Genomic DNA, 52,190 nt, shown 5'->3' with positions numbered 1-52,190 from the left:
TAGACTTGGTCCGAAATAATAATAATAATAATAATAATAATAAACTGAACCAAATTGAATATTGTGATTCGGTTCATGGTTTTTAGCATTTATTTAAAGAAAATATTAAAATAACATATAAATTGATTTTTTTAATTGTATTGATGTTCCCTGAACTAGAAAAAACTCCCACATTGTCTGAAGAATGATTATCATATTTCTCATTCTGCTTTCGAGGTATAACTATAAATCCTAGGGCAAAACACTTACTGCTTATTGACAGGCGAAATTGGATTTCTCACAATCCATTTTACTATATTCTTGGTTCTTAAAGTCACTAAACTTCCAAGAATTGTTATTTTTTAGTGCAAACCTTTCATCATTATCGTAATTTGGTTCTAAAACTTATTTGGAATCACCTTTCTAGTCTTTCAGATTCTTTTCTGATTAATAAGTGTAGACAATCAGATCAATTGTTTTCATGTTAACTTAAAACTCAAAAGTTTATAAAAAAAATTATGAATTACGTTTAATTATAGAATTTATAGTGATTTAAAATTGAACATGATTTTGTACGTACGATAAACTGATTTACTATTGTTGATATTTTATTGTGCGCTCAAGGATAAATGTATTAAATAGTTTAGAGTAAATACAAATTTATTTAATAAGATTTAGTTTTCGAGCAATTAAAAAAATTAAAAGAAGAAAAACAGAGGAATAATGTATAAATAAAGGTATAAGTCGTTGTTGGTATTTTTGAGTGCTTTCTCTATAAAAGGAAATAGAGAAAAACAAGACGGATATTCTTTCAGAAGCGTTTAAGAGTTTGCATCTGATACAAAATCCTATGAAAAAACTAAGGCTGAGGTAGGATCTGGGCGATCCTAGATAAGACCGAATATTCAAGGAAAAAGATTCAGAATTAAACTGAAGTATTGACTTTTTTTACTAAATTCGGTCGAAAAAAGTCGACAATTTGGTCAGATTTTTTTATAGTTTTCCTCAAATATTCGACTCAATCTAGTAAGATGCTAAAGATAATTAAGAAAAATAACATGAATAATTCATATCACACACTGAAACTTTCCAATGGATGTTTGTACCTCCCTAAAGAAAACACGATTGAGGAATATACATACTTTATATACCAGGAAATGGACATCATTGGTGTCACAGATGGAGTCAATGGTTGGGCTTGCTAAGTCATTGAGATAGACCACCTTTATCTATCCACATTGTCATTTGGAGAAAGACTACCTCAACGACAACCATCATTCATTGTTGTGAAGCATGCACTTGGCAGTGTCAAAAAGGGACCACCTCTACTAATATGGTGTTGTATTAACTTAGAAGACAAAAATCAGAGACTTACATGTCCATTAGGAAGCAAAAAATGGGTAGTTGATAATTGTCAAAATATTTGTATATGAATACATCACGTTCAGCTAAAATACAAGTATAGTCATTTAACATAAGAAAACTAACATTGTAAATCAACTTAATGAGGCATAATCTATCTATATATATACTAAATCTGTAGAAAGTGGTGCTGATGTGTCCTATTTCAAAACCTTCTTTGCTGAGGTGTCAATTTTCTAAAACCTCACATATTCTTTTAACACGGCTCACTTTCCATAAAAACGCAGTTTCCACATCTAATTGTTGCTCTCTACGTGGGACGGTTTTCATCTCCCTCTTCCATAAACCAATTCTCTCTTCCTCTCCAGATGGTTTTCTTATTCTCTTTCCTTTTGATTTCTCACCAGTGATTCTACTTCTTTTGTATCATTGTTACTCTTACTCCACACCACCGCGGTTGCCATCTAATTACTACCAAGGTTATTCTCTTTCTCTTTCTTTTTCTCTTTCGATTGTTTGTTTGATTGATCAATTCGCTTTATCTCCTCAATTTTGTTTTGGTTCTCAAAAGGAATTATATAGTTCACATTCATATTGTTCTTTTTGAGCTTCAATAAGATTTTATGGGCTGAGCTTCTTATAATTAACTGATTTCTGCTGCTTCTTTTTTTAACTCTTGCTTTTGAATCCATATTGAATGAGATCGCTTCAGACTTTTCAAATTTCAAGTGCGCCCTTGCTCATCCCTTTAGTAACTCATCATAATCCCTAATTCTTTGTTTCCCCTAAGTGAGCCTTTTGATTCCTTGATGAATTGTTCTTCGGTTGAGTTATGGCCGCTTCATCACGTTCTGATTCCAAATGAATGTCCTTCTGGTGGCGGGACAGCCACATAAGCCCGAAAAAGTCAAAATGACTTCAGGAGAATCTTACAGGTATAAATATGTTTAATGGAGACTTTGTTTGCATTTTTTTTCATTTTGTTCTCCTTTCTCAGGTTGAATTTTTGCAACTTGGCAAATTGGTTTGTAACCTGTAATGCCATAATGTGGCTCAAATACTTTTTAGTTGTAGTTTTGTGAGAGCTTAAATCTTGACTTGAGGCAATTTAAAATGGTCGAGTATGATGAGTTTGTAGGCTAAGTTTGTATGATATAGTCTGTTAATATTGTGCATTAAGTATTTCTTGCCAATTTAGTGTATCAATCGCAATATCATTCTGTGTTAGCCAACTTGAACTGTATAAAAGAAAAAGACACAATAATTTGTTTATTTATGCTTTGTTATTCCAACTTGAACTATTGAAATTTTGAAGACTGAATTTCCTATGATGCAATCTTTGCTTGTGATGTTTATCCCAAAAAGTTGACATCAGTATTGGGGCTTGTGCAGGGGAATATACAGGTGTGAAAATTGATGCAATTGGGTTATTCTAATTTGATTATATCTGAGTTTTTTTTGGTGGAGGAGGATGAGATTTTGGTAAAATTGTAAGATTTGGAAGTGGAATTGAACTTCTTCTTGAGTAAAGAAGTTGAATTGAGTAGAGAAGTGTTGTTGAGCTTTTTAGATAGAGAAGTGGAATTAAGGTTGGATAAGGAAGTGTTGTTGAGCTTTTTAGATAGAGAAGTGGAATTAAGGTTGGATAAGGAAGGGGGTTTAGGAAGAGAAGTTTTAGTTGAATTGTAGATTTTGAAGGGGGTTTAGGAAGAAGCTTAGTTTGGTTTTTAGTGGAAAGATTGGATTTGATAAGCTTAGTTTGATTTTTTCCAGTGATCCCTAAGATTCTTCTTCTTGATCTGCTCTAGAGCTGAGAAGCATTGGAAGACACACAAAAGAGAAGAGAAATGAAGAGAAAATGAAGAAGTACCTTTCTGAAATTCAAGTACAGTAGTGGAGCCATTGTATGAAATCTAGCTCAACTCTATCCATTGTATGAAATTCAAGTACAAGCCTTTGGTCATTTTTTTCATAAGCTAAATAATAACTTTTTGTTTTTTCAATATTATTGTATATCATAATGCTGATGCTCTTCATTTGGCTTTGGATGATGTTTTCTTGGAACTTTTCTCATCCTAGCAATTATGGAAGATGTGAAATTATTTTATACGTTGGTACTTGATGTGTTATGTAGATTGTTATTAGAAATTGTTTATATTACTAAATGTAGGTCTAGTACAAAAGAGCCATAAAAACTTACTACATTAGAAACTAGAGCCAAAAAGATTGATTATATTTACAATATGTAAGTATTGTAAATCCAATTATTTATAAATTGTAAACATTAATAATATTGATTGATTATTAGTAGATTTGATTTTCTAAAATATAGTTTGGAAAATATATCGACAATTTCAAGAGTTATAACTCATTTAATTTTGGGTTTGGTGAATCATAATCTTGGAACCCCAAATTAAGTTACGGACACTAAATCATTTAATCTTCGCTATTTTTCAAAATGTAGTTTGGAAAATATATTATCAAATGTGACAGTTTAATTGAGTTTGGGGAATCATAATCGTGACACCCCAAATTATCTTATGGACACTAAATCATTTAATCTTTATTATTTTTAGGGTAATGTATCAAAATAGGCATATGATTTTTGGAAAAATATTAATTTAGACTCTTCTACGTATAAAATAACACCAATATAAATTTAAGGTTTTAAAAATGATTACAGGGCAGGATACGACATTCATATTACTTCGTTAAATTATGATATCTCTCTTCACGTACAATTGACAAAACTTAACGGAGTAACATGAATGATATGTTATGTTCCGTTATTGAGATCTAAATTGGTACTTTTTTTAACGTTAAGCATATATTGGTGCTATTTTGTACGTGAAGCCTAATTAAATTGATACTTCCTCAAAAATCATAAGTCCGTTTTAGTACCTTATCCTTTATTTTTATAAATTTCAGTTTTTTATGTATAATCAAATATATAACAATTTTAATAATTATGAATTTTTATTATTATTATTTTATGACTGAGAAAATGGAGTACAATTTTTATTATAATTTTTGAAGACAAAAACCAATAATTATATCATTGTTAGTTTTAAAAAAAATAAAATTAAACAATAAAAGTGTGAATTATACCTTTATTATACTATGTATTAAATACATATTACAAATAGTATTGTACTATTATTTTAAACTATTAATATGTAAATCCCATGCATTGCACGAGTCTATAACTAGTCTATAAATAAAGGTATAAGTCGTTGTTGGTATCTTTGAGTTCTTTCTCTTTAAAAGGAAATGGAGAAAAACAAGATGGATAGTCTTTTAGAAGCATTGAAGAGTTTGCATCTGATACAAAATCCTAAGAAGAAACTGGGACCAATGTAGGATCTTGGTGATACTAGATATGACCGAATATTCAAGGAAAAAGATTTGGAATTAAATAGAACTATTGGTCTTCTTTTACTAAATTCGGTCGAAAAAAGTCAACAATTTGGTCAGATTCTTGATATTTTTCCTTAAATATTCGGCTCAATCTAGTAAGATGCTAAAAATAATTAAGAAAAATAACATGAATAATTCATATCGCACACTGAAACTTTCCGACAAATTTCTACTTCCCTAAAGAAAACACTCCCTAAAGAAAACACGATTGAGGAAGATGCACACTTTATATACCAGGAAATAGACACAATTGGTGTCACAGATAGAGTCGGTGGTTGGGCTTGCTAAGTCATTGAGATAGGCCGCTTCTAACTATCCACAATGTCATTTAGAGACAGACTGCCTTAGCGACATCCATCATTAGTTGTTGTGAAGCATGCACTTGGTAGTAGTGGTGTTGCATTATTGTTCCATTAACTGAAGCTTTGAAAAAAGGATTACTTTATTATAGATTCGACTTCATTAATTCAAGAATTTTAAACTAAAATATTCCTGCAAGTTTTATGAGATTGTAAAATTTGAAATGGATGGAAAACATTATTAGAGGCAAAAATGAAGAGAACGAAGAATAAAAATGGAAGAAAACAAAGAACAAAAATGGAAGAAAACATACCTAATTGAAGATAGATACCGATGAAATCCTATGGAGTCTGCCTCTTCTTCCTTCTTTTCTTCTTGAGATTGTAAAATTTGAAATGGGTGGAAAACATTCATCGGAGGCAAAAATGGAGAAAACAAAGAACAAAAATGGAAGAAAACATACCTGATTGAAGATTGACACCGATGAAATCCTACGGAGTCCGCCTCTTCTTCCTTCTCTTCTTCTCGCAGTCGATCGATTAAGTCAGAACTCTTTCATGTGGATGAAATAAAAAGAGGAAGGGTAATTTTGTCAAAGGAAATCGATCGATTAAGTCAGAACTCTTTCATGTGGATGAAATAAAAAGAGGAAGGGTAATTTTGTCAAAGGAAATTATTTAACTCTGCTTCCCCCGAATCGGGGTGTAAAGAAAATGAGGCAATATTTACCATCACCTACCTTACTCTTCAATTTACCCTCAAAACAAACAAGGTAATTCTTTTTCACTTACCTTACCTTACCTTAATTAACCCCCATAGCCTAAGAAGAAACTGGGACTGATGTAGGATCTTGGTTATACTAGATAGGACCGAATATTCAAGGAAAAATATTCAAAATTAAATAGAACTATTGGCCTTCTTTTACTAAATTCGGTCGAAAAAAGTCAACAATTTGGTCAGATTCTTGATATTTTTCCTTAAATATTCAGCTCAATCTAGTAAGATTCTGAAAATAATTAAGAAAAATAACATGAATAATTCATATCCCATACTGAAACTTTCCGAAAAATTTCTACCTCCTTAAAGAAAACACGATTGAGGAAGATGCATACTTTATATCAGTGTTGTAAAAATCGGTCAAGTCGGCGACTAATCGGCCGATATATCGGTGATTTTTACAACATCGACTGATTTTATATAACTGGTCGGCATAAGTCGGGACGATTTTCTTTCGCTTAGGCGTTTCAAATCGGGTTAAATCAGACAAGTCAGTCAAGTTAGGTTAGGTGGGAAAAATCGGTCTAGACGGGAAAAATGGCTAAAACAAGTTAAAATCGGCCCAATTTATAAATTACAATTAGTAAAAAATAATACAAGTAATTAGTATTAACTAATAACTATTTCATTATTTATTTAAAATAAATATTTATATTTTTCTATTATATAATATTTATTATTATTATTATTATTAGATAGTATAACTTATATTTTAAATGTGTTTATATAATATTTATTTAATATAAATCTAAAAAATAGAAAAACACAAATCTGATTAATCACGATTAATCTTTAATTAATCCCCGATTAATCTTTGGAGGTCTTGTCCCCCCGACTAGCGCCTAGTGACTTTTATAACACTGCTTTATATACCAGGAAATGGAAACCATTGGTGTCACAGATAGAGTCGGTGGTTGGACTTGCTAAGTCATTGAGATAAGCCGCTTCTAACTATCCATAATGTCATTTAGAGACAGACTGCCTTAGTGGCAACCATCATAAGTTATTGTGAAGTTGGCAGTTGTCAGAGAGGGGCTGTCTCCACTGATTTGGTGTTGTATTAACTTAGAAGCCAAAATGAGAGAATTATCACGTCCATTAGGAAGCAAGAAATGGGTAGCTGATAATTGTCAAAATATTTATATATAAGTACATCACGTCCAACTAAAATACAAGCATGGTTATTTAATATGAGAAAAATAACATTGTAAATCAACTTATTGTTACTTTTTATTTTATTTTCTACTCTTTCCCTTTCCTCTTCTTTTATTTATTTGTGTAACACCATCTCTGATGGCACTCTAAACATAAAGTACCATTGGCTTTTGCAGCTTAAATGGGTACCTGACACTATTTGATCATAATGGGATTATCCATACCTTGTATAAAAGACTATATGATCAAAAATATTTACTTGTGGTGGGTATGATAACCCCCTAGGGTACCCCCTACCTATCCTAATTCCTTTAGATACTAAAAAAAAATACTATTTTTTATAGATGTAAAATGTGGGAATTGGACCCACAACCTTTTGTCTACAACCATTAAGTAATGCCATTAAGCTATTTTATTCTTATTGATTAAGGTTAAAACATATATAATTTAATATACAGATTTGTTTATTAATTTCAATCAACATATAAAAGAAACCATAAATCCTACTACGCAGCCAACACCATCGGTTCTCTCAAATTCCTTCTGCATCCACTCCATTGTCCTCGGTCGTTCTCTAACAGCCACTATCCTTGATCTTTCATCCACCATCGTCAATTGTTCATCATGCAGCCACCATCACCGACGTCGATCATTCATCGTGCAACCACCATCGTTGATCGTCCTCGTTGTCCTTTCCCTAGCCACATTCGTCGATCGTTCTCTACTGGTAATTTTCTTTACTGTCTGTTTTTGGAACATCCTTTGACTTCATCTTCTTCCATATACTTATTTTATGCATGCTTTCATTAAAGCTAAGCAAAATATGAGAAGCTCATATGTTTTGGTTTATATTAAGAATCATTCATACTTTGACTTTGGTTTACATTATAGAGTAGAAGAAAGAAACGGGTAAAAGCAAGTTAGAAGAAGAAAAAGAATACGATTTTGTTACCTTTCTCCAAATATATATGCCTTTGAATGCTTTGACTTTATGAGTCTAACAGGAAGTGCATAATACATAGATTGGTATATCTAGATGCATTTATGTTTATGAATATTTGTTCCTTTTTGTGTTTTTCCTTGCTTTGTTTTCTTATAATGTTGTCGTCTTTTATTTGTGAAAGAATTGGTGTTGCTTGTTTAATGAATAGATAGTGTTACTTATTCCTAAACTCATACTTATTGTTTATAAATTTATAGTTTATGTTGCATTATGTCTTCATTTACAAGTGTGAACACAGGTGATTTAGAAAGTTCTAAAAATAACGAAGTTTCTCCTCAATCTCAATCTAATAATCCAACCCAAGATGAAACTAGTCTTAACCCATAACAAAATACACCAAATTCAGAACCTACAAGTACTTCAAATGTGAGTGGTAAAAAAAAGAATGTTGACTTTTTTTATGTGGGTACATTTTAAAAAAGTGAGGCGAAATGATCAAGGTTTTGCTGTTTGTAATTATTGCAAAACAAATCTAAAAGCTCCTAGTGGGAATGACATTAAATTCTTGCATAATCATTATGAAAAGTGTTCAAATAAATAAACTCTCAAAATAGACCAATATTTTGAAAAGCAAAAGAATATTGTCATTGAGAGAAAGGGTGATAGGAAAGTTCAATATGCAAACTAGAGTTTTGATCAAGAATATTCAAGAAAGGGGTTAGCTATTGCCATAATTAGACATGAGTACTTTTGACTTCATCTTCTTCCATATCCTTATATTATGAAAATTTATGATTGTGAAGCTGAAAATCTTTATGAAATCTTTGAAAACTTGAAGAGTAGAATTGCCATAACAACATACATATGGACATCAAATCAAAAGAAATGCTATATGGCAATTACTTGTCATTTTATTGATGATTCTTGGACATTGTGCAGTCATATTTTAAGGTAAATTGATCATGTTAACATAACTAAATTTCTATTGTATTAGTGATTTTAATATTTATTGACGTTGATTAAAGATTTAACTTTTTAATTGTCACTTTGTAGGTTTCTTTATGTTCCATCTCCTCACACTAAAGATAAGCTAGCAAGACATTGGCTAGAGGCGTTCACCAAGTGGAATATTGAGACGAAGATATCAACTATTACATTAGATAATTGCTCTATAAATGATTGTATGGTTTCTATTCCAGCAGAAAAGTTATATGACTATCTTTTGCTTGATGAAAAATTCTTGCACATGAGATGTTATGCATACATTTTGAATCTTGTGGTAAAGGATGGGATGTCAATTCTTGATAATGCTATAGTTAGAATTAGGGGTGCAAATGAGCCAGGGTGGTTCGCAAACTGTCCGAGCTCGACTTGATCAAAACTCGGTCAAAGCTCAACTCGATAGAGCTCGGGATCAGCTCGAGACATTCATGAGCCAAGCCGAGCTTCCTTAGGTTCGGCTCGAAAGCTCATAAGCAGGCTCGATTGATTTTTTAATATATATATATATGATGACTGGTGGTGAATTCTTGATCGGTGTCCTTCCCTGCGGGGGGGCACCGTTGGGATCGGTGGGGGGAAGCTCCGATGCCAAAGTCAGTATAAAGTAGTAAAATAAACTGTAAGCACAAAGTAGGGTTAAGGAGAGCATGAATGTGTACCTCAATAGCTTGGGATGCAAGCTATTTATAGTCATGTAGTTGTAACTCTCGGTAACTAGAAAGTCTCCATTAATGCCTCATTAATGGCGGTTACTGATCTCATTCAAGTACGACAATTAGCTCATTAATGGGTTATTAGTTGCCTTTATCGGGAATCGGCTCAGCCGTTCAGGGGGCGGATCGAGGTGAGATGGTGGGTCTTTCGTATGTTTGACTACGGATAGCGTATGGAGGAATCCATGTGATCCGCCATCCAGGTGACTTGCTTGATACGCCATAGCTTTCCCGATCGTCTTAATATGCGGTCGTTTGGTCAATTACCTTTTTAGTCCCATAAATAATATCTGGATGTTATCAGAAGCCCCCCCTAAGTAACGCTAAAGTCCTTTAGGGCTTTTGATCTTCCTGGTGTGCTGTCAATAGGTGTCTCATTGATGGCTGCTCTGTCCCAGGCCATCCACTGAGTGACAGGTGTCAGGGACACACCGCTCGAGGTAAGTGGCGTCTTTCTTCTAAATTCCTTCTTTCTCTCTCTTCCATTTTACTTTATCATTTGCCTAAGCTTTCGATTCTTACCTGCATTTTTCCAGAGCTCTCCTGTGTCAAGAACTTCGAGTACCTAAAGCTTTCAATTTTTCATGTCAGTTGATCTTTTCGTTCGTTTTTGCTGTCATCTTGATTTTATGAGTTCTTCCTCCAGCTCCACTACCGAGCTTTTCAATTTAACTACCTCCTCTGAGTATTCGCTCAGTTTAACTTCCTCTGAGAGTACGAACTCTTCCGAGAGCACTCCAAGTTGTGATTTATCAGAATTGCGTAGTGTAGTGAGGGAGCGTAGGAATCTTTGTTTTGGGTTTGCAGAAACCCAGAATTCTTCCGCCATTGTAGCCCCTGTTGCTCCGGTGGTAAATTTTAGGACCGTTTCCGGGCTGGAGGCTTCTTCTTCAATCCCAACTAGGAAAAAGGGGCCTCGCGCGGAGATCACTTCATCTCACATTGGTCCCACGGATCTTGCCAATTTGGCGGATCGGTATTCGTGGATGAAAAACTACGAGATCATATTGGCAGATGCCCATTAGCGACCCGCCTGTCCCCCTAGGGGATTTCTTTCTGTGTATAGAAGCCACGTCGAAAGGGGCTTTTGTCTTCCTCTTCCCCGAGTGATAGGTGATATCCTCGATTTCTTTGGGATCACGGTTAGCCAGCTGCATCCGAACGGTTGGTTAGACGTGGCGTTACATTGTTTCTTAGCTTCCAACCTTGGGGTAACCCTTGCTCCCCGGGTCTTCCGATCTCTCCATAAGCCCTCAAAACTTAAAACTGAATCTTTCATAACCTTTGTTAAATTTAGGGGCTATTCGCCGTTTAGTGATAAGATGTCAAATGTCCATCTCTGGGACGAAAAGTTCTTCTTCGTCAAAGTGAAGGAGGGCGAATCTCTGGGATTCCCAATGAACTGGAACTACAAGCCTCAACATATGGCTGGGGATTTGATTCTATTGACCGATATGGAGGAAAAAGTGGCGAATCTCATGAGAAGCATCAAGACAGATTTCTAGACATACGCCGATGCTCTAGAATTTATGATGAGCGATATTCCCTTGGTCCACCGAGTGGGGGCTGAGATTACATACGTGAAGTTTACTCAGCTTGATGAAGGTACTTTTATTCTTCCTTGAACTTTGATTATTTTGTTGTTCCCTTATCAGGGAGTTATCTGAGGCAAGTCGCGCCCTTGTAGAGAGGCGTAAGAAGATGAAGGAGATGGATGCACAGAAGAATGTGCAAGTGGCGAATCTCAGCAAGCTGGGCGGGAAACGCCCCCTAGAAGATGCTGCGATCCCCCCGAGTAAGAAGACAAGGGCGGCTGCTGCAGGTGGAGGGAAGTTGCTGGCGGATGCCTCAAGAGCTGGAAAGCCCAGAATGGATTGGTTTGGCCTTAACCAAGAACATGTATAGTTCCTCTACCTTTCTCTACTTTTTACTATGGATCTTGATCTTTGCTTTTTTAGCGTAGGTGGTCAAACCTGACTTGGGAAAGTATTGGTTCACCAAGTATGGTGATAAGGGGTCTCTTGGGAATGAATCGGTCGTAAATGGCCTAGATGAAGCCATTGGCCAGATAGGAGAAGTGCAAGAGAGCCAAACCAAGTTCTCTGGATCCGCCCATGCTAAGATGGGAAAAAGGGATCTCCTTTCGGTAAGTTTTTCCTTATTTTACATTTTTGGATGAAAGAGTGATCTCCACAAGGGAGACTTTGTTTCTAAATGGTCCTTTTGCTTTGTCAGGCATATGCTCATATGCGCGCAATGGAGGCGGATCTACTCCAGGGCGTAGCCGATAAAGCTACCATAAAAAGGCTGGAGAACGAAGTGGCCGTGGTTAGTGCGAACGCCACTACCGCCATTGCTCTCAATGAAAGCAAGGATGCTGAGATCCATGAGCTGAAGAAGAAGATGGCAGAAGATGCCAAGAACCATAAAGTTGCTCTGTTGGATACAGAGATTATGGCTGGTAGCCACGCTTACTACTATGGCGAGCGGATCATGGCCAATGTCAGACTTGCCTACCCGGAGATTGATTTTGTAGATCCAGAGTACGTGGTCCCTGAGGTTGAAGATGCTATCAGATATGATAGAATGACGAATGCTCGTGACTTTATCCGTGGTCAAGTCCGGAATGAGCTAAAAGGATTGAACGAGGAAAGTAAGCCTATTGTCAACCTCGAAGCGGATGATCTTAGCGAGGCATCCAAAGAGGCGGGTGACAAGGCTAATGTTGCGGAGATTGATAGCGAGGTTCTTCAGGTGGGGATTGTTGATACGGAGAGTGAGGCTCCTCCAAAGGATGCATCTTTAGAGAAAGATGCCAAGGAGGATGTCGTTGTAAACATTTAGCTTATTGTAACTAAGTACAATTATTATTTTTTTGATGAATCCTTTTGACCGTTAATCTCACTTTATGCTTTATATTTTTTAGCAAGTAAATTTCTTAGGTTTTAGGACTTGTTTTGATTGCTCAAGGTAGGTGGCCAGCCATACCTCGAAGTATGAGTCTTTTTGAAGGCTAGAAGCTTTTATTCCCTTTGAGGAAGTTAAGCTGTCCTAGGCGATCGATTGTTTCCTATCTTTGAGGTAAATCGATCCGCCAACGGGTCTTAATACCCTCCTTTGTGAAGAATATTTGAGGGTGTAAAGATCTCACGTCTGAGAAATTTTTAACCCGCCTCTGATGGCAATCAATCATTTCCTATCTTTGAGGTAGATTGATCTGCCACCAGGATTATTGTTCTCCTATCTTTAAGGAGAAGGTAGATATATCATGACGGCATTTGTTCTACCATGGGAATGCTTTTGTTGCATCCCCTTTTGAATCTGGAATATTTATATTTCTGCAAGAAAATACTTAAGAAAGAAACTGCAAATGAAAATTTCACTTTATTGAATGGCGATTCGCCTTATTACAACAACTTGGTCTTTTATGTGAGCCTCATTAAAACCTTTAATAAGAAAAACCACGTGGGATAAAACCTTACTAAAGGAAAAAGAGTACTTAAGACCTTGATTACATTTTACTCTCTGGTGAAGTATTTGCGGAGGTTCTGGATATTCCACGTCGGTGGTAGTGTGTTTCCCTCCATGTCTTGAATTTTGAAAGTGGCGGGTCCAATCTTGGTGACTATCTTGTATGGCCCCGTCCATGTGACTCCCAACTTTCCTTTGCCCTCAATGGATTGAATTTTGTCAGCTTTCCGGAGCACCAAATCTCCTTAATTCAGATTCACGAGCTTGGCTTGTCTATCATGGTAGGCTGCAATCCTTTGCTTGTAGGCGGCGATTCGGACATACGCCTTCTCCCTTTTTGCCTCCAGTTGATCAAGAATTCCCTTAACCTCTTATTGTTCTGGTCCTCGCAATGGAATAGAACTCTGTCACTTGGGATCCGAACTTCTATAGGAATGACAGCTTCTACTTCATAGGTGAGGGCGAATGGCGTTTCACCTGTTGCGGTTCGAGGAGTGGTTCTGTATGCCCATAGGACATTCATCAACTGATCCGCCCACTTCTTGCTATGCTCACCCAATCTCTTTTTTATGCCTTTCACGATTGTTCGGTTGATGACTTCAGTCATTCCATTGGATTGAGGGTAATATACTGAGGCGAATCTATTCTGGATGCCTTGACTCTCACAAAATGACCTGAACTCCCCACAATTGAACTGTGTTCCATTATCGGTGATAATTGTGTGGGGGACTCCAAATCTTCCAACAATATTATCCCTTATGAACTCGACCATTCGCTCTGCACTTATAGAGGAAACAACTTCAGCTTCTACCCACTTTGTAAAGTGATCAACGGCTACCACCATGTATTTCCTTTGTCTCTTTGTGGGGGAAAGGACCGACAATGTCGATACCCCATGTGGCGAAAGGTCGTCCTTCGATGATGGGCTTTTGTAGATGCTTAGTCATGTGAGATTCATTCGCATGAACCTGGCAGTTGTGACAAGACTCCACCAACTTCTGAGCATCAAATTCCGCAGTAGGCCAATAGAATCCAGATAGCCTGGACTTCTTGAGAACGGCAGTGGATGCTTCATGGGCTCCACAAGCACCTTCATGTAACTCCCTAATGATCTCATGTCCCTCTTCTATTGTAACACACTTCAACCAAGGCTGACTAAAAGATTTTTGGTACAGGTGATCGTTTATTATGGAGAAGTACGCTGCTTTCCTTATCGTCCGCCTAGCTTCTTCTTTGTCTTAAGGAAAATTTTCATCCGCAAGATACTGCTGGATCGGCGATCTCCACTCTCCAACGGCGGATGTAAGAAGAGCTATGACTTCTGGGGTGAATTTCGGTCTGGTTTTCACTTCGAACGGGCACTGTAGATCCACCCACTGATCTTTGCTAGAAGCCAGCTTAGCCAGGTGATCCGCTTTTGTGTTTGATCCTCGAAGTACGTGGACCAACTCCCATTTTGTTTCTTTGGTTTCCAAGTGGGTCAATAGCTTCTTGGCCTCTTCTACATATTTGACCAGGGTTTCATCTTTTACATCAAAGTTTTTGATTACCTGGTTGACCATTAGTTTGGAGTCACTGTAGATCACAACCCGTTCCGGTGTAATCTCCTTCAAAAGGCGTAGCCTAAGTATCAAGGCCTCGTATTCTGCAGCATTGTTTGTTACGGGGAACTCTAGCTTTGCTGCCTAATGTAACTTAATGTAATGGGGTCCCTTGATTACCACTCCTATCCCTGCTCCTTCCGCCGACGAGGCTCCATCGGTGTACATCCCATTCCTCCAGCTTTGGCTTAAGGGGATTAATATCCTCCTCGGTAAATTCGTTCACAAAGTCTACCAAGACTTGGCTTTTCAAGGCGGATCTGCCTTCATAGCGGACGTCAAATTCGCCTAGGCGGATTGCCTATTCCATTAACCTTCCTGAAGTTTCTGGCTTCTGTAATACCTTCCTTATGGGTATATTGGTGCGGACGAGGACTGTTTGAGCCTGAAAATAGGGTCGGAGGCGAATCGAGGTGGCGATCACAGCCAATGCCATCTTATCCAATCTTGAATATCGAGTTTCGGCATCTTTTAAGACTTTGCTCACATAATAAATTGGATATTGTTGGCCACCTTCTTCCCTGATCATGATAGTGCAAACTGCTTTATCAGTGACGGAAACATACATGTATAGATTCTCACCTTCAAGGGGCCGGCTCATTAGAGGCGGTTCTGTGAGGAAACGCTTGATCCCTTCGAAGGCTAGCTTGCAATCTTCGTTTCATTCAAATGCTTTCTGCTTCTTAATCACCTCATAGAACGGTTGACATCTTCGAGTAGAGCATGAGATGAATCTGCCAAGTGCTATGATCCGCCCATTGAGGCACTGCACTTCTCTAACATTTTGTGGTGCTTTCATATTCAGTACAGCCTTGATCTTGTCTGGATTGGGGCCTACTCCTTTCTGGCTGATCATATATCCCATAAACTTTCCATAAGTTGCCCCGAAAGTACACTTCTTTGGGTTCAGCTTAATGTTGTGGTGGCGAAGGACTCCCAAGACTTATTTTATGTCCTCTGCATGCTTTTCCATTGTGGTGCTTTTAATGATCATGTCATCCACATACACCGAGAAGTTATTACCCTTTCTTCCTTCGAATATCTTGTTCATCATCCACTGGTAAGTTGCTCCAGCGTTCTTGAGCCCAAAAGGCATAACCTTAAAGCAATAGGTTGCCTGATGGGTTACAAAGGAAGTTTTGATCCTGTCAGATGGCTCCATGGGAATCTGATGATAGCTCGATTTCACATCTGTAAAGGAATATATGGCATGTCCCGCAGTTTCATCAACTAAGATGTCAATGCAAGGCAACAGATAGTTGTCCTTGGGACACGCCTTATTAAGGTCTGTAAAGTCAATGCACATGCGATATGATCTGACTGCCTTCTTAACCAGGACCACATTCGCTAGCCATTGCATATAAATAACTTCCTCAATGGCATCTACTTTTTTCAGCTTAGATATCTCCTCCTCGATCACTTTCTATCTCTCCGGGCCATGATTCCTTCTCTTCTGAGCTATAGGAACCGCATCTTCGGCGATATTGAGTTTGTGAGTGATCACGTCTGGACTGACCCCTGTGAGGATCTCATCCTTCCATGTAAACACGTCTTTTGACTCGAGGAGAACCTTCGTAACATCATCCTTGATTTCAGCTCTCAATCCTTTGGCGATCCGTGCTTGCTTTCCATCCGCAATGAGGAACATTTTTGTATCTCCAAGGGCGGCTGTAACAAGCTCATCTTCTTCCTCATCCTTAGATTGTGGGCGAATTGATAAGGATGCAGAGTATGTCTCTTGAGCCACTTTCTGATTCCCGCTGATCATTAGTCCTCCCTTGGCCGTAGGGATGTACATCGCCAAATGGCGTATCGATATTAGAGCCGCCACTTCTGAGATAAAAGGGCGTCCCAAGATGATGTTGTACGCCAATTGTCCATCCATAATGGAGAACTCAAGATCTCCAATCCATGCCTGATCCTCATCCGCTAACTCACATTCTAGAGTCACTTGCCCCTTCGTTTGGATCGTGTGGCCTGTTACTCCCAAGATGTCTACGATGGTGGTCTCTATTTGGATATGATCAACTTTAAGTTTGGCGAAGGCTCCTCTAGTGATGACATTGCACGAGCTGCCTGTGTCTATCATTACTCGCTTCATCTCCCATCCTTCTACTATCATAGTGATAACGAGAGCATCTTCATGTGGAGGGATCGCAGGACCAATGTCTGCGAATGGGCGATTAAGTGATGCTCTATCAAGGGCGGTAGTTCTTGATTTCTTGACTAAGGGCTGATATCCTGGTCCGCCAGCGATGACATTAATGACACTTTTAGCCTTCTTTTTTGGATCATCTCTTGGCTTATCACCATCTCCTTTGTTGTCATTCTGGACGAACCAATCCAACTTTCCTCTCTTAATAAGCCTTTCAATCTCCCTGGCCAGTTCCCAGCATGCATCTGTTTCATGGCCATTTCTCCTGTGATATTTGCAATAATTTTTGGCGTTTCTCCCCGTATTGGTGTACTCCCCCCCTTTTGGTTCGGGGTATGAAATGCTCCGCTTGTGTTGACTATTTTCTAGCCATATCAGCACTTCACTTTTGGAGGCGTTTAATGGTGTAAACGATGGTGTATATACTGATTTGTTCCTGGAACCCCTCCGCCTACTTCTGGAGGATGAATCGGGGAGCTTTTCTTTTTCATTATCTTGTTTTCGGGATTCACCTTTCCCTCTTTTGGGAGGAGAAGCAGATTCTCTTCGGATATCATCCACTTCCATGAAATCCTTACATCTCTCCATCAATTTTGCAGTGGTTTTTGGCTTGTACCTGATTAGATCCTCTTGCAAACTTTTGCAGGTCGTATTCTTTATCACTGCTTCAACGGTTGTGGAGACATCCACATATACTACTCGGATGCATAACTTGTTGAAATTATTGACATAATCTCTGAGAGACTCATCTTCCTTTTGCTTTAACTCGAAGAGCTTTCGCGATGAAATTACTGGCGGGATACTCCCTGCGAACTTCACGCAAAATTCTCTGCTCAGCTGATTCCAGCTATCTATCGACCCTGGTGGGAGAGATTGGAACCAATCATACGTCGGTCCTTTCAGTGTGGTTATGAACATTCGGCACAACACTGCTTCGTTGGCGCCGTTAAGTCCAAGCAACATGCGATACTTCCTTGCATGAGCCTCAGGATTATCTTCCCCTGACTAGCCGAGTATATTTGGGATTTTGAATTGCCTATCAGTTTCCTCATCTTCGATCCGCCTTGTGAAGGGCGATTCTCTATTGGCAAAAGGATTGTGCCTTGCATTCTCTTTATTCTGCCTACATATTTCCTTCTAGACCTGCTCAGTTATGAAGTTACGATCCATTCTCAGGCGCCTCCTACTATGGGATCTACTCCGTTGAAAGGAGGAGGAGCTAGATTCTGATGAAGGATCTGATGGTGACCTTCTTCCACCTCTGCCATGTCCTCTTGATGGTGGACGTCCGCCTCCTCTTTGATCTGGTGGTGGATGCGGTATCTCCTGGAGGGGTGATTTAGCTCGGCGTCCGCCCTCTCCTCACTCCAGGGGTGGTGGTGACCTTCCCTGGCGGGGTGGTCCAGCTTGGCGTCTATGGTGAGAACGAGATTTGGATCGTCTTTGCTCATGAGATCTGGTCCTCCTTCTGTGTCTGCGATCAATATATCCGCCTTGCGGGTGACCATGATCCACGGCCTCATTGGTTTGCCTTTGACCAGCCTGCGTTCCAGTTTGCACTGGGGGGATCTGGGGTCCGCCAATGGTGATTCCCGGATTTGTCATATTCCCTGGAGGAGCCTGATCATTCCTCTGACTTCCTTTTGTAACATCCTTAAATAGTCTCCTATTCATCGGTAAAGCACTAATTGGTGACCACTGAATCCGTGGGTTGAGAGAGAAAAAATGCTGAGCCATGACGAGCCTCTGGCCTAATAAAGGCGGCCTGCCATGTTGAAGTCCTAGGCCTTGGCGGGGGACAGTTAAGAGGAGGAATAGTTCATATTGTGGGTCCACCTGCAACGGGATTCGCCAGGGAAGCCCTTAATCGATCCGCCATGATTGGTCCATAGAGGGTTCCCACCGCATCTGCACATATTTCCGAAAAAGACTCGGGTGACATTCCTCTTTCATCATGGACAGTCGGTGCATCAGGATCTACATGGTCGGTGTTTATCTAGGGATTGACTGAAGTGGGTATTGTTGGTGTTGTTGTTCCGGTTGGAGGGTTTGGCCATCCACTTGAAATTTTTGTAATTATGAACTAAGTCCTTTTTTAATTAGAACTTCCATGATCACCGCACCAATTGATGACTAGTGGTGAATTCTTGATTGGTGTCCTTCCCTGCGGGGGGGCGCCGTTGGGATCGGCGGGGGAAGCTCCGATGCCAAAGTCAGTATAAAGTAGTAAAATAAACTGTAAGCACAAAGTAGGGTTAAGGAGAGCGTGAATGTGTACCTCAATAGCTTGGGATGCAAGCTATTTATAGTCATGTAGTTGTAACTCTCGGTAACTAGAAAGTCTCCATTAATGCCTCATTAATGGCGGTTACTGATCTCATTCAAGTACGACCGTTAGCTCATTAATGGGTTATTAGTTGCCTTTATCGGGAATCGGCTCAGCCGTTCAAGGGGCGGATCGAGGTGAGATGGCGGGTCTTTCGTATGTTTGACTATAGATAGCGTATGGAGGAATCCATGTGATCCGCCATGCAGGTGACTTGCTTGATACACCATAGCTTTCCCGATCGTCTTAATACGCAGTCGTTTGATCAATTACCTTTTTAGTCCCGTAAATAATATCTGGATGTTATCAATATATTAATATATATATATATATATTATTTAATTTATAATGTAACAAATAATAATAATAATAAATTATCTTAATTAATCCTAAAAAAATATATAAAGACATTCAATTTGTATTAGGCTAAAAAAAAGACATTTAAATGCTATATTTGTTTTTTGGAGTTTAAATTTGTTATTCCTTAATTAGAAGACTGATTTTAAATAATAAAATATTAATCAAGTATAATTAAGTATATTCAAAACTTTTTTTTAAGAAAAAAATCAAAACGAGTCGCTCGACGAGCTTCGAGCTCGAGCCGAACCTATATCGAGCTCGAGCTGAACCTATATCGAGCTCGAGCCGAGCTTCAAAATTTAAGGCTCGACGAGCTTTGAGCTCGAGCCGAGCTTGATCTCAGCACTTCTCGAGCCGAGCCGAGTCGGACCTTGTTCGGTCTGGGTTCGGCTCGAGTGCACCCCTAGTTAGAATTGGGGATAGTGTATCTTTTTGGTCTACTACTCCTCAAAGAGTTGAAAATTTTCAAAAAATGGCAAAACAATTGAAAATATCTTGTTATAAGAAGTTGAGTATAGATTGTAAAACTCGTTAGAACTCAACTTATTTGATGTTTAAAGTTGCAATTCATTATAAAGATGTGTTTCTTGGGTTGAGAATGAGGGAGAAATTATATACTAATGTTTCTACTGATGATGATTGAGATTTTACTACCACTGAATTATTTTCTGGTAGAAATTTTTCCACTTTAAATTGTTTCTTTGTTGCTATTTGTCAAATTCGCAATTCAATCAGGTAATTGATGGATTCTAGTGATGAGGTTGCAAGAGCAATGACACATAAAATGTTTAACAAATTTGATAAATATTGGAGTGTTTATCATATTGTTTTGGCAATGAGTGTGACTTTAGATCCTAGATATAAGATGCAATTCATATGTTCAAATTGAATAAGTGAAAAAGTCTTGTTACACTTTGTTGAATGAGTATCAATCTAAGACCAAGAAAAACTAATTTGATTGTACTTTAGGAGGACTTCCACCAGTGCCTTTATTTGAGACTCAATTCTTGCAAAAAAAAAAAAAATTAAATAAAAAAGGATATGTCCAATGTGGTGGCTTTTTTAGCTTCTATCTCTACCACCACCCATGTGAAATCTGAATTAGATCATTATCTAGATGGGTCAGTGGTTCCATGGATTGGAAATTTTAACATTCTTAATTGGTGGAAAGTAAATGAAGTGAAATATTCAACCTTGCAAATGATTGCTAGAGATCTTCTAATTATTCTCGTTTCTACAGTTGCATCTGAATCCACTTTTACTATTAGTGGAAGAGTTGTCAATGATAAGTATGCTTCGTGAAATACTTTGGAAGAATTAATATGTGCTCAAAATTGGTTGAGAGTTTATGGAGGTAATTATAATAATTTCAAAATTTATGTTTTAATTTCAATTGAAAGATAAACAACTATTTAACTATTGTTTTTGTTTTTATTTGAAGGTCCTTTTCAAAATATTTTTACAAGTAAAAAGAAAGAAGACATTTGGAAAAGTGTTGCTTGATAATTAATTAGTTCAATGATTTCATTTTAGGTATGTATTTTTCTTTATTCAATATATATTTCTTTTACATTATATAATATAATTTATTAATTTATGTATTTTATTCTTTTGAAAGTTGATAAACACGACACAAAATTGAGGAAAAATGAAAATTATTAAAATGAACTATTCTCTCTGTTTAATTTTAATTGTCTTTTAAGGTTTCTACACAAATATTAAGAAATATATTAATTAGCCTAAAAAGTAGCTAAACATTACCTTATTACCCTTTTGCAATTAATGCTCACATTTCTCTGCAAATTTCTTTCCTTTCATTATATGAGGACAAAGTTGGAAAAAACACATTTAATGCTCATTGAAAAGTATAAAATGTCAAAGAATTTGAAACAAAATTTTTTCCTCAAAACGACAATTATTATGAAACGAATGGAGTATTTATTTTCAATGTATTTTAATTTCTCGATAATTAGAGTGATTTAGAATTTTAGAATTTGGGATATTTGTTCAATTTTTAAGATGTGATTTATTAAATTTATGCTTTGCTAAATTTGTAATTTTTTTTGTTTTATATATTGATTTTTAATGGGTAAGAGCATCCGCGAATTAAATGGAACGGGTAGGAGATGCAAAAATTATATCTGTTAGGGTAATGGAACGGATAGAGGTAATTAAAAAATAAACGGATAAAAGTTTGGAATTGACACTACCCATGAATACACCATCCGTTACCATCTCTAGATACTCTATGTTTAGAATCAGAAAAATTAAAGATATCATACAACATATAAAAATATCACTTGAATTTGCTTATTTAAAATGGTTAAGGAGAGAAGAAATCGCCATGGTTAGGGTTAGAAGGTTTTTGAGTCGCAGAGAAAGGAAAGGAATGAGAGAGAATGTAGTCAGGATGTCTCAATTGAGGAATGGATATGCTGCAGTGGCGAATACAGGATTACGTGGTTGAAGGGCCGATTTTACATGTGCGTTCGGGAAAAAAAAAATTGCTAAATCGAACTTATTTAATTTTTTTTTTTTTTGTATATGTGTGTTATAATTTGAATGGTCAAGAACCAATTTTAAGTATTAATGTACAATTTCTAAAAAATAAGCTAGATTTCGCTTCATAGTCTTGATAGTAAAAAAAAATAGATTTAGGGAGGGCTGAACATGTAAAAAAATTAAAAAATTTGCTTTCAGATGGCCTACCAAACCAAAAAAATTAGAAATTTAGATTTAAAAAGGCCTTGCAAGCAAAAAAAAAAAATTAGAAATTTTGATTTATGAGGTACGTAAGAGGTTCAAAATATTGAAATTTTGAATTTTGGACAAACTTAACACGTAATGAGATATATATATTTTTGATGAAACGTAATCAGATATATTTAATTTTTTTTATTAGTTCAATACTAGTTTCTAAAAAAATTATAACATTTTTACATTTTATTTTATTTTTAGTTTTAAAATTTTAAATTTTAATTTAGAAATTCAGTTGTTTGAATCTCAAAAATAAAAAATTATTTTTTTAATGGAAAAAACATAATAAAAATGAGTTTAAAAGTATTATGAAAATAAATAAATAAATTAATAATAGTAACATAGTTTTATAATTATTGAAAAATAAAATTTAAATAAATAAACACTTTCTAAAATAAATTGAGTTTGGAGGGAATTGAACCGAGGACCTTTTAAAAGAAAAACAAATATTTTAACTATCTCATCTACCTTTAAACAATGAAATATTACTACATGGAGTCTATATAGACTATTACTAATATTAGGGGGGCCGAAACTACTCGTAACCATGGAAGTTCCGGCGACCGGAGGGGCCCGGGCCCCATGTATCCGCCTTTGATAAGGCGCAAAAATACCCCTAACGTTTATAGTCAGAAGCAATTTTCTCCTAACATTTAAAATGGTGCAATTTTACCCCTAACGTTGGCAGTCAAAATCTTTTTTATCCCTAACGTTATCAAGTTTGATCAATTTGAGAAATAATTCATCAAACTGTCTTCTCAGTCATGAATCTTGTTATCTACATTTTATATGGTAGTGGATAGGACGGAGTGGAGAGAGCGAATTTGTGTCGCTGACACGACTTGATTTCACGGTTTTATATGATGATTCATGTTAGCCGATCCCGAATCATTTCGGGACTAAGGCTTTGTTGTTGTTGTTGTTGTTGTATTAGTAACAGATCATAAACATATGATTAGACGTGAAATTTTAAAAAAATAAAAAATATATTATCTTGTAGGAGTTAGACAAAAAATATTTCGAAAGATTTCATCGAATTTATAAATATTAATATCCAATTCTATTATTAAATTATAGAAAATATGAAATCTTTTTTTAAACGAATTCGAAAAATAAGGAATAAAATATCAGTGTTTTATAATAATATCTTAAATCTACCAAATTTGACAACATTAGGAGTAAAATTGCTCTTAGCTACTAACGATAGGGGTAAAATTGCACCATTTTAGACATTAGAGGTAAAATTACTCCTAGTTGTAAACGTTAAAAGCATTGTTGTACCTTATCCCAACGAGGAATCGTGGTTTCTAAAACCCTAAAATCACTAATATATATATAGTGAATAGGAGATTATCGTTGATCCAAATCAAATCTGATGAAGATCTTTCTTAATTTTAAATTAACCCCTCAATTCCACTTTACTCGTAATTCGGCTTCGCTTGTTTAGGATTGTCTCGGTTTAGTCCTCTCTGATTCATAATTTAGCCCTCTCTATTTCTCTAGTTTTAATTTGACCCTTATTCATTCTAATTCACCCCAATTACCTGCCTCTACATTTTTAATTTCACCCCCCTATTCCGACCATTTCAATTTGACCCCTGCATGTACAAAAATAACTTGGATTAAGGTGCGAAAATACCCCTAACGTTTTGGGTCAGGAGCAATTTTACCTCTAACGTCTAAAATGGTGCAATTTTACCCCTAACGTTGGAAGTCAAGATCAATTTTACCTCTAACGTTGGTAAATTGGATCAATTTGAGACACTATTATAAAACACAGGTATTTTTGTTCTTTATTCTGTACCAATTGCATAACAATTCGTTCTAAAAAATGATTTTATGTTTTGTATAATTTAATAATAGAATTGGAGATTAATATTTATAAATTCGGTTAATTTTTTGATTTTTTCTGTCTAATTCGTACAAAAAGACAGTGTATTTTTTAATTTTTTTCACATCTCAACATATGTTTACCATTTGTTACTGATAAAATAGCGCACGTGTGAAGTGTAGATGACAAGATTCATGACCGAGAAGACAGTTTGATGAATTATTTCTCAAATTGACCCAATTTATCAACGTTAGGGGTAAAATTGCTCCTGCCCCAAAACGTTAGGGATAAAATTGCATCATTTTATATGTTAGGGGTAAAATTGCTCCCGACCCAAAACGTTAGGGGTATTTTTGCACCGTAACCCAAATAACTTCCTGATTCATAAGCCGTTTCATTTTACGACTTAGCCCTATTGATTCATTTATACTTTAATTTGGCCCCATTCATTTTAATTCACCTCAATTAGACCCTTCTCGTTTTGCAAACTCACCCACATTGTTCCCTAATCTCAATTTCACTCACAAACGTTTTCAGTTTCACCCCCTCTTCATATTTTTCACTTTTATTTTGCAAATCAAATGTGAATAAAAATTGAGTAATTAATTGGTTAATGATTAATTGATTAACTGAAATGATTAGCTTATTAATTTAAATGATTAAACCGAACTATTAAAATAATTAAGTTAAATAATCGAACAATTAAATTGATTAATCAGTCAAAAACCCATCGGTTTGACTTAATCGAGTATACTAGCATATTAAATTTAATATAATTTTTAAGTATTTCATTTCGGATTAAGTATTTATTTATCTTTATCATATATTTTTATCATCTTAGCATTTCATTCTTCCATCTTTATATAGAATTAATTTTTCCGTCAAACATCCAAGACCACGATAGTATCTCGATCGTGTACACAACCAACAACAAAAAAACCTTCATTAAAATTCGGTATATATGTTATATATATGGATGAAAGTTGAATTAGAAATATAAATACCTCATACACACGTCGTGTGTACGATTCTATATTAAAAGAAGCCAATTAATCCGAAATGTTAGTTTGGATTTAATTAGGATACAAATAAAAAATGAAAATATTATTTGATTCATTAATCTTTTGCTAAAATCCTTTTGTTTTCGCGTATATTTTATATATGCAATTTAATATAATATACACACATGTTATACGTACAATTTCAAATTTTTTAAAAAAAATCCAAAATGTTATTTTGGATTTAATTAAAATCAACATTAACGTAGAAATTGTCATGCCATGTCGCCCGGCTGGGCGATATAGCGTCGCTCAACGCTACTCTCAACCTGCTCGTAGGCCCACTTCCGAGGAATGGCTTCGTTCATGGTCATTGTGTTGACCTTTTGTGCTGCGTGGGTTGCTCTCTATGTATTTCGAGTCGCCACCAATCATAATGTGGATGATATGGATATGGACATGATTGGTCGTTTGGCTTGTATGGATTGATTGTGTTAATTTATAGAAAGGATGGACTGCGAAGAGATTTGAATTCATTTTTTCAGTTACGCGTAGGGAAGAAACGTAATCTCACCCTACCCTGGTCATAAATCGATACTATGAGTGATAACTTGTGCTGTTGTGCATGTTATTTTAAGATTTTCTTTTACTAAAAGCAAGCTATAAGTGTTAATGATTTTACAATTCATATTTCGAGAGAGTATACATAATCGTATTTTATGAATTCAAACTTGATTCAATTTCCCATATGTCGTGTATAAGAAAATGAGAAACGGATTTTAAACACATGTATTTTGGATATATTACAAAGTGGTTCGAGCAATTTTTTAAGGTTAATTCGACTCGTTCTTTAATTATGATGGTTTTTGGTGTATATTACATGTACAAGGTATTATTAATAATATACGGACATGGCATGTACACAAGAATGTATAAAATAAATTTTGTACAAATTTATACATGTATAAAACGTTAGTTATATCTGAAATAATATCTCAAATTAATTCTCTTTTTTATTCTATATATATATATATAATTTAATAAATAAAAAAAAAACAGAGATGGATTACATACAACGATTTTGAAATTGGAGATTTGCCGAAATAAGTAAAACCAATTTGGATCATGAAAATAAAAATAAGTAAATAGAAAATGTATAATGAATTTTTACAAGAACGTGAAATTGGAAATGGATCAATTAATATCAAACATTTACTGAATAATTAATTTCGATTCCCCAATTTATACAAAAAAAAAAAGAGAATTACGTGAGGAAAACAAAGATACTAAAAAAAGGGCTCAATTTGAGAAATTGGATAAGCTAAAGGAGCAATAGAAATATTTGAGGGCTAAATTGAACCAAATTCGAACAGCGATCAGCGAGGGTCGAATTAAAATATGGAGGGGTTTAAACGAACATAATTTAAAAAAGGGTTAATTACAAATAACTACCTTGTGGTTTGGCCGATTTGCGATGTGGTACCTGTGGTATTTTTTTTTGCAAACACAACCCTATGGTTGCAAAATTTTACATGTTTTTTTTACTTTGCCAAATTTGACCGATAATAACTTCGAAATGAAAATTTTTAAGAGTTAAATGATATTTCAAGCAACTTTAATTCTTCAACTTTTTAAGTTTGAGGTCATTTAGGTGTTTTTTATGAGAGAGAAAAATAATGTTTAGAGAGAGAAAACTTCAAAAATGATGATTTTGAAAAATTAAGAATATAGTTTCATAGTAAATATGATACCAAACAAGTTTAATTCTTGAAAATTTTCATTTTGAGATCGTTATCGGCCAAATTTGGCAAAGTAAAAAAAAACAAGTAAAATTTTGCAACCATAGGATTGTGTTTGCAAAAAAAAAAAATACCACAAGTACCACATCGCAAATCGGTCAAACCACAGGATAGTTATTTGTAATTAACCCTTTAAAAAATTATGATCTTACAAAACAGGAGGATTAAATTGAAAAAATTAAAATAAGAGGGTCAATTTATAAATATGCAAGAACTGAATTGAAATAAGTAAAAAACGTATGGGTCAATGTGGCCTGACCATTGGCCAGATGCTTTTTTTGTGGCTGCCTGGCCATTGACCAGGCGATTTCCGTAACAGCCTAGGAGAAATAACATATTTTCACAAAAAAAAATGTACATCGTCTAATTTTTCTGACTCGTAATCATCCTTTTCCGGGATTTTCGGGTTGCAACTCATCAATTATTTTCATAATTTCAGTTTTGATCGGAAGAGAAACCATTCACAATTTTTGAAAGAAAAATATGAAAAGGGGACAACATTATCCAATAACGGTAACTAATAATTTAGAGACGGTAAATAGCAACACCCTTTGATAATCTACCTGACACGGCCGTTTAACACGATTTATAATCATGTAAAATTTATAGACTACACAACAACACGATCAAGGATATAGAAAACGCTAGGCGTTAGGCACTAGTCGGACGGACAAGGCCTTCAAAGTTTAATAGACGATTAATCAGATTTATATTTTTATATTTTTTATTTGTTAATCAACAAATTTTTATATAAATTCAATTAAAATATGTATTATACTATCTAAAAATAATAATATAAAATTATTTAATATAAAAAAATATTTGTAATATATAAAAACGTTTCAGCAACATTATCATTAAAACAACTCAAAAGTAAACTATAATAAAGCAAAAAAAAAAAAACACAATAAAAAACGTTTTTGTTCATCGTCACTTAGCCGGTACCTAAAATTGCCTAGGGGCCAACAAAACGCCTAGACGGACTAATCGGAGAAAATGTGGCATAATCCTTCTGCCTTCAATGCCTTTAGAGCATTCCGCTTATTCAGATGGTTGGCATCACTGATGTGGGGCTTACCTTGAGGCAATTTCGAACGCCTAGCCGGAGTCTAAGCGGTCCAGGCGGCCTTATTTTTAAACAGTGAGCACGATTATGACACGACAACCTATTTTCATACTCCTACACATAGTAATACCAATATTACCATCTAATTCAAATACATGCCTTCAAAGACATCTTTCCAATACACAATCAAGACCAACAGCCATTTCATAGTTGATGATCAACTTAGTTCCAGCCAAGCTACTTAACAGAATATTTGATGGATGGATAGAACGAGATGCTTAAATGTACCCGGAAAATCCGTGCATAATGCGTGTGAATGCATGCGAGATCATTATTTGCTACTTCCAAGAACCAACATGCTATCAATGAATCAAAACTTGAGATGAAGTTAAATGTTGAACATCATACAAGTGACAGTTTCTGTAATAATCAGCAATGTTACAAATGAAGTAAGGAACAACAAAGTAAAAGTCCGTATTTTCAGTTCTCGATCCTGTTCCAAGTAGTGAAGAAGAGAGAAGAGATTTTCTACCTCACTCTGCTTTCCGAGCTTTAGATCTGGCAGGCTTCGCTGGTTTAATTATGTGGCCGAGGAGGATCAACACAATCGGCAGGACAGTGCCAATGTAATATACACTTCCGTATGCAGTAATCGTTTCGTGCAAACTTAGTACCTGTGATGCAAAGGAAGAGGAGCATTAGAAAGCTAAAAACAATTGATCCATGAATCTTCTCGTATACAGTTGCGTTTTCTGAGAAGGAGAGCTAACCATGAAACCAACAGATGAATAATTTAGAACCAAAATTGTGTACGCGAAGTTCATCACTACTAGAATCTGCTTGATTATATTCAAATTTGGAGGTACAGCTTGCTGCCATCTGTATATGGCTGCGAAGAGTAAACGAGAAAATACTTAGCGAGCATTCCCAAATTCCTTTGGACATAAATTACCTAAAAATTTAATATATAACAAAAATCACAGTTGTCGGAGAAAGAGAGGAAGTGTTATCATACCTCTTGAACCAGCAATCATTAATGCTGATTGGACAAAGAATATGATGTATCCAGGATATAATCCCTGTAATTGTTTGGCAAAAAAAAAAGCACTGAGTCATTACGGAAAAGTTGAATTGACAGAAGCTATATGCATAGTTATAAATAGTGCGCCTGAGGTGCGCACAAGGCTCTAGGCCTAGCGCCTCACCACCCAACATGGCAGGCGCAGTCACCTTGGTGCGCGCCAAGGCACAGAGATCAGAGGTACATCATGGAAAGCCTCTGTGGCATATGCATGTATTTAGGGTTTTTTAAAGTGTTTTAATGCAGGTTTAATGTTCACCCTTGGATTAGACAAATCTAAGGGTCGAAAATAAACAACAAAAAAACAAAGAATGAAAACAAAAGATACACGTTTGAATTGGAAGAGTAAGAGACAGTCGCACAACTGACAACACAATGATGTATCAGAGAAAAAAGCAGAGGAAAAGAAACAAAGCATATGTAAATAAGCAGCCAGGGGAGAATTGTTGAACTTTGAAGAACAAAAATACAAAAGATTTCAAGAGCAGCCTCTCGACTTTCTCTGTTTATGTTTTTGACTTTTTTCTTCTAGTATTTTCTGCAATTCTGTCCTCTCCTCTGCAATTCTGTTCTATTCTCTTTCCTATTTTTTTTCCCTCTCCTATTGAGTCGTCGCCTATTAGTACCCTATTCTGTCTCTTCTGTTTTGTTCTCCTATCTATCTAATAAACTTCCAGTTCTGTTTAATGTTTAGTTCAAGTGCTCCATGCTCTGATTCTAAAGATATTTGATTTATTCCACTACGTTTATTTTGATTTAGAAACTAGAATATCTTATATTTAAATGTTATAATTTATATAGTTTTATAAATTTTATATTTTGTTAATGCTCCTTGTGTCGCTTTGGCGCGCCATCACCGTGCGCCGTGCACCATGGCTCCAGGACCCCCTTGAGCGTGTGCCTTTAATAACTATGGCTGTATGGCAAAGCATATCAGCAAGACTTGTGAAAAGGACAGAGAACTAGCTGAATGCTTGAAAATATTGCTAAGACGTCTAGAAAACGCCAAGAAACCTAGTGCAACAATTATGAGAAATGAAGAAACCTAATAGAATCGCAAGATATCATGCTTAAAGTTACCCAAAAACCAACAGCATCGAAAAAGTTGATATTAGAAAGGGAAGGGAAAGGCGGGATATGGTTTTACAGGGATTGGGGGATTTTGAATATGAATCCTGATCATGCGAGCTTATTAGTGAAAAAATTACCAGGATAAATTTGTATCCCTTTAGTAATGACCCATTGTGTCATTTGCACATGCACTTTAGATGAGTAACTTGCATAAAGATAACAGGATAAAGACTAACCCAAAGACAGCAGAATGAATATAGACCAACACAAATCCAGTAATTCCACTTACATGCCAAACAGCACTAGTAGTCTGAGTAGCCAACAATTGAAAGAATCCGGGTTTCTTTCCCTTTTGAACGAGTCTATCATAAACATCTAAAAAACACAGAAAAAAAAATAGTGTTAGTAAATAAGCTTACTGTAGATGCTTTAAGATTATACTGCATTCTTATATCAGTGAAATCTTTCAAAGGAAATTGATCAAAATAGATAATCTTAGCAAGCCAAACTGTAAATGAACAGCTGATTGGCAATGGAGAACTTATCACTTGGTTCAAGTGATCAACAATCAGCCAACTGGTCAAGAACTGGCTGTGATCAGTTGGTTCACAATAGTCACAACTGATCATGATCTAAAAGTACATCTGCTATAGAATAAACAGTGGCGCTTTAATTCATCATAGTACCCTTAGTAGTTATCAACAATCAGCCAGACAAAAAAGACCCAGCAACTGAAAAGCATAAGAAGTTTTAAGAAGCCTAATACCCAGTTTATTTCTTTCACACACACAAAAATAAAAAGCAGCACATCCAATTAAAAGCTCAGTTTGGATTTCTCAGATGAGATCGATTAGTTAATGTTGAAACTTGAAATTTGAAGCACCCAATAAACTTACAATGCCGAAGCCATGTGCTGACTTGAATGTTCCACACAAGGGGCAACTCAACTGAACTCTTTGCAAACTCGACGCCTAAAATATCAACATTTTTAGCACGATCCCATTTTGGCTTTGGTGGAGAAGTATCTGTCCAACCACTAAAACCTAGACCAGAGATAATAATAGAGGCCTCAGAGATTGACCAGATAAAATAGTATTTCCAGCGTGCTGTAAATCCTGACATATACTGGTAACCCAACCGTTTCCAGAGGCCCCATTCTTGGTATACAGAGTCAGTGAACCGGGACAATGGGAAATTGGGCACAAGGTATAAATACAGGCCCATGCAGAAAGCAGCTTGAAGAAGAGCGCGAACAGTTGCCCCGAAAGGTGATGGTGATGGTCCTCTCTCTGTGTGAGCCCATATCTGCCAACATACATTAATAAAACTGAGAACTTTCTACTTTACTTCAGTTTAGAAGTATGCAACTAGTGCAAAGCATGTTAACCCATCTATCCAAACAAGCAGAAGCAAACATAATAGACTCACCCCCTTCCTTTCAGTCCACTCAAGATAGTCCTTCACTTCATAAACAGGACCAGCAAAGTGGCTACCACAGCAGAGGCAGTAACCAAAGTACTCGATCAATGAGGGTAACTTAGTCAGCCGGTTTTTCTTCTGAGACTCCCTCAAGTCCTCCTCTTTTAATAATCCATCATTGTAATTTATAGCACACGATATGACTTTCAGTGTTAACACCATCAGGGCTCCTAAACATTAAAAAAAGCAACCGGTCATAACTACAATAGCAAGTATAATGCAGAGGCAAATAGTCCAAGGAAACTATAGAAACACTATAGTCACCATTATATATACTACGTATAATCATTCTTTGACTTTGTAAGCTACCATTTGAGGCAGTATCAACAGCTTCCATTGTGCTTACCAGTAGCATCAATGCCCCCTTCCTTCCATGCATCTCCACTCATGTAATACATATGGCTACACATGTATACCAACAGTCAAAAAATTGAAATAAAAGGGCATATTTTCAAGAATAAATAATGATTCGTCTACTTATGTTTGATTAAACAAAATATAGTTTACAATGTAACAGAAAAACATAAAATAAAAATGATATCCAACAACAACAACAACAACAAAGCCTTAGTCCTGAAATGATTCGGGGTCGGCTAACATGAACCATCATATAAAACCGTGAAAATCAAGTCGTGTCAGCGACACAGATTCGCTCCCTCCACTCCGTCCTATCCACTACCATATTTTCCTCAATTCCCAATAAACTCATATCACTCTCGATCACCCTCCTCCAAGTTTGTTTAGGTCTTCCCCTACCCCTCACCACTACATCCCTTTGCCACTCTTCGGTTCTCCTAACCGGCGCATCAAGCGCTCTACGTCTCACATGGCCAAACCACCTTAGTCGGTTTTCTCTCATTTTATTCTCAATAGATGTGACCCCTACTTTTGTCCTAATTATTTCATTACGCACCCGGTCCTTTCTCGTGTGACCACACATCCATCTCAACATACGCATCTCCGCCACCGACATCTTATGGATGTGGCAGTGTTTCACTGCCCAACACTCCGTACCATATAACAATGCTGGTCTAATTGCCGTCCGGTAGAATTTTCCCTTCAATCTATTAGGCATGCCGGGATCACAAAGGAAACCCGTAGCACTCTTCCACTTCGACCAACCAGCTTCAATCCTATGAGCAACATCTCCATCTACTTCTCCATCCGTTTGGATAATAGATCCTAAATACCGGAAGCAATCCGAGGCCTGAACAACTCTCCCATCTAGGATGATTGTCCCTGCCTCCCTACTCCTACGGCCGCTAAACTTACACTCCAAATATTCTAGAGTTTGCCTCCATAGTTCCAACTTCATCTCCACTCCTTCTTTCGTCTCCTCAACCAACACAATATCATCTGCAAACAGCATGCACCATGGTATACCATCTTGAAGTGAACTTGTTAGTTCATCCATAACGATGGCAAAAGGAAATGGGCTTAGTGCGGAACCTTGATGCACTCCAATCGTAATAGGAAACTCTTCAGTCTTCCCAACACTAGTACGTACACTCGTGCATACTCCCTCATACATGTCCTTTATGTTGTCAATATATTTCCGCGAAATGCCTTTCCTTATCAAGGCCCACCAAAGTACTTCCCTTGGTACCTTATCATATGCTTTCTCCAAGTCAATGAAAACCATATGCAAGTCTTTCTTCTTATTTCGATAGTGCTCCATTAATTGTCTCATTAGATGGATGGCTTCCATAGTTGATCTTCCCGGCATAAAGCCAAACTGGTTTTCCGAGATCTTCACCGTCCTCCTTAGCCTTTGTTCAATCACTCGCTCCCAAAGTTTCATAGTGTGACTCATTAATTTGATTCCCCGATAGTTGGCACAATCTTGGACATCGCCTTTGTTCTTATACAAAGGGATTAAGGTACTTTTCCTCCATTCTGATGGCATCTTATTGTTTCTCCAAATTTTGTTGAAGAACGTCGTCAACCATTCGAATCCTCTTTCTCCCAAACATCTCCAAATCTCAATAGGGATGCCATCAGGTCCTACTGCTTTCTTCAACTTCATCTTACTTAATGCCATTTTGACTTCACCCTTTTGAATTCTCCGCAGGCATTCATGATTTATCATATCGTGATGGATGCTTATATCTCCAACATCTTGTTGGCGATCTCCATTAAATAAGTCATCAAAATAGGACCTCCATCGTTCCTTGATATCCTTATCTCCAACTAGGACTTTCTGGTCCACATCCTTCACACATTTAACTTTTCCGAGATCTCGCGTCTTCCTATCTCTCATCCGAGCAATTCTATATATGTCTCTTTCCCCTTCTTTCGTATCCAATCTTGTATACAGATCCCGATTCACCTTTGCTCTAGCATCTCGTATGACCTTCTTTACTTCCCTTTTAGCCTCTTTGTATTTTTCGTAGTTCTCGTCACTCCTACATTTCCCCAATAGTTTATAGGATTCTCTCTTACTCTTTACTGCTTGTCGTACTTCTTCTGTCCACCAAGATGTGTCCTTACCCGGTGGCATGCTACCTTTAGATTCCCCTAGAACTTCCTTCGCTACTTCCCTTATACTATGCTCCATCTTATTCCATATCGAATCTATATCTGAATCCATTTGCAAGTCCAAATATCTTTTTTGGTCATCTCATCCACAAATTTTTGTTGATTCTCCCCTTGCAATTTCCACCACTTAATCTTAGTCTCTACTTGAGGTGTTTGTTTTCTTATACATTTCCTACTTCGAAAATCTAGCACCACTACTCTATGTTGGGTTGTCGTACTCTCACCAGGGATTACCTTACAATCAATATAACTCTTTCTCCAAGCACTCCTTACTAAGAAGAAGTCAATTTGGCTCGCATTACCGCCACTCCGATAAGTCACTAAGTGGGATGTTCTCTTCATAAACCATGTGTTCATGATACTCAAGTCATAGGCTGATGCGAATTCCAAAATATCATTTCCTGCTTCATTCTTATCTCCAAAACCATACCCTCCATGAACACTCTCAAACCCATCTCGCCTAGAACCCACGTGTCCATTGAGATCACCCCCTAGTACCAAAAATGATATCCAAAGTCCATAAAATAAAAGAAAACAATTTTCTATACATCTACCCTGTTAGAGATTCATATAAAAGATGTTATTAGGCCTTAACTATCAGCATAACCTTTTAGTTCAATTGGTTCCTTTACATGGTATCAGAGCCTAGTTTGGCTTGTTTTCTGGGTTTAACATGAATATCAAAGCCACCCTAGTGAGCAGACTATTCCTGATGGCTTCATAGTCAGTCCGCCCTTATGAGCATACCTTTGGGCCTAGGGTTCCAGATTTGGTTTCTGGGTTGAGTTTCCAAGGACTTATTTTCTGCCTTGTTTGATGATGTAAAAGTATTTCCAGATCTGCCCTTGAGAGGAGATGTTGGTTTCTGGGTTGACTTTCCCAGTATTTATTATCCGACTTGTGAGTAGCTTTTTGGTTTATGGGTCGAGTTTCCCAGGACGATGAAGAAGCATACTCTGTTCTAATCTTAGCAATCCTATTTGTTGATTAAAATTCAACATATGGTAACATGAGCCTATGTGTGAAAGGGCATTTGCACGAGGGAATATGTTAAGATTAATATAAAAGATGTCATTAGGTCTTAACTGAAAGCTTAAGCTTTTAGTTCAATTGGTTATTTCATACCCTATTGTACCTCTTGAGAATGCAATTCCAAACCTAAATAGAATCATTCAGCTTTCTTTTTCTTCTCTGCTATTCTATTGCAAATGCACAATCAAAGCACACAGAAAATCAAGAGAAAAAAAAATCGCCAGAAAACTCTCCCTACAGCAATTAGCACGCTCAACTGGCGTAATCAAGCAGCAATCATCAAAATACAATACTCAAACACTGAAACCAACATTACATTTCAAAAGTGAATAGAATATAAAGCTTAATTTATGTTCAAAGAAAATCAAATTAAACACACGTACCAGCCAATGAGATAACCAAATCCTAAAATAAATGTAAGGATTCCACAGTGTGCGCGGAATAGAATCATGGAAGCGTAGCCCAGCAACATAGGCACCAAAAAATGAAGATTCGAAGAGAAACCGAAGGATAGATACGAAAGTGAAACCCCAGAAGCAGCCGCATATAAGTGCTTGCCAAAACTACCAGGGATGAATCTGTGGAAGAAACTCACTGGAATAGTCGCGACAAAACAAAGAAGAAAACGGAGTACCGGCACCGATACTCCGATCGCCGCAGCCATGGATTCCATTTCTAAATCCATGTTCTTCAGGCGGGGGAAGAAGAAGAAGAGACGACCAGAAAATATAATAAAATTCAGTTATTATTAATTTTGTAATGTACTGAGAATTTTATTATAATTTCCTTATTTGTTGTACCTTGTATTGAATTACTATGTTACCCTTTTGACAAATGAAGATCTTCTGCAGTCAGGTTTACGTGAAACTTTATATTATGCATTAACAAGTTGTATATTTAAAAGAACAAATTTAACCCTAGCTATAAAGAGAAGTGCACATTTAACCTATCAATTTTAATCCTACATTATAAAAAATGAGAAAAATTGATTTAACCGGTATTAACGGTTATTTCAGACCTTTCAAAAGTGATAAATATAAGATTGGTCCATTCGGAGGCTAATTTTACATGTGGGCATATAAAAAAAAAAATTTACTAAATCGAACTTACTCAAAGGAAATTATATATATATATATATTATCATTTGAGTGATTTATAACCAATTTTTACGTACCAATATAAAACTTTTCAAAATTAAGCTATATTTGGATTACAAAAGTAAGATTGGTTTGTTGGGAGGCTAATTTTACATATGCGCATGTACAAAAAAAAATATTTGTTAAATCGATCTTACTCAAAAAAAAAAAAATCGTATATATATACGATTATCATATGAGTAGTCCAGAACCAATTTTATGTACCAATGTAAAACTTCTCAAAATTAAGCTATATTTGAATTACAAAAATAAAATTGAGTCGTTTTAAACAAACTTAAAAAAAATTATTGTGTATCCTATATTAATCAAGTTAGATTTGTAATTAAATACAATCTCAATGAGTACATTCACCATTTTGAATCTTAATTTGTCAGAAACATGTGGGTAGTTCCAACAATTAGGGGCGGAAACCATCCATAGTAGGTGGTAGTTCATGTAACTGAGGGGCTAGGCCCCTCCAGACCCTTTTGCCTACGCTCATGCTTCCAAATATCAATTAGCATTACTAATAAAATTACAAAAGTTTTGATAAAATATTAAACACTAAATCTATTGTATATAAGTTAATCCTAAAAGTTAATCACATTTTTTTTATCAAACTGTCGAAAATATTTAATTTTTTATTAAATATAATTACAAATAATCAACAAAAAAAAATAGATAAACTGCTTCAATTTATTGACAAGTTTATTTGAATGATCCGATGTGATATTTAAATCGGTCTTTTCAAATTTTCGATACTACAGAACTAAAATTAATCTTATTTGGAAACGTTAATATTAAATTTACCTAATTTTAGGGTAAATTATACCCATGACCACTGAACTTTACTCATTTTAATATTATGGCCACTGAACTTCAATTCTTAACGGTATAATCACTTAACTTTACACTTTTTAACACCGGAGGTCACTCAATGCCTCTAAATAATCATTGACAGCTTCAAAATAAAAAAAAATCGAAGAGTTAATGATATTCTAAGGAACTTTAATTATTGAAAATTTTCGTTTTGAGGCCATTTAGGTGTTATTTTGTTAGGAGAGAGAGAGAATTTTTAGAGAAATAGGTCCAAAAAAAGATTTTGGAAAATAAAAAATGTGCTTTCATGGTAAATGTTTTCCTGAACAACTTTAATTCTTGAATATTTTCATTTTGAGCTCGTTAACGGTCATTTTGAGGAGTTAGTTAAAATTGAGTGGCTATCGGTATTAAAAATTGTAAAATTTAATAGTCATATTGTTAAAAATTGAAGCTTAATAGCTATAATGTTAAAATGGATAACGTTCAGTGGTTATGGATGTAATTTACCCCATACTTTTATAATATTATAGTTAGATTTTTTTTTGGGTAATTAATTTATTAGTCCTTATATTTTGACAAAACACAATGTTTAGTCCATGTATTTTCAAAAACACATGGTAAGGTTCCTAACCTTTTTCTCAACGAACTATTTAGTCCTTCCGTCTGTTTGTTAGATTTTTTTACCATTTATGATTTCGAAAATGACTAAATTACCCTTTACTATTTACCTTCAAACTTCAGAAGAGAAAATCCAATTTAGAAGAAGAAGCTATTTGTATGGAGAACAATAAAAAGAGCAGACCCAATGCTTACAAATTTGAACGATTAAGAAAAAAATCAAGAAGAAGAACACTCAAAGTTGATTTCAGATGCATTAGAGTTTAAAAGAAAGAAAAATAAAGGAAAAAAAGAACGCAAATCTAAATTGACTAACAGAATCTTTATGAGAGTCTAACAGCATGGATTAAACAATTCACCGAGAAAAACGTTAGGGACTAAACAATTCACCAAGAAAAACGTTAGGGATTTTACTGTGTGTTTTTAAAAATATAGGGACTAAACAATGTGTTTTGTCAAAATATAAAGATTAATAAATTAATTATTTTTTTTATGATGGAATTTTATAGTTAGATTTAGTCATTATGAATATTTGGAGATTACAGGTGAAACTGGGAGCAGTGAAGGACAACCCAGGGTGAGATGATTGGGTGTAAATGCGCACATTTATGTGCGTTATAAATAGACACCTGGCAGTTAGGTGGGAGCTTTGGTTACACCGATTTGATGTCAGAAATGAGAATAGGGACAACTTATTCGGAATATCGAACTTTGTCTTTGTTTGGTAGCTTTGATTACATCGATTTGATGTAATAAACCGGAATACGGATACGATACCTGGATACTTTATTCCAAAATTGGAATTCTTTTTTGTTTTTGTTTTTTTGGAAAAAAAAATTATTTATAGAAAAAGATGGTATATGTGTATATAAATAAGGATAAATTCTAAAAAAAAAAACCATTGTGTTAGTATTATTTTGTGAATAGTATATATGTGGTTTTTTTTTTCTAAATGGAGATTCAGATTTTTTACTTTACTAAAACAATGATATCTTTTTATTGATATACTGTTAAAATGACTGTTAATAATTTCAAAATTGATAATAATCTAAGTAATTTTAATTCATAAATTTTTTAATTTTGAAGTCATTTATAGGGACAACGGTAAATATGATGAATGGGATCCCCAAAACTTACCCACCCTATTAAATAAGTTCGCAAGCAAGGGACAAAGGAGAAGAAAAAATGTAAATGTTTAGAGAAATAAATTTCCGAACATGATGATTTTGAAAAATAAAAAAAAATTTGATTTCATAGTAAATATGGTACTAAACAACTTTAATTTTTATCCAATTTTGAAGTTGTTAACGGTCATTTTTATAGTGTCAAACCAAAATATTCATTGATTGGTTTAAGTAAAAAAAAAAAACTTCAGAGTCAACGTTTAGACAAAAAAAAACACAGACATACAATGGACAAAAAGTGCAACCACAAGGTTTTTTTAATATACCATATAAAAGGTTCAAATATTTATGGTTGGAAAAATGTTCATTTTTTCAAATTTGGCCAAGAACGATCTCAAAATGAAAATTTTTAAGAATTAAATTTGTTTAGTATCATATTTATTTACAATGGAATCGCATTTTTTATTTTTCAAAATCATCATTTTTGGAGTTTTCTCTCTCTAAATATTAACTGTCCTCTCATAAAAAACAACACATAAATGACTCCAAAGCTAAAAAGTTGAAAAATTAAAATTTCTCAATATATCATTTAATTCTTGAAAATTTTCATTTTGACGTCGTTATCGATCAAATTTGGAAAAATTATTTTTTTTACCAACCATAAATACCGATCTGCAAAAAATAAAAAAAATAAAACCACATAGTTTTATTTGAAATCCAACCTTATAAGTATCAAGACAATATAAGATTCATACAATGTCATGTGCATTTGTATTTTTAATATGTTACAGATGAAATGGAAATAATGAGATTTATGATTGAAGACGTGGGTGGGTGGGTTAAGATTATGACGAAGGCTTAATACATAAGCTTTTTATATTTGTTTTAAAAGCTTGATTGGTCCTCTAAATTTATATAGTGTCTACTTAGGTCCATCAACTTGCTTAAAATAATATGTTAGCCATCTAAATTTGTTTAAATTGATCTATTAGATCCCTTAACTTGTTTACAATGATCCATTTGCCCCTAAAATTGATATACATTGTAATTTGTATAAATTTGTAAACAACTCAAAACTTAAAAAATAAATACCTAATTCGTGATTCTAAATCTTTAAAACAAATTAACTTTTTGTTTTGTACATCTTTATGTCGTTTTTATAGATCTAGAGACTTAATTATGATATTTTAAGCAAGTTTAAGGAGCTAATGAGACACCATATAAGTTTAAAGGGCCAATCAAGATTTTTTTAGACAAGTTAAGAGGGCAACTGATATATTAAGCCTTATGATGAATTATAGAAGAATTAGACCTCTCCACAGACTCGGGTACCCGTCCGTCCAGGCCCGTCCAGACCCGTGTTCCTTGGACGATAAAATTTGTTCATAGGCCCAGGTCCGCTAAAGGCCGCCTATTTTTTGGGCGGGCTTGGGATTAATAAAAATAACACGGGCCGGCCCAATCCAGCCCGACCCGTCTATTAATATTAATTAATAAATGTATATGTTTATATATTAAATATTTATTTTTAAGTATAATGTTTATTTTTTTATAATTGATAATTTTATATTTATATTTAGGTGAGCTTATATGAGTTGGGTTTGGAATTTGATTTTTAGGCCTGAGCCCAGCCCGGCCCGAACCCGCCTAAATTAATAATGGGCTGAGCTTAGTTTGGACCGAGTATTTTTACTTAAAAACCCGATAGGCCCGATCTAAGCCCGGCCCAACCCGACCCATGAACAGGTCTAAGAAGAATAGGATGGATGACCATTTTATCACATGGTCATCCTTTTTTTTCTATAATTCATCGTAATCTTAACTCGTCTTTCAATATATACTATAATATATCATATGGAGGAGTCAAGGTAGAAGGAGGGAGTACAAACAACTTTCATGCACATGCCCAAATTGAAGGGGTCTATTTTTTTATATTCAATATTTAACTAAATTGTTTGTGTTTTGAAAATTTATTATGTCAAAAATCAAGTGAATGTTAATTTGGCTTGAGTGGTTAAGGACTTCAAGTCAATTGATCTAGATCTCGAGTTAGAGTCCTAATGTATACGAGAAACTTCAATTGGGAGAGGATCCATCTAAAGGATGTCTAACGAGCATCGAACCAAGACATCAGAAAACAATTAAAAAAAATATATAGTCTTAAGGGAGCCAATTTTTTTTTTTATATAGAAATTGGGACGAGACAGAACTTGGGCGGGATGACTTAAGGGAGCCAATTTATTATTATTATTACAATATCTAATTAAATAGTTTTTATTATATGTATTATGTCAAAAATCAAGTTATTATATTTTTTTTATAATTTATCCAATTTCTCGGTTCGAGGTACGTGGGGTACGCTTTAGGTGAATCCTCTCCCAATTAAAGCTTTATGCATAAGCTAGGATTCGAGCTCGAAATCTAGTTTAAGCGACTTGTAGCCCATAACAAATTAATGTATTTTGATGTTTCATTCAATAAAAACATTATTATTATTATATAAAAATATTAATCTTTTAAAATAAATAGAGCCTAATTTTTCATTTAACATAAGTCCCAAAAATTAATATCTAAAATTAATTTAGCTTGCTTATTTTAAACTCTAAGTATACCATTTAAGTGACTTTTAATTCACTTTTTTTTAATAATACTTTTAATTCACCTTCAAAAAAGAAAAGTGACTTTTAAATTTTTCTAAAAAACAAAAGTCGACTTTTAAATTAGGTATAATATCCATTTGGCTCCTTAAACTAAGACTCCAAATCAATTATGACTTATCAAAATCATCAATTAGGTCCCTAAACTAACTAAAAATCATCAATTGAGTTCTCATTCTAAACAAAAATCTCCAATTGAGATCTCATCGAAAATCATTCGGTTCAACAGTTTCAGACCATCTTCTCCAAACTCATTTTGAAGCAACACAAATTATTATAGTCTATATGAACTAGTCACAGTTTCTGATTTTAGGATAAGATGGGGATCCAATTGATGATTTTTTGCTTAGTTCAGATACCTGATTGATAATTTTGATAGTTTATAGTTCTAATTGGCATTGAAGCTTTAGTTTGAAGACCCAAATGGATGCAGTGCCTTTAAATTATTTACATATGTACTTTTTTTTTTTATATAAATACACAATTATCATTCTTTCCAAAAATACCTTAATCACTAATATTTTTTGGGTAAATTTTAAATAAAATCCTGGTGGTTTCACTAATTTTCAAATAAAGGACTGTGGTTTACTTTTTGTCAAAACGAGGATTGAGGTTTCAGACTTTTAATAAAACAATGACTTTTTGAATTAATGCTATTAAAACCATCTTTAACCACCTCAAAATTAAAATTTTCAAGAATTAAAGTTGTTCAATGTCATATTTGCTATAGAACTACATTTTCGATTTTCGAAAATCATTCTTTTTAGAACTTTCTCTCTCTTTACTAAACATCATCTAAATAATCTCAAAATAAAAAAGTTGAAGAATTAAAGTTGCTTAAAATATTAGTAGTTCTTAAAATATGTCATTTTTGAAATCGTCAATGGTGATTTTAGTAGTATCAATCGAAAAAGTCCTTATTTTGCTAAAATTGAAAACCTCAGTCATTACTTTGAAAAAAAGTAAATCACAGTTCTTTATCTGAAAATTAGTGAAACCACATGGATTTTATTTGAAATTTATCCTATTTTTTTTTTGTTTAATAATAATAATAATAATATTATTATTATAAAATAAAGGTATTTTAGTTTAATTGGTTGCTCGGCGAAGGACGGCAATTTTGTTATATAACTAACTTATGTAGTTTCCCTCTAGAAAACCTAACTTATATATTTCTATATTATATTATTATTATTATTAAATGTATTTTTGTATTATTAGTTTACGATGGTTTTCACCTGGTCGGTGGCTAACCAAATGGATTTGGACCGTCTTTTTAGATCTTAACTTTAAGATGATTTTAATCTCCATCCTAAAATTCTAACAAGTTTAGATCTAATGGCGACTGACCAAATCCATTTAGTAAGTCATTGACTATGTGAAAACTACTAATTTAGTTTATTACATAAGACTTAAATTACTATTTAGTTTCTGAAATATCCAAAATTTTATCATTTTGTCACAGATCTAAATAATATTTAGACATAACTGGACTCTAACCTATTATAAATTGTAAAATTTCATTCAATTTAGATAGATATTTAAGATGATGTGTAATATTTTGACACAAATTGATAGATTTTTATTTAGGGATTTCTTTTTTAATCTAATTAATTATTCCACGTAAGAAAATTTATGTGGTAAAAAAAACTTTAAAATATACAACATGTCAAGTCTAGATGTCAAAATATCACAACGTGTCCGGAAGATAACGGTTCTGTCAAGTCTCCATTTAATTTAGATGACATTTCACCAATTGAAATAGATCAAATGCCAAATATGACCAAATAATAGATATAAGCGAATAAATAAAATTTTAAACAAATTAGAGATCAAATAACGCTTTAAGCCATTACATAGTCGTAGAACCGGTCACCAATCCCATTAAATGCATTACAAAAAAATTTCCATAATATCTCTTGATATCTTTGGATCCGCAATGTGAGCTTGGTAGATGGTTTTTGGTACATTTGAGATGAGATTAGCAAATTGTCAGAGAAGGGTCGGAGTATGGCGTCTCTTTTCCGATGCTTATGTTAGTGATGATATTGAGTTTGAGTATAATGATACTAGAAAGCAGAGTGTGAATTAAAAGTGATTGTGTACCTTATGTTGTTTGAGATTATTTATAGAGATAAATGAATGGTACCTATGATTGGGTAGGTTTCTACATGCCAATGCTAGATTACCCCCAAACATTAGAATATATAGTTTTTAAATATAAAAACAGATTTCAGGTATCAAAATGTAAACATGATAAAATTTAGGTATAAAAAATATATTATATTTTCAGGGCTAATTTGATTTTGGGTTAATTTGACATTTTCGACCAACTTTAAGGGCTGAGTTGATACCCAAAGATTGGGCTAAATTGACCCTTCATGCCAACCTTAAAGGCCAATTTGAACATTTATTCAATAAATTTGTGGTTGTTCGAACTCAGAAATTTTCACATACATCTTAATGAGCAAGTGAATTTGCTCATTCACCATTAGATATAGGCTTATTAAATCTAAGTCTCGGGATGTTTTGAATCTCCACCTTAGGATTCTAATAAGTTTAGATCTAACGGTGAATGAGCAAATTCTACATGCTCATTAAGGTGCATGTGATCAAGACTGTGTTCGAACTATATACCACTTGGTAATAAGAGAGTTCTTATCTACTACTTAAACCAACTATGCTAACTTAAGTTTCTACAGTACTGTTCACATGGATCCTAATGACCACGGTAAATTTGATTATTCACCATTAGATTTAGGTTGATTAAAATCTTAAGGTTGAGATTGAAAGTATCCTAAAGCTTAGATTTAATCAGTCTAGATCTAACGGTGAATTACCAAATTCACGTGGTCATCAGGGTCCATGTGAAAAATACTGTAAGTTTCTATATACAACCACGTCATATTTTATAAATATAAATATAACTCTTTTTATAGGACCAAGCTACACATAGAATTTGGGTAAATTACACCCATGGCTACTGAATTTTATCTATTTTAATATTGTGGCCACTGAACTTCAATTCTTAATAGTATGACTACTAAATTTTACACTTTTTAACACCGGTTGCCACTCAATTTTAACTAACTTCTCAAAATGACCGTTAACGACCGCTAACGACGTCAAAATGAAAATATTCAAGAATTAAAGTTGTCCAGAACGATATTTACCATGAAACCATATTTTTTATTTTCCAAAATCACATTTTTCGGAGCTTTCTCTCTCAAAAAATTCACTCGCTCTCTCCTAACCAAACAACACCTAAATAACCTCAAATCGAAAATTTTCAAGAATTAAAGTTCATTGGAATATCATTAATGCTTCAGATTTTTTATTTTTAGGCCGCCAACGGTTGTTTTGAGGCGTTGAGTGGCCACCGGTGTTAAAAAATGTAAAGTTCATTGACCATAATGTTAAATGGGTAAAGTTCAGTGGCAATAGATGCAATTTACCCCATAGAATTTTGCCAATAGGATGGTATTCTAGTGGATTATCCCAACAGGATTCACTTTCTTTTCTGATTTATTGGTGCTAGACCTCGGCATGGGCCGATGAGCCCGTCCGTCCGGTCCGAGTCCAGGCCCATTTAGCTGAGTCTGGACACATAAAATTGGTGTTAGACCCGGCCTGGCCCAAGCCCGAATAAACCCGTCTAGAAATGGACATGCTTGGGCTATATAAATACCCGTCGGGTCTGGTCCGGTCCGACCCGTTCTCTATATATATATTTATAAATTATATATAATATTTATTTACCCTCATGTATATACTCTCCAATCCATCTCCTCTTAACCCTAAATGCTGTAATTTTATTTTGAATTTAACTATTAGTTTATTATAATTTTCTAAGACTTATTAACTATTATGTTTATTATTTTTTATTAAAAAAAGTTAGTATTTCATTTTAATTGAATTTTTTTTAATATAGATATGAGCTTGGGCGGGCGGGCTTGGGATTCCTTTTTTAGGCCCGAGCCCGACTCTAATTAGTGTGGGCTTGGGCTGGGCTTAGGCTTGTCAGGTTTTCTTAAAAGCCCGACAGGCCTGGCCTAGCCCGGCCATGCCGAGGTCAATGTGCTAATTTGATATTTTTGGTGTTTTTACATAAAAAAATTAAAAACCCGTACACAATTTTCATAGAAATTTTAGCGTTTTCTAGCAACCAGTGGATGCTCAAGTCCACAAACCCCATTCTGGATCCGTCCTGATTATACAAGCTGAGCAGTAGTTCTTTCTCACCAAGTGTTTTTTCATCTGCAGAACATGCCATTTTCGGTTGGATGACCCAAATTTCCGTTTTCCTACTATTACTTGAATATATAATTTGGCAATTATTGTATTCGAGTCGTATCATTTCGGGTTCGTGTCAAAAAGAGTAAACTCAAATCCAATCCAAAAACATTCGTGTCACAATCGTGTTAACCTGTTCGTTTTAGTGTCGATTTCGTGTCGTGTTTTCGGGTTACATGTAATTTTTTATGCATATATATTAATGATAACTCTTAAAAATATAAGAAGATATGGTACTATTTTTAAGTATTTTATATCATGTTTATACTAGTATGTTAGCTTTAACCATTGAAAATTTCACTAATATTATGTTAGAGGGTCAAGTAATGTGTTTATAACAATTTTAGGAGGTTCGGATAAATATTTATAAGTAATAATTATAATTTTATTATGTTTATTAATAAAATGACATAAAAAAACATGAGAGAATATAGCAATAATTTTCAATATTCGTGTCATTTCGTGTCGTTTTCGTGTTAACCTGTCAAACCTAACCCAATCCAAAAATTAGTGTGTCAGTTTCGTGTCAACCCAAAAATGACATATTACTTACTAAATTGAAGTTAAACACTAAAATTACGTATCGATTTCGTGTCGTATAATCGTATCGTGTCTAACTTTGCCACATTGACTTGAATATTCGGCACTTAAAACTTGGCCATGTTTCAGATGAAGTTCTGAATCATATACCTTCTATTCATGTTAATACTAGTAATGTAAATTACGATGTGTGCCCTGTCGCTAAACAGCGTCGTTTTGCTTTTAATAAAAGTGCTATTACAATTACTTCCAAATTACAATTAATACACCTACATTTATAAGGTCCCAACCAATTCTGGTGCAAATTACTTTATTTTGCTATTATTAAGGGGGAAGGATTTTTCGGGTGCAGCGGGAAAAGTTTTTCGTAAGTCGAAGATTGGAAAGCAGTGTTGAATCAATTTTTTAGTGATATTGACTAGATTTCTGAGCAAGCGGAGATGAGTTTGAGAATTAAATTGCGGTTGACTTGTGCGAAACCTCGATTGTCGTGTTACCGTTCGAGGGAAAGCGAAGATCTCATCATAGGAAACCAGCTCGATCAATGAGGACGTTGATCATCTAAGTGGATAAGTATGTCATGGGGGGGGGGGGAGAGTTTGACCATAGGTAAATTTGACCCAGGCATAGGCAAGGTCATCCCAAGCATCGGGCCAAACATTGGCACGTCCTATTCAGATATTCACGACCAAGAAGTACTGGATTCTCTTTCAGATAGACCCTGAAAGGAGAAGGAAAGCTGTGGCAAGGCTTCGAGGAGGATTGGGGAAAATGGCCGTGAGTGGTAAATGAGACATATAAATGTCCATTGGCCGTGGGCCGCGGGCTTCAAGTTAGTGTAAGAAACACTATAGGGAGACTGGATCACCTGGCGTTGGATCTCCGTCAACCCCTGGGTCAGTTGTCACTTGTCAGAACTAGTTTATGTAAGTGTTGTATGCCCTAGGCCATTCCTTTTGTATATTATACAGTGTGAATTTTGTATCCAAATGGCAGTTAATAAAATATGTATTCATGTGTAATTATTTGTATTGTTTAATTACTTAATGAATATATATTAGTCCAAAGATTATTTACAAAGAGATAATATTATTAAGAGTTAATAATAATGAGATATATTTTTTTGGTAAAATAATAATCTTAAATGTTCATAGTCGGTGGATAATGAATTGGACACTCATGTATCCTTAGACTATCACCTCTGTTTATTTTCTCGATTAGTATGAGATATTAATCAGAAACAGAAAATCTCATTCTGTTTGATATGTTGATATCAGAATAAATATGTGGACATTCAAAGAGGTGAATGGTTCGAACTGTGACGTTAGATAATAATTGCATAAAGGTTTACTCCTAGTCAACATAATTATTATCTAGGTCATAATAGTGCATATAGTCCTTTGACTTGAGGAAACTTAGTTGTTCTTGCGCAAGTAATTATAGTTTGTTCTTGCTTTGTACTGGGATCTTAATTCTGGTAATCCGGCAGTGAATCGCTATAGTTAGTCGTGTAGTGTAATAAGAGTTTGCTAATAGAGGATTCATTACTCTAAGTAAATAGAGATAAATCCTAAGATAGTTATTGATTGGTTTTTGATGGAATGAGTTCCTGGCCAGGACAATAAGACTCACCTTATGAGATAAGTATCAAAGAATGGTTCTTTGATGAGAGTCTTATTTTATCAAAGACTTAATCAATATTTCTTAGTATCTTGACAATTAGAGCTTGACACTTTGTGACTCTAGTCAAGATCGGGATTTTTAATGAAAGGACTTTAGTGCATGGAAATTATGATCGATGGTTCATAATTAGTTTAATTATAAGTTTACTTCGAGTAACTTCATTCTTTAATTGGGACGTCATGGCGCAGTGTATTAGCTGGAGATCATGACCTTTAGAGGACTATAAGTAAATATAAGTTAAGCTTATATAGGATACACTTATAGTATACGGAATTGGATTCCTGACATACTTACTAAGAGTTAGTATTATGTCTCTGATGCCAGTTAAAGATGAACCTAGAAAGTCACACACATACAAGTTGTTTGTATCAAGCTTTAGTTAAATTGATTAATTAAAAGTGTTTTAATTAATTGATTGACACAATTGAATATGTCAATGGGATTGACAAAACATTCTAACACTGTTTGATATTCAATTGAGGAAATTATAAATAATTATTCTTGCTCAATTTAAATCGATGTCTTTTTCCGAATACAATAGTCAAGTGTTGACTGTTTGTATTAAGAGGTGTCTTAAATTAACTCATCTAAGTATGTACTAAAGGATATAATAGTAATTAATTAAGTTGTTAATTAATTATTATTATATATAATATAGTAACAATATAATTAATTATTATATTAATTTATTATTATTATTATATTAATTATTATTATTATATATATATATATATTATATATATATAACATGCACCAGGACATTTGTCGTTGTGCATGCTTTGTTTCAATCCAAAGGATTGAAACAAAGTGTATATATATATATCAAACGATATATATATACACACACAAAGGAATAATATATGCGTACGGTTTTTCCGGTTCATAGAAATCATATCCGGAATCAGTTTTCGATTTTGTGCAAGAACAATCAATTCCTTCAAGGCTTGATCTAATCGACTTAGTGGACTGACTAGAGGCTTCACCACTAGAGAAGCTTTAATACCCGATTGGAATCTACAAGAGGTATTTTTCCAATCTCGTAGTATAAATATCAATTTGATTATTAAAGAACTTAACGATCTTGGTTAAGGATTTGATGTCAAACATCGGATGTTTGACTATTTATCAGAGTGATTGGATCACACTGATTGTTTGTTTAGAGAAATTTTTGAAATTCGTCTCCTAAATACCAACATGCTTCCGCTTTCAAATCCTTCAGTTTAAACCATCCACCCTAGTCTACTAGAGACTAGGAGAGTCGGGCATCCAACCTTTAAAAAAGAAGTCAGATATCTTCGTAGGTTGGAACCCTTAAGAACACTTTAGGCTCCCGAGTTAGCCCATAGTTTGGGAGACGAGGTTTAACCACAAGGAGTTCTGCGTGGATGACTTCACATGAGCAACTTAGGTGATTTTTTATTTTTTTGCAAAACAAGGCTTAAGTGTGTTCGGTTCTAAGACATTTTTTTTATTATGATTGAGAGACAGTTTGACAAAAAAAAGTTAAGATTATCCGAAGCGATAATGACACGGAGTTTGTCAACTCTAGTTGTCAAAATTTGTTCCAAATCAATGATATTGTGCATTAGAAATCCTACACATACATAGAGTGTTGTTAACCGATCTTCAGCAGAAGCTGAGTATAGGAGTATGACTCCTACTAGTTGCGAACTAAAGTGGATAAGCTATTTGTTGCAGAAATTTAATATTCAGCTTCAACTTTCTATTCCCCTGTTTTGCGACAACATAGCAGCAATTGCAATAGCAAAGAACCCGATCTTTCATGAAAGGATTAAACACGTGAAAATTGACTGTCATGTGATTAAAGATCATGTTGAAATTGATTTTTTTTTTTTATCAAGACTTAGCTGATCTTTTTACCAAGCCTCTCAATCACAATGCTATGGTTGTCAGGACTAGAATCATCGACCGTTTGGTCCAACAGGATCTGATACCATGTCATGGAACCAATTGAACTAAAAGTTCAAGCTGATAGTTAATATCCAATCACATATCTTATACTAATCTCTAACACTCTTAACCGATGGAACTCATCGTCACCTCAAGCTCAAAAGTTCCAACCACGTCTTGCTTCGAGTTGTTTTAGAATCTCATTACCATTTTACTAAATTTCGATATGTTCTTTATGATTAGACATGTTCACGTGTCTATTAGACAGTCTATATCACCCTTCACAAATTAGGCTTGAATACACGGTTAATAAAACCTTATGTTGGGTTAGATTTGAAATTTATCTTAAAACTCAACTTCGACAGACATTTATAGTATACACATTTTATTTTTTATTTATAACTTATTTTTGAATTTAAATACATTTAAGATTTTAATTGTTGAGTTTTATAAAACAAATTAACTTTTAGTTTGCTATATTTTTGTTGTAAATAATTTTGGATTCAATTTATTTTTTAATATAAATTAATTATTTAGACATGCTCGATGGAAATTATTTTTCATAACTTAATAATTTAGTTTTGCTTGACTCAAGTCGATATAAATATAATACGAACTAGACTCAATTTAAATAAGATAGTTAAGGGTTAAGTGTGAAACCCAAACCCGATCCAACCCATAAACATATCACTTATCACTCACAATTCCATTTTTGCCCGAAATTCTGATTTTTATCTAACGGTGAATTTGCTCATTCACCGTTAGATATAGGCTTATTAAATCTAAGCCTCAGGATGCTTTGAATCTCCACCTTAGGATTCTAATAAGTCTAGATCTAACGATGAATGAGCAAATTCTACATGCTTATTAAGGTGCATGTGATCAAGACTGCAATCCCCAATTTATGATGTTACATATTGTTTCTCCTCGAAGAAAATTGGTTTACATTTTTGATATTTTTCGTTCTATATTTTTTAAATATTATTGTATATTCTTTAGTGGATCTGTTCATGATCCGTTCAAGTCCACCTCTCATGAGTTCAACTTGAATATGTATATTTGAAATTGGCCTTACCCACTGCGAACCCGCTCAAACCCGTATATAAAATGAATTAAACTTGAAATTTATTTTAAAAACCCGAACTCAACATGACGTGATTTGTCCTTATATTATATACATTAATGTATATAAATATATTTGTTACCTTTAGTTTGTTTACTTTGTTAAGTATTTTTTTTCCTTATATTATATACATTAATGTATATAAATATATTTGTTACCTTTAGTTTGTTTACTTTGTTAAGGATTTTTTTTGTTATATAAAATTATTTTTCTAGCGTTTTATTGAATTAATTAACTAAAGTTTTAATTTATTGTATTTTTTATTATTCATATTTATAGTTTAATATAACTTTTAATTATTTTTTTATTATAAATGGGATAAGGTATAAAAATATTTTCAACATTCACAATAAAGAACAATTTTACTCCTAACGTTGAATTTATCCATAACATTGGCAAGTTGAGTCAATTTGAAATACAATTCATCAATTTTTTTTTCAGCCATAAATCTTGTCATCTATGCTTCAATTGTACACCATTTTATCACTTATTAATAACATATTACAAGTATATGAATATACGTGAAACAAATTAAGAAAAATATACTTTATTTTATACGAGTTGGAAAAAAAATTAAAATATTTCGTTGAATTTAAAAATATTAATTTTCAGTTCTATTATTAAATCACACAAAATTGTGAAATCCTTTTTTTAGAACCAATTGATATGTAACTGATACAGAATAAGGAATAAAATATTTGTGTTTTATAATGGGGATACGGTGCAAAAATACCTCTAACATTGACAGCCAGGAGCAATTTTGCCCTAACGTCCAAAATGGTGCAATTTTACCCATAACATTGACACTCAAGAGCAATTTTACCCCTAATATTGGAAAATCTAGTAAATTTGAGAAATAATTCATCAAACTGTCTACACAGTCACGAATATTGTCATCTACACTTCACATTTGCGTAATTTTATTACTCATTCGAAACAGATCACAAACACACAAAAAAACAAAAACAAAAAAATATGTTGTATATTTTATATGAGCTGGACAAAAAAATCTAAATATTTCATCAAATTTAAAAATATTAATTACCAATTCTATTACTAAATCGTAAAAA

General features: G+C 34.5%; 1 protein-coding gene across 1 annotated transcript; it reads right to left on the bottom strand.

Annotated features, from left to right (window-relative positions):
* Positions 1-28,371: 28,371 nt before the first annotated feature.
* On the bottom strand, positions 28,372-35,960 carry LOC136230561 (lysophospholipid acyltransferase 1-like). The gene is made up of 8 exons (XM_066019666.1): positions 35,597-35,960; positions 31,990-32,045; positions 31,593-31,813; positions 31,061-31,469; positions 30,454-30,539; positions 29,028-29,091; positions 28,783-28,901; positions 28,372-28,686 (listed from the first exon to the last, which is right to left on the bottom strand). The coding sequence occupies exons 1-8, from the start codon at positions 35,896-35,898 to the stop codon at positions 28,546-28,548; spliced, it is 1,398 nt and encodes a 465-aa protein (XP_065875738.1). The 5' UTR covers positions 35,899-35,960; the 3' UTR covers positions 28,372-28,545.
* Positions 35,961-52,190: the final 16,230 nt, after the last annotated feature.

This window comes from Euphorbia lathyris, chromosome 5 (assembly GCF_963576675.1).
Source record: "Euphorbia lathyris chromosome 5, ddEupLath1.1, whole genome shotgun sequence".
NCBI classification, from domain to species: domain Eukaryota; kingdom Viridiplantae; phylum Streptophyta; class Magnoliopsida; order Malpighiales; family Euphorbiaceae; genus Euphorbia; species Euphorbia lathyris.
Note: the sequence above shows the minus strand (reverse complement) of the source record. Positions and strands in the feature narration are given on the sequence as shown.

Coding starts and splice junctions, on each gene's coding strand:
- LOC136230561 (XM_066019666.1), bottom strand. CDS start 35,898: ATGGATTTAGAAATGGAATCCATGGCTGCGGCGATCGGAGTATCGGTG. Junction 30,540..31,060: donor CAGCACATGGCTTCGGCATT/GTAAGTTTATTG, acceptor TGTGTTTTTTAG/ATGTTTATGATAGACTCGTT. Junction 29,092..30,453: donor CTACTAGTGCTGTTTGGCAT/GTAAGTGGAATT, acceptor AAACAATTACAG/GGATTATATCCTGGATACAT.